The sequence below is a fragment of the Achroia grisella genome, unplaced genomic scaffold (genome assembly GCF_030625045.1).
Source record: "Achroia grisella isolate CSIRO2021 unplaced genomic scaffold, CSIRO_AGI_Agris_v1 utg640, whole genome shotgun sequence".
Taxonomy (NCBI): domain Eukaryota; kingdom Metazoa; phylum Arthropoda; class Insecta; order Lepidoptera; family Pyralidae; genus Achroia; species Achroia grisella.
The window spans coordinates 5,606,915-5,657,636 of NW_026712977.1; the positions used below are offsets into that span (position 1 = coordinate 5,606,915).

A 50,722-nucleotide genomic window follows, 5' to 3' on the forward strand; every position below is an offset into this window, starting at 1 on the left:
ATTTGCTTACCTCTCGCAACGTTTCGATAAGGTTGCACCTAGCCGTGGTCACGAGCTGACTGAAGTACAGCGCTGTTAATATCGGTAGGTGCCAGTGAATTCATTTACCATAAAATTATTTGTGCTAAGACCCGATTAATAATGTGTAAACTCGAAATTTCATATTAATTAATTCTACTGTGACAAAATTAATATTGCCGATCGTTGTCACTCATATCGTTTGATAATAATTAATTGCACAAAATGCAATGCTCGTGCATATTACTTTGTACAGATTATATTCCTGTAGAGCGGGAATTTTGTACTCAGTCATTTCCTTTGGTACACCTGTCTCTTTATGATCTACCAGATTTCAACCAAGCTCTGTTTAGGTAGGAGTGTTAGATATCACAGAAAAAAATAGGGCAATACATCTTAATAATTAATTATTATTATAATATCTCAGGACAATTCACACAGTACCATCTAGTCCCAAGCTAAGCAGAGCTTGTGTTATGAATACTAGACAATGTTATAAATAAATAGATATTTTTTTGTAAAATATATGTAGAAATATCCACATTGATAAAGACAATCATACTCATGAATACAAATCATGCCTGTACCGTGCGAGGGAGTCAAACCCGCAACCATCGAAAGTTAGGCGGTGTGCTAAACCACCGTAACCGTAACAATCTTAGTCCTCGGGAATAGCAATATATGTGAGGTTCAATACGAATATCGCAGGACGAGAGATGACGCTTAAAAAGAAATAAATTATTAAAGAAATTTTATGGTCAAGTCGAAGTTCTTCTTATTTTTAAAGTTGGTTCTAAAAACCTACCCGACAACGTGTGGTCAGTTCTGTTGTCATTTGACAACAGTGTTATTTGAGAACTGCTCCTGACATTGTGTGTTGCGCGTGACCGTAATAAAAACATTACAGCAGGTATTGTAAATGCTTATAATATAAACACGAAAAGTTTCCTGCGTGTTGATGAATTAATAATTTAAATTTGGTGGTGGCCAGACTCGAACCCTTGACGTTTTGTATTTTTAAAAAATAACAAATCAAATCAGATCAAATCGAATGAAAAATCGTTTATTCATGTAAGACATTTATAGTCGCTTATGAACGTAAAATTTATTGTATTAATATATTTTCCCCCTATCAATTAGTACAATTAAATTCTTTTGAATTGTTTAGATTGAAAAAAAATAAAATCATATTCATCATCATCGTCTTCACAAAACTTATCATCATACATATAATTAGCAGATTAAAGCAAGATTCGATGCAAGAAAAAAAATATTGTATAATGTCAGATGTGCATGTCCCAACATTATGCTGCCCACCTTCATGAAGGAGGAATACTGGCAGAAGGGGGTGGTGTATACGCCGCTAACGTGGCAGATTGCGGTTATCAGTGCCGTGACCACAGAATCAATTTCAATATATTTGTATATAATATTAATTCATATGTATATTACTATATATATAAGTTATTTATAATATGGGCCTAGTACCCTGATATAAATAATTTCAAAAAATATAAAGCGAAAGTGTGCCCGTCTGTATGTTTGATTAATCACCTTTTCAACAATAATGAACGACTTCATCAAATAATAATAATAACAGTCCAGGACAATTACACACAATAAACGACGGTAAGTGGCTACATACATGAACTGGACCACAGACATCACGTGTCCCTCCAATCTATCCCCGATTAGAATCGAATTTGTCTAATTCAAACGGGGATTGAAATTACGATGGCCTGAGTCGAGGTTTGAACCCTTAGCTGTGACCTCAGACTGATGGCGTATCCGTCAGGCGGGAGTTAGCCTACAGCCGCTCCATAAGTCCTTTCGCGATTTGTAGTGCCAACTGCACTCGCCCTTTATCGTCCGGTGAAGCTGTAAAGGGCAGCTGTGGCCAACAGCATTAGAGAAGTCCGAAAAACAAGACATCACATCACCTTGAGACATTTCTAATCTCATTGGTTACCATTACCTACATCTTACCTATAAGCGAAATCGCTAGAACAGATAACATAATATGTTATCTTTTCTAGCGATTTCGCTTATACGGATCAAATTGAAATAGAGTTTACAAAACACATATTTTGAATTCAAATATACTCAGCGAAATGTGGGTATTTTTGCAACATCGACAGTAACAGTAATGTCTCTAACTACTCCATTTGGAGTAATTGTCGTGAAAGTAAATTATGATGTAATAGATAGGTTTCACGTCGCTATTGTAATTATATTCATTATTCAATAAATACAATTGATTAATTTGTGTAAAATAAGATATAGGCGTAGTATGACAAACGATTTTATACAACGTCCACCTTGATGTTTGACTATGCATTGAAATTTGAGAGCTGAGAATGTACTAAGAGGCAAAGTTACTAATTTCCCACGTTGTAATTGTAGTAACAATATTAATATAATACAAGAAAAATATTCTTAAGTAATACTTCTGTAGATTACTACAACATCAGCATTAAAAGTATATTATATCACGGAAATTAGAGTACTAAGATCTTATTTCCGTAATTGGATTTATAACATAATTGGCCGTTAGCGACGACTTCGTATGTATACGTTGATTTTTTTACGTCCCGATGGTGGCACACAAACATTGTTATTTTAAATATTTTCATCCCCTATTTTACTTTTTCCAGTTTAAGGTATGATAAAAGATAATCTAGGCCATACTTATGATACAGCCTTTTTTTTATATAGCACAGGGGCAAACGAGCCTGTTGCTCACCTGATGGTAAGTGATTGAACACACATGAACACCCTCAACACCAGGGGCATTTCAAGTGCGTTTAAAAAAGCTTTATTTTTGAAGGTTTCAATATCGTTTCGGTTCGGAAGTACCATTGCCATACAAGTACCATTAGTTTTATATATATAAAATAATAAATATACTAACTTGTTATATGCCCCTTTAAAACATAAAATATACATTTACTCTTTGTTCAGCATTCGTGAGGCAAAATTTCCGAAACATTGAAATATTGCCTGCATGGTTACCTCAGTCTTATTCAATCTATTAAAGTTGCAAAGCAGCTTGCTTTACGACTTTACATTTGCGACACTGAAATTACAGGATTTGAAGTATGACATCTTACTCTTAGTTCTCCGAAATGACAACGCATGACTGGTCACTGCCGTCCCATGATTACTTACATATATTCCGGACTCCGTACATATATTTCGGAGTATTGTGTATGTAAATACCACGTTTATCACTTGCCGTGGTGGTTCGGCAGCTTGTCTGTCATTCCAATTACATAAAGAGATTTAATTTTATTTTAATTCTTGCTGTTCATAAGTATCATTTAGAATGGTCAATGGGTCTTTTATGAGAATGGGTATAAAGTTTTAAAATAAGATACCAAATGATATACTGGAATAGCCCTTAAATAAATTCAAAACATCTGTTAAATAATATTTACTGAGCAAAGGCACTGGCAATAGTTGTTCATGCACGCGATTTTCATTTAATTTTAGACATAGGCACCTACATACTTATATAAAGATTGTAAATAGACTGGTTTACCTACTTAAAAAAAAAGAAAACAATGGAGTTTTTGCCAGTTCTTTTCAATGGAATCTGTGTGTTGAACTGGACGGTAGAGAAATACTAATATAAAAAAAAATATTTTAAGCAGTTAAAATCTCCTACATGAATAAATGATTTTTGTAATTGAAATTTAATTTATTAAAAATAAATGATATATGAAAATGTATTAATTATTATAAAAATAATTGTTGACGGTAATTTTTTAACTATACCAAAGTAAGAAAACTATGTCACGTGCCGGTAAAAAGAGTGGTATACGCCACAAAGAGTAAAAAAACTAGTAAAAGCTATGAAAATGAGGCAAAAAATAATTCTTTAAGAATGTAAAAATAGTGGTAATAAATTTGTCCAAGTATTTCAGTACCTAGCGTCATAATTGTAACATCGTTCGCCAACGTAGACTTTCTTTTAAATACTTAGTTCCAGGAAGACGGCTTACATCGCGGCAAGCCTTCACGACTGATGACAGTTCTCCAATAATCTGTGTCGTTGTATGGTATGCTAATTAAAATTACATTTTCGTACTTTTCTTTATTAACGACATTGATAGCAATATGTCATTTTATGTACAGATATAACAAGACGTGTTTAACAAAGTTATATTACAAAATAAAAATAATTATTATTAAATTAATTAATTTACGGCTTAACACGCTCTGTTGTTTGAATGGCGCAATAACAGAATAGGTTTTTCTCAAAGAACTCTAAATACTAATTTCCAAAAAAAATTAAAATTTTATACAAGTAGGTATTTAATTTTTTTTTTTCTATTAAAGCCTCGTTATATATACTAAGTTATATACTCATAGTATTTAGTTATAATGATCTATTGTCTAGTAATGTGCAGATATTCGCCCATTTAGTAAACATCACTGATTTATACGCCCATCCTAGGGAGTTTAAATATAGACATTACTAAAATATTATAAATTTAACACTTTTTATAACTTTTAATCAATTTAAGTTTATTAAAATAACGGATTGAAGTTAGGATTTCTCTTATTCGTAAAGAAAAGTATAGCCGTCGAGGTTTTAACCCAAACCCGATAATAATCTTAAAATAAAAAAATTAAGATACCTCCGATTAAATAAGACTTTAATAAATTGTAGGCAAGAACAATCACGATCACGTCAACTTTCAGACAATAAAACCGCAACATAGTCGCTCCATTGGTTCAGAAGCTACGATGCCACAGACAGACACATAAACTCATTAAAGTTATAACATTCTTCTTGTTTTAAAGATGTTAAAAAAGAACACCTGAATTAAGTAAGTCTGTACTACATAATTCACGGTAAATAACTCGATATGTATGAGATACATTCTACGTCTTCATAAGTAATGGTCCAATATGAAATGATAAATCCGAAGTTTTGATTGGAAGCGTCAAAGGTTTTTTGGTAACAAAAATGTGTGTAATCAGTTGTTAGAGGGTTTTTATTTAGTCGCGCTGTAATCATTAATTACCATGATTAAAAATTAGATAAATTATATTATTTTTTAATGCAATTGGACAGAAAAGTAAATTTTAATGAAACAATGTTCATAATTATTTGGCTAATATCGTTATGATAACACATTTGGATTTGTAACTTCGGTATTGACCCTCGGGTATATAGATAAGCACTTATCTACATAAAAGGATGAATAACAATTTTCATAAACGCCATGTCTATGGAGAAAATCAGTAACATCATTTACTGACAGTCTTAGTTGTGAATTGATAATTATCTTTTTAAAGTTAAATTTAAAATAAAATCAACTCACTTGCAAATCTTAAAGTTGGCAACAAAGACATATTCGCCTTAGAATCGACGAGAGCGTCCATAATTTGTTTGTAAAAAAACCAAAAACAAAACCGAAACACAACACAAATTACAATTAGTCTTACAAATAGAAAACGGACTCGGAAAACTTTAAAGAACTATTAAAAAAAAAAGCGGGACCTGTGACCCGCCCGAGCTCGAGACTCCGAATGACTGGTCTCAATCTCAGCGGCGGAAGAAAATAATAAGTTGTATTATTGTTGTCTAATGACTAAAGGTAAGAAGGGTCCGAGTCTGGCAGATGTGGGGTCGTGGGAACGGGGGTGGCCGCGGCCTCGCAGCTGCCCTTCTCGCGATGCGATTGTGGGTGTTTGCATATAGAAGGGTAGGTCGGAGGAGTGACAGCACGACGGCCGTGCGCGGTGTCGATGCCGAGGACACCGCCAACGACCTGTGCCCCGTATTGCACTCCCCCGCTTCACCTTGAACCACATACCTATATCTAGTATTCCGTACTGGTTACATATTCTATCTCTACAAGATGCTGAATAATGTAATGGGAATTATTTATAACAAGCTGTGCCCGCGTGAAAATAACTTATATGTTAATCTGATGATAAGCTATATTATTGTAAAGATTTATCAAAATCCGTTCAGTAGTTTTTGCGTGAAAGAGTAACAAACATCTATCCATACTCACAAACTTTCGCGTTTATAATAATTAGTATAATAAATTAATAAGACTAGTCGTGACCGAGACTGCATACGTTATTCGGAATAATAATAAAACAGCATTCATGTCAGTTAAGCTGTTTCTGAAATAACGCTGCAACCAGACAAGCAGACAAAATTCTATACAACTACAATATTTTATTATTTTGTCGCCCGGTGTTCTGGCGGTTATGCACACCGCTTTACTGATAGTCGCGGGTTCGATTATCGCACGGCATCAACGTTTGTATTCATATTGTTTGTATCGGTTTGGGTGTTCTTTATATTACGTAAATATTTACAAAAAAAACTATGTATGTATCTATATCAGCTGTCTAGTACTCATAATACAAGCTCAGCTTAACTTGGGACTAGATGGCGTTGTGTAAATTGTTCAATTGTTCTTATTATTATCGAAAATTACCTTTTTAGGTAATTTTCGAAATTTCGAATTTTTAAGAAAGAGGTAATATATGTATGTAATTTTATTTTTTATTATTGTTTAATATAGAGACAATGTTCATTTATGTTTATTATATACATAGCTGAGCGTCGACTTAGTTTCAGTCACATTAGAAACTAGCTGTTACTCGCGACTTTGTCCGGGTGGAATTAACTTTTTTGTTACTAAAATCTTATTAATATTAGCAACGCGAAAGTTTGTGAGTGTGTATAGATAGATTAAGGGATAAAGGTTTGTTACTTTTCACGTAAAACTAATACTCGGATTTTGATGAAGGTACCTACATTAATGTGTTTCAGAATAATATAAAGCCTTCAAATAATAGTTCTAAAATAAAAGTAGCCTAATGTACTCATATCATACTCATAAGTTACAACATTAGCTATCTATGAGTGAAAATCTCGTCACAATCAGTTCAGCCGTTTTTCCGTTTAGCGGGAATCAACAGAACAGACAGCTAAAATTATTTAGTTTATTTAACTATTTTAGACTAGCTGTTCGCTTCGACTTTTTCGCGTGGAATTTTATTTTATGTTTCTAAAATATTCTAATTCTAATAGTCCTGCAATTTGAGAGAGTGATTATCCGGAACAAAAAGACAGACAGACAAAATTTTTATAAAATGTTATTTTGGTGTATGTACCGTATTTATATTCATATGCATGTAGTAAAAAACGGTTATTTCAATTTTAAAAACAGACACTCCCATTTTATTTATATGTATAGATGTACTCGTAAGTACCATATACACTTTCATATGTATATAGTTAAAAGCTGTTAATTTCAAATTACAATCAGACACTTCAATTTTATTTATTTGTATAGATAAGAATTGTTTGTAAGCCGATTGGAATAGGTACAATAACCACAAAATTTCAAGTGCGGCTTATCACATCAGGCACATTAGTGAAGACCGCCCAAATTGGATAAACCCTTTTCTGACATTACCGCTCACAAGCATGCAGACATACATACAAAAATCCTAATAAACATTATTTTGAGTTCTATTGTGTTGATAAAGAACTCCAATAACATATGATTTTTCATACATCTTCCATTTCCATGTACAGATAATGGATCAGTTGCATTTTAAATGTATATCTATAAATTTTCCTTAAAAACAATTTATTGCTTAGTTCTAAATTTCGCTTTCTCGGTATTGTTGTTTACCTAATCAACATTTTTTGGTCGTTTATATTTGTATCTATATATTACGAAAGCATATTTGGGGAACTATAGGATGTCCTAACGTCCTAGAGTATACACATACATGTACAAACACCCAGAATTTTGCAATAATACTTATTAACACAAATGAATACATCATGCGCAGAATAGAACCCGCGAGCATCGGATGGAAGGCGGTGTGGTTTTGCACACCGCCCACATTAATGCTAAAGCATTTTATAGTTTCTTAAATTGATGTACACTGTATTTTTTACTAAATTTTGTACTTAATGTAATTACCATTTCGCCCACTTTGCCTCTAGATTATTACTTTGGATCCCGGTACTTACTGATTTATAGAGAAAAACCATACTAGTGAATCTTCTTATTAGTCTGTTGCGTAATATTCCATCTGAAAGAAGCCTGTAGCAATTTTATCGAATACGATATTTTTTTCTCGGAATTTTTCTTCATAATATAAATTTTATCGGCAGTTCGGAATTGGCAGTGAGCGAACTACAGTGCCCTAGTTCAATCGCTAGCTCAGAAGGGGGATCATTGCTTCATCTAAGAAAGCTTCACGTTGAAGTCTTTGATAGATTAAACTTTTTTTTAATATCTTCATTTTCTTCCTGTCCTAATAATCTGTCGATATAGGAAAACTACTTTGCTTCGCCCATAACTATTACTGAATTCCCGATAAAATTCATCTAATGAAGAAAAATTCTGTCAATTAAAAAGTCACTGCATTAGTAATGCCCTTTTTCTAATAAAATAAAATTGCTCTTGTTGCTTGGCGCTTGCCACTTTTGTATTCTTTTTATAGAACGCCAGCATCGCTCGGTCCGTTGTGTACTTTTTTTTAGTTCTCCATTGAGCCTTCAATTTCCTACAACTTCAAGTCCTCCCCAATATTTGTTTTCCTAAATTTTCGACCACCGCCACATAACACCTCTAAAATTGAAAAATGGCGTAGAATTTTATCTTGCATTGTTACGCTACTGCTACTAATAGATAAGGGAGGAAGGGTTGATAGTAGTGGGACTAGTAAGAACATTGTTTGCAATTACTTTGATAGAAAACCACGAAAACCTACGATTTTTGTTAAATTTGCGACAATGGGCTGAACGTCCTGATGTCATCCATCATCATCCATATCATCATCCTATATACATAGACTAATATACATACTTATAATATATATCCTATATACATACTTTAAATTAATTAGATTAGGTTCCTAAGTGCCAAAAAAATAATCTATTGTTGCTACCTCGCCTTAAAATTACATTCACTTATTAGACAACTACTGTTTTAATGTATAATTTGTTAATTGATTGGAAATAGAGGATTTTTGAGTATAATTTCTGTGTCTAAATAGGTACTTGCGAATACTTCGTAAACACTTGATAATAATATAGATAGGGTTTAGTTTGTTCTTCGTTTCAATTAGTAATTTTGTTATTATTCAAGGCTATTGTTTTGTCTAACAGTGTTTATAATTGAGATCAAATATCTAATAGGGTGTGACTGAAGTTTTATAGAAATACATACTATATGTGGTAAGACAGTTCATATACCTCATAATCTCTTATGCCATGATTATGTACTCATATATAATAGAGGTAGGTATAGCGCGTGATTGAATTTAATTATCAATTGGATCTGAAAATAAGAATCATCATCATCTAATCTGTACACCAATCTGTACTTAAATATTAGATTATAATCTATACCTAAGCTATAAATAAAGCGAGTATGAAGCGAGGTCGCTGTCTTTGTCTACTTGCTTTTGCATTTACTTTTTCTAAATATTAATATTATCCAATATTTTATAAATATGTACGGGAATTAAATAAACTATGTTTTCGTCTTTCTGGATAAACTATTAAACCTCGCAACGGATATTGATACGAGTTTCACTACATACGAGAACTTCCTGTGTCAGGTTTTTGCAAAAATATGTTTCATTACTGAAAACGAATTTTTGCAAATTTAAATTAATGCGATAGGTAGTACCTTCCTACCAGGTAGAATTCCATATACCCCGTGGAATGTAGGTTGCCTTCACCATAACGCCGACAATTTACAACGCTACTAATTACCCCATCAGGTATAACGGTCGTGAAGGCATATTATTTCTTTTAATAATAATAATAATATTTATTGCAGTCTTAGTTTGTGTTACATAATTAAGTTGTGCATAAGAGTAAATACAAATCAAACATATGTGTGTAATTGTGCCACCTGCATTAGTATAGAAATACTGTATCTCAGATGTCACATACATTCCCAGGATGCATTTTTTTTTCATTTGTTAACAAATGCTTTTACACAACATAATAACATACATATCAAATTGTAATAATAATAATTTCTCTGAACAATTCAACACCATCCCAACCATGTAGTCCCAATCTAAGAAAAAAGTTTTTTTGGTACATATACATATATAAGAATACACATATTTTTTTTATGAATATCTTGTTATTTACATGCTTATCTATATTTATACATACCCAGAAGGGAGCAAGAGATCCTGAAAATTGTATGTTGCAATGTAACTTTTGAAGAAACCTTAGTTACCTTACGAAAATGCGGCATACCAACCTAAAAGGTGTCCTCTACAGATATGATCTGGTCCCGGTAAAAGCAAATTGGACTTATCCTCCCCGACTCCCTTTATTTTTCGGGCTGCGCCGATATTTAAACGACCTTTACAAGGGAGAAGAGAATTGTTAGTAATGTCGACTAATACCCCATTGTACCAGTCAGGCGGACCTCCACATAATACCCTCTGGAAACCATCGTGATAAATTCATAGTAAATTTACAACGATGAGCTAAATGACATGACCTCATGCTCATCTTAACATCCTACACTGGTGCCCCGCCAGTGTAAACCGTAAGCGCATACGGGTGCACCATTCCACTATCATCCATAAGACCTTCGTCACGAAGTAAGTACTACATAGTAGTTACGAATGTACTATTCGTACGAATACCAGGTGGGTCTCTTAAAATTCGTAAATTTAATGGCGGGTTCTTGATATTGCAATGAAGAACACCACTTATATTGAAAGTTACAATTCCCATTCGCTGTTTGTAACAATTTATTATTATATGCTATACACCTACAATTTGTTTTGATATATTAATTTTTTATAAATTTTGTACAATGAACGATCACAATAAATTCTAATGGTTAATACAATAGTAAAAGCAGAAATAAAGACCCGGGAACGATTCTATTGTATATATCATACAGAAATCCATTAAAATCTAAACACAAAATTACATACAAATCGCTTAATCGGCTTAGGTGTTAGGCGACAAAATATCCAGCAAACGTTGTTTTGCCGTATAAATTAATTGTATCAGCTCATAACGAAATGCAAGAATATTGTGCATAAATAAAGTTAATATTTATATATATCGTCTAGGATATCCCTAGACAATAAAATAGTCCACCACTTTTCTTATAATTAACCATCATATTAATATTAAACTACACTGTAAATTTTATATAAATGACTTAATCCGTTTTAAGTACTATAAAAAAACACTGTAAAGAGATTTTTATAAATTTCTCACCTTACACGCTGACCGCCACCACTCGCGAGAGCACTGCATCGGCCCAAAAGTTTGATTATTCTTTGGCAAAAAGTTTCAGAGTGAGACTACTAACTAACAAATAATGTGGAACCCGCATATAGGTTTCAAATATATACAATACATCATCATGAATATGAGTAGTAAATTATATTATGGGAAATCTATGAAATTAGAATAATGTAATTAGATTTTAAACTTTAGCCTTTTCAATATTTAGTAAAATGGCATAAGATAGATAGATATATGGTTTATTTGTTTGTTACTAATCACACGCAACATGTTCATAAGCCTAATTTCTCTAATATACACTCACTGTGTGACTAAGATATTTGTGACAGCGTCGAAATATCCGTTTATATTGATATCTACTGTGTACAATTCTCCGATAAAGTTGCTTTGCATATAAAATCCTTATTGATTTCTGGTTTAAACTATATGCTCTACTTCCATTATAAAAAGAAAAATTCTAAATGAAATATCAATCTAGACAATACCGGAAAACGATTTGTTTATTTTTCCTTCCTATAAAATTCCAATAATAAATATCTATTTCTAGGTAGAGTACTTGAAGTGCCCCTCTGACTCTTCAATTTGCAAAGGCTACTTGTATCATTATATATGCCTGCAATATAGGAGTATTACGTTGTTGTATTCTCATACATGTCAAAAGGACTCGTGAATCCTATGAAGCAATTATTTATAAGAATTTTTCTGTTTTGTTATCAGTTTATTGCCTTGGCTTCGTCCTACTCTTTGGGGTCAACGCTCTCAGCACTGTCTATTGCCATATAAAATACGATGAATCAGCCATGCTGTAGCACAATTTTATAAGGATGCGATCTATTAAAAGTAACCGGCTGCTATTAATAAAAAGTATCCTTATTGGTAAATTATTTATTGATATTAAAACTTATGGTTAATAATGTGCATCAAATATGATGGTCAGTAATTCGGATCAGTTATTTAAATGCCATTAATATAAATAAAAGAAAGCGATGGGTTCGTAGGTTTTCTGAAATTCGCAACGATTTAAAAAAATCCTAAATTTTTTAAAGAAGGTTATATTATATCTATATTGATAAATCTTGATGAAATATTTTGTTTTGTAAATCTGAGATTAAACTAGACTTGGTTTTATTAATCTAATTTACTTAGTCTGATAACATGTGATTTACTGAATATTCCGTGTATGTAGTTAAACAGGCATTTATAGTTGATGTTTTTTTATTATTTCAACTATGAAAATAGTTATTCAGCGAGTTATCAGACCGAATAAAAACGGGCTTGACGTCTTAAAATTACCGACGAGATTGGTAATTTCATGTCAAAGGTTATGAAAATGTTGATCATTTTCAGATAGACGCATAATTTTCTGATTATTTACCTGCGCGATACACATATGAATATATTTACATTAGAAATAAAGAAATAATAATATAACTTATTTGAAACCATGTTTACAGATTGATACTCATACTCTCTTAAACTATTTCATTATGCTGATTAGAGGAAGATGGGGGAAATACGGACGCGGGGTAAATAAGGACTAACATGTATTTGTAATGTGTACCTACACATTACAGAATATTTACCACTAGATGTAATCTTCACCGAGCCTGTCCTATAGTCAGAATTTTTTTTCAGCGACTTCGCAAAGTAATTTAGAAAATTAAAATGTTTCAATCACAGTAATAAGTTAAATTGCAAATGAACCACATTTGCAATTTATTTTATTACGAAATATAATTTACTATTTGTGCCTGCGGTTTCCCCGCATGACAATTATAACCTATGTGTTATTCTGATTTATAAGCTATATCACTCTAAAGTTTCATCGAAATTCGTTCAGCAGTTTTTACGTGAAAGAGTAACAAACGTTTATACCTTTATCCATCCACTCTCACAAACTTTCGCATTTACAATATATAAGTATGTTCAATAAACCACAACCACATATAAACATATCACTAGGTGTCATTTGCGTCTTCGTGCGAGTGGAAATTAACTTAATTTTTATTAAAATAATTAATTTTCTAAAATAAAAGTAGCCTATGATACCCCTTATAATATCCGTTATCTGCTAGTGAAATTCTCACCAAAATAATTCCCGCCATTTCCGAGATTAGCAAAAACAAACAAACAGACATTTTATTTTTCTATTCAATTACCGTATATACTTTTATATGCATCAAGTGAAAAGCTGTTAGTTTGAAATTACAGACAGATACTATTTTATTTATTTCTCTACATGTAATATAACTAGAATAACTGTAACCGTACATTTATATCCTTACTAGCTCTGGCCGCGGTTCCACCCGCGTGATATTTATAGCCTGTATGTTATTCTGATATATAAGCTATATTACTGTAAAGTTTCATCAATATCCGTTCAGTAGTTTTTGCGTGAAAAAAAACAAACATCCATCCATACTCACAAACTTTCGTGTTTATAATATTAATAAGATATCTAAATCTAGATTGTTTACTATACAATATAGTTTTATTATATTAAGACGTTATAATTTTAGAACATCACAATAATAGCTTATTATAGCTTTAGTATAGTAGAAAGAAATAATTGAAAACAGCCAGCCAATCTAAGTTGCATAACATCACAACAAAGGTCTATTGTGTGATATGTACGAGTAGGTACTTACTACCGACGTCGTAGGCGCCGTGATTGTCCCCTTACGCACGAGACACTTTCTCACGGGGTGGCTTGCCACCTGGCGAGCGGGGGTTCGACACTCGTTCAAAGGTGTTGTTAATTGTTGAATTGAGAATCGGCAGATTTTTTTAGTTGACGCGTGGGAGTTTTTTTATTTAAAAATATATTATTACAGTGTTTGGATGTGCTTACGTTATCTTAATAATATTATAAACGAGAAAGTTTGTGAGTATGGTTGTTGGTTATTCTTTCACGCAAAAATTACTGAACAGATTTAATGAAACTTTACAGTTAGTATAGCTTATGCATCAGAATAATACATAGGCTATATTTTATATAGAAATTTAACGCGAGTGAAAACGCGGGCATAGCTAGTTATTTATATACGTTGTAAAAATGTTAGATTATTTGAAATTACATCTGCTTGCACTTTTTCTAAATTAATAGCCATGATATGTTATACCCGCCTGCGCTAACGGTATATATGTATAGGATGTCAGAATGAGGATCAATTCAGGTCCGTTTGCCCACTTTTAATTAGGAATTAACCAGAATTATTTCCACGTGCAATAGGATCACTAGTTCTCATTGGTAATAATACCTTCCTCCTTCCTTCGCCATATGATAAATGTTATTTTTTTTAATCAGATTTCTGAAATCACTATTTGTATAACGACTTTAGTTATCTAATGCTATTAAATAAAATTTATTGATCCATGAAAAGTTACAATAGTTACCATGGATCGGTTTTAAAATAAAATTTTTAGAAAACTACCCAACAAGAAGAAACTCTTTATCAATATTATTAAAATACGACTGGATTAGGCTAACCACAACAGTTACCGAATAAAATTAAAATTAAAGTAAACTGCTTTCATATTTTGTTACTATTTAGTAATAATATTGTTTATTTTTAAGATAATAGATAGGTACTACAGAAACGGTAAATAAGAAAACGACTTACCTGATGCAAAACGATAGCCGTTACTCATGAACTTGAACACTATGGAAATCACTTAGCAAACTATGACATTCGTCGCTTTTCAAAAGGACCTGTTCTCTCTCACCCTTTAAACTACAACAAGGGTTGCAAAAACCCAGCTGCTTGGTAGCAGATTAAGGTCATACAGATATACCAACCCACACAAACGTCTTTGTACAGGTTCTTTCTAGAAAAAAATAAATGTAACTACTGGTCGACCAGGGGTCGAAATTCAACCGTAAGTTATTTCAATTTTAAATAATATAATTCCAATAAGTTCAAAACACGTTTCCCTTGTCAAAGACTAGTGTATATGAGTGTGTACATCACACGTGTGCATTTATCTCTTACAATAATTTAAAATCATCATTACATAGTATAAAACAAAGTCGCTGTCGCTGATTGTACCTATGTATAAAACAATGCAACGAATTTTGAAACGGTTTTTTTAATAGATATAGTGATTCAAAAGGAAATTTTATATACATGTACACCCGAGCGAAGCGAAGTAAATAAAAAATATATTACAGTACTGCATCCCTGTATATGAACTTTATCTGTGGCAGATTTCAAACTACTAACAAGCAAACTTAAAACAACAAAACAATATTAGCATTCTGCATTCCTTCTCTATATAAACTGACAGTGTGCGAAATTTCAAACTCCTCCGTCCGCACAATTTTCTGAATAATGGGGTATAAATTTTTTTCCAGGTGTTAATACATACATTAATATTACAACTACATAAATATAGTCTAATGATTAATTTCATTAATATTTATATACATATTATTATATAACTAGTATTTACATAACCTAATATGATGACTAAAATATATTATTAAAAGGGGTCCCTTTAGGCAACGTTCCGAAGATACTGGCAGCGTTCCCTCTTTGAATAGCTAGACTAATTCTTTGTCCAAGGTAGCTGCCAGCTCTTCGGTCTTCTGTGATGTCGACTACCTAATTTATCTAGTTTTGCTTAGTTGGTAGTGCAGTAGTAGTTCAGTTAGTGTAGAGTTGACCTTAAATGGGGAGCGGAAATATTGTCTAAATATATTTTCGTTTTGAAACAAAATACAATTTTTTTTTTAAATATATATATCAAAAAAATAAATATATCTAATAGTGAGTTTTCTTCTTTTTACTCTTTATTATTCACTAGCTACTCGCCCCGGCTTCGTATGGGTGTACATGTATTATAAATATATACCTTCCTCTAGAATCACTCTATCTATTTAAAATAACCGCTTCAAAATCCGTTGCATAGTTTCTAAGATTTAAGCACACATAGGGACAGACAGCGGCAGCGACTTAATTTTATACTAATTATTTTAAATTCTGATTTAAATTATTCACATATAAAAATACCTATAGAAGATAGATACTAAAAATTAATAACGTTCGTAGAATTTCTTTGTTAGATTATGTTTTATATTTAGATGGTATATCAGGTAGGGTAACGGCCCCGCCTGATGCCGCCTTCGCTTACACATAAAAAATATCTATGTCGTAGACCGTGGTCACATGCATTGCCATTCCGGAGTACTATTAGTGTCTGTGGCGGGCTCTTTGACATGGTTGTTTGCTGACCGCTTGTAAAACACTAACTAGGACTCAGAATAATTGACGACAAACTGATGTGACAACTACGAAACAAAGCCAGTTATTATATTTTGCGCCACTTATTTTTCTAACAAATCTAAGTAGATACATTGTTTGTCTAAATTACTATAAATAAGTATATACTGATTTATCTTAATTATAATAAAATAATACGAAATAACGGGGATTTATTTACAAAATGCACGGTAGCGTTTTGTGAATAAATCCCCGTTACTTTACGACGTAACAATAATCGTAAACTATTATTATTATTTTGTGCCTACTGTAGGGCGGCGGACGGCAGGTGCGTGTGTGGGAATGCGTTCCCCTCGGCCTAGGTTCAATTCTAGTAGGCAGAGGGCTATTCGCGAAGGTAACTAAACTGTTCCCACGATTTAGCTCGCAATTATTAAACCCTCATGCAGATTTAAGCATGCGTAGTAGTATTAAATCAAATCTGTAGCTAATTCAATAAATTACATGACGTTTGTCTTAGTATTAAAATTAATTTCGGATTATAGAAAATATTTACTATCAACTTTATTCAACTTTAAAAAAAAGAAGGTTCTCAAGTCGCCTTTATCATAATACGCTTGGTAGATAATTAGTTATAAGTTTTCATACAGTTGTTTTTTCCTTACTTTATTGGAAAATTAAAAGGGATTTATTTCTTGGAACAGCAATTTATTATAGATTGTTCATAAAATCTTTCGATAAACATAAAGTACATCCACCTGATAGAGAGCCTAGTCTATACAAATGAGCATAAAAATATACTTTGTGATTGCCGCGGCACTCCTTGTATGCACTTAATGTGCCGCATTCTACAATAGAAGAGATAGTTAAATTAATACAGTAATGGGAACAGAATCGGTAATAGAATTGTTATTAGTATAGCAAATGAAGATTTGGAGATACTTGTTTACATCGAAAATTAATTGCTTTTTATTTCCTCAAGGGCTCTTAATGATAGCCTTTAGTACGAATTTTGGTAATGTTTAATAAATACATAATATTTTTGTTTATTACAATTCAAATTGAGATCGAAGGACAATTGACAGGCGATTGAAAGTACACTGGGCATTTCTAACAGTGTTAGATTTTAATAGTTTAATACTCCGTCACGCCAATGATGGCATTATAAAAATAAACATGAATGGCTCAGCTCGTTATGGTATCCAAATATGTCTCCATTCTTATGTGCTTCATTCCCTTCAGTTCTCCACTTCTATTGTTTAAATGTTATTTTATACCGTAAAATTACATATAAATTTAGAAGCAGATTACAATGTTGTTTATTTCGTATAATAAGCACTCAATATTAAGCGTTCTCCATTCTAGAAATGAAATTATGGATTAATAGTATATAATAATTATTAGGTATTGTATATTTTACGATAAAGGGATGAAGAACTAGGCTATTCACCTTTGCTCCCCAATTTGAATTTGGTGTGACTACATTTTTTCTGTGGTGATTTGCAAATATTTGCGCTTGTTAATTCTGATAAGAGGATTATTGCATAGATACCTACCTGTCGAAGAATGTCGTATATTGGAATTTTTACCCGACCGCTAAAATAGGAAGTAATAATTTTCGGTTCTATTAATTTTTGGAGATATGGACAGCCTAAATATCTTCATAGATTTGTAATATGGGTACTATGGGGTGTCATTATATTAATTTTATTTAGGAAAGTGCTGATTTATAGGATACTTGTCAATATAACACCAATACACAACAGGATTATAGTGACATCAAGCGTGAGTGTATTTTGATAGAAGTAAAACAAATATTTTATTTCTTTCACCTTATCTTTGAAACAACTACGTCTTGGACGCTTTGTTTTTAGAATTTTAACACCTATGATGCAATAGAACTATTGATATGATTAACAAACATTTCATGGGGAACTGAAATTTACATTAAATCATTCTTATGTAGGTCATTTTTTGTAAAAAATATATATGTCATAATCACGATTTTAGATGATAACTGATCGGTTTTCCGTGAATTTTGTAGTTACACCTTTATTTGTTATCAGTCATTCTAAACATGACAACGATGGACCCGTGGGAATGGATCCGATATGTCAACATTGCTCTATCATTGATACAAGTAAACATTGTACTGCTCTGTTCGCATTCCCTGTTAGCTAATATCACCTAAAAGCATATATCTATGTGGATTGTGGACATGGCAACCGAGGAAGATAATTTTAATACGCACAGCGAAATGTGATTCATTGCTGGTTCTCTATTCTATGCACATAGACTATTGAACAGGTATTTATAGTTATATAACTAAATAAAGTGAGTGTTATTATCCTATGCAATTATGCAATATATTTCTGACGGCCTCGGTGGTCTAGCTGTGTAACACGCCGCTTTACTTTAGATGATCTCGGGTTCGATTCCTCGCACGGTGCATACATTTGTATTCATGAGTATAATTGTATCAGTTAGAGTGATTTCTATTATGTGTAAATCTAAGTTTTATATCAGTTGTCTAGATAATACAACCTCTGCTTACCATGGGACTAGATTGCACTGTGTTAATTGTCCAGGGTTATTTATTATTATTATTACTCAACGCTGAATTAAAATTACTAAATATTTTTTTAAGTATAGACATAACGTTGTGTTCCGAATTGCAAGTCACTTATTTTTACAGAATACCTACTAGCTAAAACTACTTAATACATGTGTGAAGACATTTAATGGGGAGTATGCTATATTCATCTTACACTATGCTCTTATCAGATAGTGAAACTTATTGGAAAAATTATGTATATTTTTTCTAACAAGTTTCAATTTCTTACACACACATAAGTTACTTGTTCATAGCATTTTGTTTGCAATATTTTTGATATGAATAAAGATTTTATCTATCTAAAAATGGCGTAAGAATAAATTCACACCCTATTCATTTAACCCAAAAAAATATATCTAACTATTCATTAATAAATAAATGTATGTATGTATGCAATCAAAACCCTTTACCATCAGAGAGGCTGAATGCTGGATTGTCAGAACTGTGTCTAAAAAAATACGGCTAATATCATTAATTGATAGAAAGAAACAAAATAAAACGATTCGTTTCAAGTATTAGTAGATATTGCTTATGTTCAAATCTTTTCAATATAGATTATATTATTGAACTTACAGATTGATGAATCTGTGACTTCAATGTCTATGTATATTATATGTATGTAGGTAATAACTATATATCTATAACAAAAACGAAATTATTTGTAGTTTATAATGCTGACTCGCAGAACTTCGTCTGTGTGCTGCACTTGACATTTTGTTTATTTCGCCCAATTGTAATAATATCTTTTTAAAGTATAATGTATAAGCTATATTATTTTTTTTATTGTAGTAAAGTAGTAAATATGGAAATCTAAATCTATATATCGTAAATCTATATAAATAAATTTATTATTGTTAAATAGATATTTTAGTGTCATATTACTGTAGAATTTCATCAACAACCCAGCGTGCAGTAGTTTTTGCGTGAAATAGTAAGAAACATCCATCCATACTCACAAACATTCTCTTTTGTAATATAATTACCAGTATTATACTATGTACAATGGTAACAATCAAGCAGACAACCCATTTGTAAACGGTATTCGTAGCCTCTGAACGCCTGGAACACTATATACCTATATAACATCTAGGTACCGGAGTGTGCGTCGTAAGTACTTGACCGGTTTTTTATTTAAGATTGTCTTTAGTCTAACAGGGGGACAGAACCGTTACATTCCGCCTTTACAACCACTGCGCGGGAGCGGCGCGGGCGCAGCCGCGCTACAGGCGATAGGGGTGCGCGCGCAATCTCACGATAATGTTCGCTATTATTATTACGTAGTTATTACCATTTACCGTTGCAACACCTGCGCGGGTCGTCCTCGGTTTACGGCACCCCCAGTACTGAATGGCCGTGATTGATTTACATTTGTAATTTAGCAGACGCACCCACATCTCACTAGAAGGCGTTTGTGTAATACTATGTAATATTATGTTATCTGTGGTAATACTTATTCTCAACTAGCTGTACTTGTGACTTCGTCCGCGTGGAATTTTACTTTATTTTTCTAAAATAAAACTAGTCTAAGTTACTCCTTATTACATTAGCTACTTGCCAAAAAAGTCCTGTTAAAATTGGTCCAGTCATTTCAGAAATTAGCCGAGACAGACATATAATAATTGTAAAATATGTTATTTTGGTGTATGTACCGTATTATGCATAATCATGTAGTAAAAAACGGTTATTTCAATATTACAAACAGACACTGCAATTTTATGTATATGTATAGATTATATATTACATTACTTTCGCTCTATTTATAGCATCATAAAACTCATGGTGCTGACAATTTTATTTGATTACACAATGTATGCGTGCGTGCAATTTTTATGTTGATTGTTCCATGCCTCCTTCTGGTTAATGGTTTTTTTTAACAATTCACATAGCGCTATATAGACCCAAGTTAAGCTAGCTCAAGCTTGTGTTATGGGTATTAGATAACTGATACAAATACATAGACGTATATTTTTTCCGTAAATACATACATATTACACATAGAACACACTGAGATCGATACTTTTTTACTACATGCGTATGAATATAAATACAGTACATACACCAAAATATCATTTTTTGCAATTTTTGTCTGTCTGTCTGTTGGTCTGTTTGATCCGGCTAATCTCTGAAATGGCTGGACCGATTTTGACGGGACTTATTTTTGGCAGGTAGCTGATGTAATAAGGAGCAACTTAGGCTACTTTTATTTTAGAAAATAAAGTTAAATTCCACGCGGACGAAGTCGCGGAAACAGCAAGTATTTTATATATATAATAATATTATCTTTTGCCAAATGAATATTGTATTTATATCAGCACCATAACAAAATACCGTATGGCATAATTCTATGAAAATAGCTGATGCAAATAAGTTTAGCCGTTGCTACGTCTGTTTAATAATTAATTGATTAACTCATTGGGTGAACTGAAAATAGTCGTCTGCTTAGGTACCCAGTCTCGCTTATTTCAGCCGTCCAACATCTTACTTTATGAGCAATGTTTCAGTTGTACGGTAGGTATAGATTAGGCAGTGAAATGACAGGATCATCATCATCATCTTACAAGAAAACAGATGCCGGCTACTCCATAATAAAAATTAATTGAGTTTGACGGTAATAAAAACATGAAAACATAAATTGTATTAAAAAGTTAAACAGTTCCAAGTAAATAATATACATTTGGAAAACATAAACCGATGTAAACATCATCTATAAAAAATGCAATTACATAGAAAAAAAAATGCGTGTCTATTATATATTACTAACTATCTGGTGAAGGAAGCAAAAATAAATAAAAATTAATCCGAGTGACGCCGGTAGATTCGCGTCCTATCGCGTTGGTTTTAAATATACCAAGCGAAATGTCGGCATGTCAAGACTTGCGTTCCATCCAGGATAACAGATGATGTGTGTGTGTGTGAGTGTTTGTGCGAAAATTTAAATTGAGAACATATAAAAAACTAAAAATATAAATAATACGCAATAGAAACAAAAAAATATCAATTTAAATAAATCTACTACTATTTAAAAGAGATAAAGTTAGTGAGAGTATATGCAGGGAGTTGGATAGTCCATTTGTCGGGAACGATCACAGGCTATATGTATAACGTTTATAATAATAATCTCAGTACAATTCATACAGCGCCATCTAGTCCCAAGTTAAGCTAGCTAAAGCTTTTGTTACGGGTACTAGATAACTGATACAAGTACATAGATATTTTTGTTTCGTAAATACTAATGTTAGTTAATTATTTGTAGCGATATAATTATGAAATGGTGCACCCGCCTGTGCTAACGGTATACGCTAGCGGGGCACCATTAGAGGATTATAAGATGAGTAAAGGCTATATAACGTTGCTCTGCGACTAATAGGATGCTGCAATAACATATGGAGTATAAAACGGGGGAAATCTGACGCAGACGAAAATGCAATGGTCACTCTGTTTTTTCGTCTCAGAGATTAAATATGACAAGAATAAATGTAACATTTTCAATTAATGTTATCATCTGTAGTGGTGTAATGCTGTATTGATTTGTTGAATCGTAATTTTTTATGTTATATGATTATTTTTAATGCTTTCTACTTAATATCCACATGTTACCGAAACTGAGAAGAAAACATTACCTTTTATTTCTACGGTATTAAACTTCAAACCAATTATTTTTGCTTTCAGATATCTGAAGAAGTTCGTTATTAAAATCCTCAAGACCAAGAGTAAATGATTCTAAGAGATTGATCAAGATCGAAAGCTCCTGCGAGATTTCAAGAATTTGTTTTACACTGTGTTGAAAATGTAAAATAAATTCTTCAAATATCGCAGGAGCTTTCATTCTGGACCGAATGAACCGAATGAATGATGAAGAAATATCGTCTTTTAAAATCTGCTGATAAAGACAAATGAAGAAATCATGAAATTAACTCGCTGAAAGAGAATCAAACCTAGAACATAGACGTAACACCATATACAGTAAATGGGTTTATAAAATTTTTACAAGCGAAATTTGGTTACGACTACTAACAAATAGGAAGCTAGGCATGTTGCTGTTGGCTTCTCTCAAAAGAAAGGAATTGATTATAAAAAACCTTTAGTCCCATTGCAAAAAAAAAGTAAATATACTATAAGAACACTATTAAACATTGGTACGTTTTGTACAGTTTAAATTTCATAAAGATGTCTTCCGTAGATGCTGAGAAGATAAATGCTCCTGTTAAAGGTTGTTGGGGACATGAAACTAATTGTGTAGTTGTTCTAGACGATGAACTAATGTGGTAAAATTCCTTGTATCAACTCTAGTGCAGATATATGCTTAACCAGAAATTCTTTAATACTTCTGTTAAACTATATTTATTGATCAAAGCCTCATTACTCACTAAACAACTACTTAAAAGACTGACTTTAAAAAAAAAAATCATTTGTTGCCAGTACTTCTCAATTGCAACTATAGACTGAACTGACTTTCATGAGGCACTAAAATATCCTGCATACATAAACATTTTTTTATTAATTTGCCATAATTCCATATATAATATCACAGCATAATAATGAACATAATTATTTATAAATAACAAACAATATATACCCAATGCCTAAACCAATTTTATTGATTTGAATGCTGTACATATCACAAAGCACCATCTGGTTTATTTCTCATGACAATAGATTTATTGATAATTCTTTTGAAAAATGACAGAAGTACAGCTATCTATATATTTGTTTATTATAAAATTAAACTTTAAAAACAAGATAAGCAAGCTTCAGAACTCTTAATTGTATGCTCTAATATATATGTATAATTATATGCTATATATAATGAAACTAAGAATATGATTAATAAAACTATTTCTATTTGGTTTTATCCTTTATTATTCCTTTAAGTACATATTATATATTTTTATTTGCTATTTTTATACTGAATGTAAACCACATTTGATATGAGTTTTTATGCTATCCATTACAATGATATATGAGTAATAATAGGTTAATAACATGTCATTTCATTATCTCATATAAACTTATGCTAAGAATACAGTAATATTTTTCAGTACAACATTAAAAAAGTAGAAAGGAGTAAGAATATCACTTAGGTACAAAAGGGCTTAGTGAATATTTTTTTTCAAAAATGGGTGTATTATGTCCCTCTCTAACTTTTACTAAATTATTATATATTATTAAAAGTATATCTATAAATATATATAAATCCATATCCCTTAAAAAGACCAAATATGTATTTATTGGCTTGAAATTTTGAAATGCACCAGATACTACTGTTCTGATCTTGCCAGGCCTTTTAATATGCCATACTCAATGTAACACCCATTACCAGTCAACACTGGGGGGAAGGTGATTGGTAGTAATGTGGATTCATGACCTCATTACTAGCAATGTACCATGTCAGGTTGACCTCCATGCGGTTCCCCCTGGAAACCATAGTGATGAATTCCTGGTGAATTTGTTACGATGGGCTAACTGACCTGACCTCATGTTCATTCTATCATCCTCCACTGGTGCCCCGCCAGCGTAAACCGTTAGCGCAAGCGGGTACACCGTTCCATAATCACCCATAAAAAAAAAAAAACCAGTCAACACTGCTACAGCTGTCACATGTCAATGTAAGTTTATTTCTTTCTTTGTTTCCCTTCAACTTTTTGTAGATCAAAACCAAAACAGGCATTATCAGTTTTGCTTGTTAGCAGGTTAACTTTCTTTACATCAAATCTAAAACTTGCATAATCAGATTTGCTCATCAACGGGTTAACTTTCTGTACATCAAATCCAAAACAAGTATTATCAGTTTTGTTTGTCAGCAAGTTAACTTCCTTTGTATCAAATCTAAAACTTGCATAATCAGATTTACTTTTCAACGGATTAACTTTCTGTACATCAAATCCAAAACTGGCATTATCAGTTTTGCTTGTTGGTGGACTAACTTTCTGCGCATCAAATCCAAAAGTAGCCTAATCAGTTTTGCTTGTTTGTGGGTTAGCTTTCTGTATATTTAATCCGAAACGTCCATAATCAGCGTTGCTTGTCAGTGGGCTAACTTTCTGTACATCAAATCCAAAACTTGCATAATCAGTTTTTATGAGCATCATAGCAATATCATCAGGACAGGAGTTCACTAGCTCCACAACATATTTGTCTCGGTTATTTTCCATAATCTTTATTTGAGCTCTCTCCTCACCAACATAGTCTTTCATAGCGTCAATAGATTGCTTATTCCAAACTCCGCCAATTGGATAACAGTAGGCCAATTTGCAGGATAAAACCGAGGCTCCTACATGATTGGAATTGAACAAAGGTTTAAACATCTCAGTCAATGGTACAGATTTGTCTACACAACCAAAATCCAGCGATTGTATTTCAAATGTATTGCTCGGTTCTATGCTTAATATTTTTCCTCGAATAAAACTTTTTATTACTTTTGATTTATAAATAACAGTCGTGCCCAATACCGCTTCTGTTTGATCTATTGAATGCGGTTTATAAGCCTCCAATTCCTGCAGGTACTTCCTATAAGAGGTAGGCCGGACATAAAAGTTGAAAGGATCTTCGATATACGTGACATCAACCCAATGAATTGAGCCTTTATCAAATCTCTTAGCACAAATTTCTTCCATCATATTCCATAAGGCATCCATTATTTCTTTACTAAGATAAAAATGCAAATGCGATTACTTGTCAGGTTATAAGTCTCTATTAATTGAAAATCAAGATTTGATGTTCTTCATAAAACCAAATACAGTAATATAGGTATATCTAATCTATTTTTTAAACCCGGCGACTAAATTTATTGAGCGAAGCAAATGTCAAATTTTCAACTAATGTTACCATCTATAACTGGGTAGTGCTATACCATTACAATACCGACTTGTTTAATCGGAAAAAGTTTCCGATTAAACAAGCTTTATAACATTTTAACATATCAGTTTTATTGATTTAAAAGACTTTGCCACAACAGTTTTTTATAATTCACGTACATATACTGTGTTTTCACAGAAAAATACATATTTGTCGTTTCTGTACAAATACTATTTTTTAGAGTATTAAGCTACATTTTATATAACTGTATCTTTTCTGATGTATGACACTATAAGATCATTGTTTTATAAAAAAAATAAAATTAGTCTTTATTTAAGTAAAAAATATGTGTGTGGTGTTTATTTAACGCATTATCACAAAACTATAATATGCGTTAAATAAACACCCACACATTATTTCGGAATAACCTATAGAAATGAGTAATTAATGTTACTTCCCGATAATGCTACAACCCTATTTAAAAAATACAGATACTTGGCAACATCGGTAATATCAAATTTGTCTCCGAGATTAAAAAATAGACTACACCAACAACCGCGCAGGTGCTAGAATATAGTGATATTGATTTTCACAAACTAAATAGACGCCACTAGGTATTGATTTTAGATAGATGTACTCAAGGAACGTTGTATATTTTTTTCGGGCTACTCTAATTATGTTAGTTAGTACTGTATATACATCTGTTAAATCATATTTATTAAGCAAAGCCACTCAGTAAACGATTACTTAAATAACAAACGTGCATGTTATTCCATAGTTGTTCATACACAATATTTTTATCTGAAGTTAGACAGAGATACAAGTATACAATGCAAAATAAACTATCTATTGAAATAAACTTGTTTCCTTCTATAAAATATAATAATCTAATAAAAGTGCAACCGACGAAACAAGTAAAAATGTCTGCTCTGGTTACTCGATGAAGTTCATAATAAAGGAAGCGTCTCGAAGCTACTTCCTTTACGTCCAATCTCACCCGAACACATTTATCGTCAGTAAGGAGACAAATCCGACTTTTTGATTCCGACGACCCCAAACGGTAGTTATGTAATATCCCTACGGGTCCACCCGTTCAGTCCCGACAACACTTTCACACACACACTACACCGTCTTCATCGGCGAGGACGACAGGCCACACCATACCATACCGCGCAATAAATCAGGCGCTTGGGCACTCCACACCGGTGCCTCTGGTTGCCTATCCGATCGATATTACCGACCAGGGATCGAAAATACGACGGCCTGAGTAGAGGTTCGAACCCCTAGCGGTGCCCAGACGCATCATATGTCCTTCCGCCGGTTCCAACAGCATTAGAGTAGTTATAAAAAAACATTATCTGTACGCGGCTATCATTCTCGACAATGTGTCCGCCGTATGGTGATTTGTGTGTATTCAATACTAAAATTACAAGCAGCATATATAATTAATGCCCATCTTTGTAAACGGCTGGCCGTCATCCTCGGTATGTTCCCGCCTGGACTAAAAATACTAAGTAGACTCACGACTAAAAACTCACGACCGAATCTGGCTACAATTGATTTCCGCGGCCGTGAGAGCCTGTGAGGTGTACGCGACGGGCCGCTCATGCCCTCTGGCATCGCGCTGCGTCAGCACTGCTCGGAGCCCGCGTGAGCTGGCCGAGATCGACAGCACTAGCCGCTGCGACTGGTCATAGTGGTTCCGTTAACTAAAAAGTACATTTCAATTCGGTCATATTATAATATGCTTAATCGATGGAAACGACTTGTTTTGTATAAATAGTTTATTTAGTTAATATAATATTATGAACGTACAATACATATTTTTCATATAAAAGCGGCGATCGAGTGAGTAGTGATGTGCCAGTGTCATCAACATAATAATACCACTAGTTCCTATACACAACATCAAACTCACTTATTTTTTCACTCTATATTCTTATGAATGTAAAAACTAACACTATGTATTAACACCAATTTACTTCAAAAATATAAATTCATCCTCGTCGCCACTGTTGAATAAATTACTGATTTTTAACCAACGTTGACGTTTACTTATGAACTAACACGGTGTAATACTACCCTATATAATAACAATTATAAATATACCCACAACATAACAAAAAAAAAACAGAACTCTTTTGGCAGTTATCTGTATATTGAACTAAACGGTAGGGGAAAATTATTATAAAAACTTGACGTTCATAAGTGGGTAAAAATAATAAATGATTTTTGATTTGACTTATATAAACATAGTTGCGTATCATGTACTACATACCTTTACGACTATCGACATACAATTTATCTATAATGTCATTCGTTATTTTGCTCCAAATTTTCACAAACTAATTAGGTATATAGTTATTAGATTATCCTTACTAATATTATAAATGCGAAAGTAAATCTGTCTGTCTGTCTCGCTTACGCCAAAACTACTGAACCGATTTAAATGAAATTGGGTACACAGATAGTCTAGACCCTGGGAAAGGACATAGGCTTTAATAGTTATACTTAATAATAAGACATACTTTTTAATGCGAAAAAAGGATTGGGAGATTGAAATTGGGGATGAAAGATTGTATGGAAGAATCGTCATTTTTAAAGCTAGAAGTATGTAATATTAAAGCTAGAAGCTTGAAACTTGTTTTTGAGACTCTTAATTAAATATAAATGAATATGACATACAAAGTTTTATAAAAATATTACCCTTAAGGGGTTAATAAATAAATTAGGGTTGAAGTTTAATTTTTAGCCTATTTATTAAATATATATTAAGAAAAAGAGTTATAAGGGGTTTTTTTTGTGGATGATAATGGAATGGTGCATCCGCCTGCGCTAACGGTTTACGCTGGCGGGGCACCAGTCGAGGATGATAAGATGAGCATGAGGTCAGGTCAGTTAGCCCATCGTGACAAATTTATCAGGAATTTAACACGACGGTTTCCAGGGGGAACCGCGTGGAGGTCGACCTGACATGGTACATTGCTAGCAATGGGGTTATCAATCCACATTACTAACAATCCCCTCAGTTATAAGGGGTTGAAAGAGTTATGAAAGATTGTATGGAAGTGTCTTCATTTTTGAAGCTAAAACGATGAAACTTTTTCATTTGGTTTTTATTGGGTTAGGTCATTAGAATATTTTTTTCATTATTTGGTTAAAGTCACTATTTTACGAGGACGAAGTCGCGGATACAGCTAGTTAGATTATAACTCACAAGACTCATTTATCTTGTGAGTTATAATTTTTTACCGTTCACTCTTTTATTTTACGTGTTGTATAAATAACCAGGTAGAAATGCAAATTATTTTAGGAATTTAATATTTGAAATACCTACCATGTATTAATTATGTCGTTTATTTATAAAAGTTTTATATTTAATGGTTTCTACAGGCATAATAATACCTTTAAAATTATATTAGTATGAATAAAGTTAATTGCAAAGATAAATTGATAAAATACGCTACAAAAATGACAACGCTACGAAACTACACTTCTAAGGCTAAAGTTGTATCCGGCAGGTAGGAGTTGGCACTCAGTTCATAAATTCTTCCACGGGTTTTGGAATTACTCCTATACTTAGTTAAATTAACCTTAAAACTGTGTGTGACAAACTTTGAAATTTTGTAACATACATAAACTAGGTTTGTTACACGTGTGTTGTTGGTTGGTGTAGTACACACCAGGTTATATGTTGAGAAATTCAATTATTTCAGTAGCATATAATTTCCTTTCGGCATGCTAAGTTTATATCACCTTTTTCACCAACTATTTCTCAAGGACATGACCGATCGGATTTTTTTTGGATAGCGATGGCCCCAAGGTCGATCCTCGATGAAATTTTGGTCTCGATCGGTTAAGACGTTTTGGAAGAATAACGTTACACGTTTAATGATTCAGTTAGTTCAAGCATTTAGGCACGGATAGAAAATGGGATGAAAGAGTGAGATTTCAGACTAACAAACATATTTATTATTGTATTTTTGTATTATGTTATTGTATCACTGAATTTTTTTATGTTTGGGTTATGGACAAGCAACTACAGTAAATCCTGGTAACACAGAAACAAGTGACAAGACAACCAATTAAACAGATGTCAATGTCATACTTGACAGTGTGTCGAGTAGTCTAATAGTTGTTTTTTCTATTGAACCCATATTGATTTTTCAAACTAAAAAGTATAAGAAGTGAAATCAAAATCTCTATTCATATCTTAAATATCAGGCTAATAGTTGTAGTTACAATTTACCATGTCTGCCAAACTTCATGAAGCCCAAGAACACTGTAAAGCCGCTGAGAAATTGTAAGTGTCTAGATAGTTCATTATCAAAATTAAAATTAGCACATCATCATAATAACGATCATAAATGTTGTGCCTTCACATAAGAGCAAATTTTAACAATTGCCAGGGTAGGTCAAGAGTCTCGGTTTTGTTCTGATTACTTTTTTCTGTACCGATTTGTATGCAGTGACCCAAATCTCACTGTTAAGTCCTTGTATTATTCCGTATATAAAATTTTTGGATAATGGAGTTTTTATTAACAAACAAAACAAATAATTTAACTGTAAATAAGTTTTTTATTGTATGATAGTTGAAGTCAATGTAATTAAAAATAAAGAAAATACTTATACCACATGTCTTTGTTTTCTCTCAAAATAATTAACACAATAGGTGTTGCATAGGAAGATATAAGGGTAATTTTGAGCTAGATTTTATAGGATAATTTAATCAGAGAAACATGCATGACATCAGACGCATTTTAATATTTCAATATATGTTTATGTTGATAGAATTGTATAGACAAAAATATAGTTATAAATGCACCACTATGTTCATTATACCTCATTAATTGTATTATATTTGCATATGTTTAAGCATTTGACACAGAATGACCACTAAACCTATTATTTTAAATATACTAACTTAATAAATTATATTATTATACTACTTGCTCACTGAATTAAAATGATTAAAAAAATATATGGCGACTATATAATATCAATAGTAATGCTGTATTTATATAACCACAAGATTACAAAATTAAAAAAGAGAGTATATAATAGTTTAAATTAGTTAGCTAGGTAACTAACTTCACTATTAACTATGGACTGTTGCCTTGAAGACAGTAATAGGACTTCTAGGTAGATATAGTATATGTAGCCTCATGTGATCTTTCTGGTATTTGGAAGATTTGCATAATCTGCATCACAATAAGCTTCTAAATGGAAATTATGGGAATTAATATAATAATTATGGGAATTAATACAAAATTTAATTTAAATCTGATTTTGATGTGTTAATCAGGTACTTTAACATTTATTTTCCATTAGAGACATCCTACTTTGTTGGCTTTCCACTTGTGAACTACACAAATTCAACAACAATGCTATTTACATTGAGAATGAGTTTTGTATGCTACATATATTAGTTAAACAATAAGTTCTTTATTAGAAAAACATGATTTATTTAAATAATTTTTATCAACTTATAACTTTATTTTATTTGCTACACTATACAAAAGTATTGGAGGGTTTTTAGCATCTTCCATAATAGTTAGTTCTCATTTCAAATGCACACATAACATGTTTTATTGCTAAGAGTTTTTATTGCTACACATAGTTATTCTGCAGTTAAAATAACAGAATTAAAAATGTACAGTTTAGTAAATAAAGGCTTGAATTTATGTGTATCCTTCATGATTAAATTATTTGGACTTTGTTCCATCATTAGTATTATATTTTTATATGTGGATGGTACCCCACTATAATGTAGGGATATTATACCGCACATAGTATATGTATTCAAAATTATTCAGTATATCTCTTCCTCATTCCAATACACTTATTTTAACTATCTAATCCTATGTTTTATACTCAAACTCAAGTAAGAAAAGATAATATAAATATGTATGTAATGTTTTTTATGTTTTTGTGACATGATTTATTATAATTTGTATATTTATTGTATTGTTATTTCTCAGCTTGAAAACATCTTTACTGAAATGGAAACCTGACTATGATTCTGCTGCAGATGAATACAGCCAAGCAGGTGAGTAGTATTTCATATGTTTAAATATTAAATGGTGCACACTGATACACTTGGTTTTATATAGTAGCTTTATTGAAAATAGTCACTACACAGTGATACAAATAACTTGATGCTCTCCAGGATTACATGAGTGGTTGTTTTTTCTGCTTTGAAACAGCCTGATATAGTGGACTGTCTGTAGATCCTATTGTATACAGGTTGTTTATAGTCCTACTCCTTAAATGGCCTATTATTGTCATTATAATTATTATGAGGTTATGCTTATTCTATTTAGGTTTTATTGGTAATCATTGATTACCATTACTACTGCCACTTTATTATAATATATGTGTTGATTGTAATTAATTTTTATAAAATTGTTTTAGCGCAATGTTACCGCATAGCCCGCGATTTGAACAAGTCCAAAGAGTGCCACTTGAAAGCTTCAGAGTTCTATAAGAAAAATCGGTCATTCTTCCATGCGGCAAAGGCGCTGGAGAATGCTATCATTGTCTGTAAAGAAACAGCCAGTCCTGATGATGTAAGTATTTCATTTGAGTTTTGTATGTCCAAATTAAGATCCAGAACTTATATGACCATATGTGAAATATTTACATATCATTCACATTTATTTTATTTTAATTTGGCACCTAAGGGAAAAGACTTTGAATTTGACTATAATTTTACCAAATATTGGTTTAAATATGACATATTGTTTATTTTATAATTTATTGTAATAGAAATCACTTACATGTAAAGTGATTTCTATTACAATAAATTATGTGTTATCTATTAGCATTGTTGTTTTTACAGTTGTACTCGTTAGCAGTGGAATCTTCTAGTTTGTACCAACAGCATGGCTCAGGTGACTCCGGCGCCAGCGTTCTTGACAAAGCGGCTAAGATCTTAGAGGAAAATTCCCCACAGCTTGCATATAAATTGTTCCAGCAGGCGGCAGATGTATCTTCTGTGAGTATATAATTTGTTTGAAATAAACTAGTTTTATTAATACTTGTGCATCATCGTCAAAAGTTGACACAAGCTTATATAAACTTGCTTCTATGTAAAGATGACATTTTATATAGTTAAGTTATAATCCGATTGATCTTATTTTTTAAGAAATCTTGCTGGTGTATCGACATCACTTATACAATGAGCTTATTATATTTGCCTCAGTGGTATAAGTAAAATTCTAAAGAATGCCCTTTGATACGCCATTAAAGTAAAATAGTTAAGGTATGTTGTATAAATTAAAATAAATGTTTTCTATGAAGCAGAAATAATCTATTACTTAGAAATTAACCGATTAAAATAAAATACGTGTATAAATATGTATTATATTCTTATTATTATATAACTATTGCAATGTGTAGACCGAGAGCAGTCAGCATCAAGGCTCGGAATACATCAGCAAGGCATCCAGGATTCTTGTGAAACTTCAAATGTAAGATATATATTTTCATGCTATTAATAGTTACCGTCAGATTTTAGTCAAAGGATCATTCAAATAAAATATGCTATATTAAAATTAATAAATATATATAACAATTACTTGCTATACTTCAATTTTTATTTAAAATTGTTATTTGTGACGTCATAATCTGATATTATATACACAATTTAAAATGTAATTCAATTAAGTTTTTCATTTAAGCATATATATAATTATAGTTATTTATATTATATACAATATAATATTACAAAGATGCATCTATAAGTATTCTAATTAAAAGTTATATGTATCAGGTATGATCAGGCAGTGGACAGTCTGCGTCGAGAGATCGGCTTCCATCAGGAAGCTGGTAACACAGGCGCCGTTGGCAGGTTGACTGTCGCCATAGTGCTGGTTCAGCTGGCAAGAGGAGATGCTGTCGCTGCGGAGAAAGCTTATAAAGTATTCATATTTTTTACCTAATACTACCTATATAGGACCGTCGTAGTCCAGTGGAGTATTATCCCGAATTACGATCAAAAACTCGTAAAATATGAATAATATTTAATAAAATATATTTAATATTTACTTTGAATAGACATATTTTATTTTATGTTGTGCTTTCTGCCTTTCCTTGTATTCTTGGATTGAAATATACCGAAAAGTGACCATGTCAATTATTGTTCTTTTGTCGTGACAGCATGTGAGTCCTGTTACTACCTACATTTTTTAATACCACAAAAATATAAAACAATCGAATTGAAAAAGAAAAATATGTAGATTGTACTAATTTTTTACCCCGATTACAAATTTAGGTAATGGTTGTAACAACAGTCTGAAGGTCTTGATATACAGTTTTAGTCAGAAAGTATATGGGTAGCTTCTAGCACAGTAATATATAACTAACTTACTTTCATGTACTTGCATTTTAGTGTATCCTTTCTTGTTAATCATGTATAAATATAAACATAAGTTTTAGTTTGTCCCATATTCTTTTATACTCACTTGTTAGTAAATTGTATTAATTTACTTTCTCACTGCTCTTTTATAAGGAATGGGGCAACAATTGTGAAGTGCCCGAGATGCAGACCATAGAACAGCTACTGCAAGCTTACGATGAAGAAGATCGCGACTCCGCCATGAGGGCGCTGGCTTCGCCCTTCATTAGGAACATGGATGTGGAGTATGCCAGGCTAGCAACCACTATACCCCTCCCTGAGGGTATCGACCCAGCTCCCAAAGCCAGTGTAAGGGAGAACGCGGCGCCATCTTATGTTAGCGCTAACGCTAATAATGCAGCTGTAAGTTTATTTTCAAAAATTTTTCTGGTATAACAAGACATTTATTATTGCAGATTTGGAAATAATAGAAGATTTTGCTTAAAAGTATTTTTTTTTATGTAATTGATTCACACAAAGCCATTTAGTTCCAAGCTGTGCAGAACCTGTGTTATGGGTACTAGACATGACACTGCTGCTAATATTTAAATAGTTTATTTTTATAAATGTATGCTTAATATACATAGCAAACATTCATACTCATGAATATAAATGTTTGTACCGTGCCAGGAATCGAGCCCGCAACCATCGAATAAAAGATGTGTGCTACACCGCTAAACCACCGAAACTGTCAAATATGTTTCTATTCTAGTCTATTCTTTACTTGTAACCGTAATATTATTTCTATTATCCTACTAGAAATATCAAGATCAAGAGGATTCTCCTTACGAGCCTGTTGTGTACCATCAAAAGAAGGCAGATGATCAAGACGAGCTTTGTTAAATGTGTTTACATGCAGCCATCACCGTGCACAAGTCTTTTATTTTAGCTTCAATTTCTTATCTCGTAAGTAAAAGCTTGTCACAAAATCACAGTATTGTTTTTTATACAATTGGAATGGGAACCAAGCTGACATTTCACCTGATGGTAAGTGGTAATCATCGCCTATTTAGATGAACAGTATGGTCTATATGTTATCAAATGACACTTTGATACCACTCATGTGTTGATATTCCAAAGGATATAAATCAATATCAATTACTATATATTACATCTTTATTTGCTGATCTAACAACATATAATGTTTTTTTAAACACCGGTCTATCACTTTGTTTAAAGTTTAATTATGTCCTTTCAGGAGGGCTGTTAACTGCTCATAGGAAGTATACAGCGAAGAGATTTCATGTATTAATATATATAAACACACTGCGTGTAATAATGTACTCAAAAGTAGTTATTAAAATTTCACTCGTCTATTGATAATTGTATCACATTCCGTACACATGCCTTTTTCAACATGTGTAAGTTTAATAAATTATTATATTATATTTATAATAATTTATATAATGTATTCTATTATATTAATTATTAAGCTGTGTTGAAGACTATTAGTCAGATTGTAAATGTTAAATGATAAATATAATTTACATCAAGCGTTTTGTGTGTGTTTTATGTTTTTACAGACATTGTGTCGGTCATTTAGTTATTGTTTATGGAAACCAGCCGCATGCTTGGTCCTTTATAGACTATTATTTTGTAAGTTTCATGTTAACATGTAATTAATGCTGTGTTGTCTGTATTTTCCTTTACAATTATCAAATAGTTTAGTAACGGTTATTAATAATGGTTAATATTTTGTTTGTTATAAAATTTACTTTAGAGTTCTCATAATTAGTGTGGGTGTATATCTGATAATATAGGAAAACGTCTAGAACAATCTATGCAGATATTGATGGGACATCAATACATTAATTATTGGTCGGAGTCTCTTGGCGAGGCCAGCTTATAACCATGCATTCGGAGGTAACGCAGATAAATTATATGTTTCATGTACTTAAATTTTTCTCAGCAGTGTTGCTTTTGTACTTGTTCTGTGGCCAGTACACTTAAGATATCAGGCTAATTTTCGGGATATTACCGTTTTATTGAAACATTGATTCTATACACTGTTATATTAATGACCCCAGAACCTTTTGTCTTCCTAGGATTTAAATATCTTCCTATAAATAAATATCGCCATACCTCCATATATACATAAAGTCTGAACTACGAGTAAAAGAACATAAATACATTACAGTAAAAATAATGTAGGGTTTCATGTAATAAATATGTTTAAAATTTTTGTTTAACTACATTACTATCAAGATTTTAGTTCTCTTGTAGGGTGTTGTTACGCAATTTTTTTATATATTTAATCAAATGTGTGTTAATGGATAGTATTTACATATAGACGCCCACAATATAGTCTTCTCTGTCATACACTTAGCGTATGTAGGATGTAAACACGTTTATTTATGGTAGCTTTATTTCTATACACCATAATGACTTAAATTAAACTTATTTTGTAGACTGTATTTAATATCATATAGTGACTTATTTAAATTATTTATCTAAAGTTTAATAATGGAATATTTTCCAACAGTTATTTCTAATTATAATAATAATAAATTTTACAATTGTGAACACATAGCTCTACATATTGCATATAATTTGTTATTACATTTTGTAAGAGTTCAAATTTATATGTTAATATGACTAAGTCATAGATGGAGATAGACGATGCAAACACTATTAGCCAAGTTAAAAAGGTTTCTATTAATGGAATATGCTGCCAGTTATCCATATGATACTGAATTTCGTCACTAATCATTTCAACCTTAATATGACTTATTCCATTTTCACTATATTTAACTGTTAACCATAACTTTGAATTTGTGTATGTCAGGTTTAGTAAGTATAGTAACGACGAAATAGCCGATATGTGCAGTTGCTACATCTATCTATATCTATAGGTAGCACATATAGATTTATATGTGGCTACGATCTCTTAGTGATTGTCCTCCAATCAACAGTTAGATCAACACTAAAGTGTAATGTTTAGAGTATTTATTTGAATAATTTAAATTATATTTAGTACTTTCAATAAGCATACATAATTTTTGTTATTATGTTCAGCTTCGTAGAATGAATTAAAGCGTTTCGTATAATCATAATTATCATAAATAATTGAAATTCATATGTAATTACTATAACGGTATTACTATGGATATAACCATATTGTTTTTTATTATAACATTTGGCATTTTTATGTTGATGTTATTTTATATTGGTTATTTCTCTAAATTAGTTAGGATGCTGTAGTCACCTATGACTTCTTCATTACAAAAACACTGTATGTGTTACATTCAAATTATAATTATGAACAACGTACTATTATGTTCTGTTAAGGCCAGACTTGTGCCGCGAAGACGATTCTTTGGTAGTTATTATCATGACCTTATAAATATAAACTATGATAGTAATCACTTATATATATATATGTTGTGGAAAAGTAAAATGTAATCATTAGAATACATCTTTAATCTGATATTCAAATTGTATTAATAATTAAGGAATTTATATTTCACAAATTCCATTTCATGTCCCCTATCCGAATGACGACATTGTAATAACCAAAGTACAATACTTTAATATTCTAATTTCTCTATAATAATAACCTATCTAACTTATTTTTAAAATGATTTCAATATTTTATGCCTATTTCATTCTAGCATTTGTAATTCTTTATTTATTTCAATGTTGTAATAGGTGAGCGAAATGTATGAAATTTATCTTCCGACTTTTATCTAATATTTTTATAGAGCCGACAGTGACGTGTCACAGAGACTGCAGCTACCTCCTTAAGAGGCTAGACCGCTAGATACTTATTTTACCTGTCGAATAGGTTAGCTACCTAATTTCGAGCTATTTCCCAATTTTGGAAAAGTATGAAACACGCAAAAGGATTTCTAGGATATTATAATTTTTATGAATAGATGATAAGTACGGTGTCAATTTCATACCAAGTTTCATTTTATTTTATGCCCTATAATTATAAAAATAAACAGCGAATAGGTGGTAGCTTGTTAATATATAAAGGCATTAATCCAAATTAATTCGACAAATAATGCCAAAGGAGCCATTGATAGTTTACTACTGTACTAGTCGGTATAAAATATAGGACATTGAACGATTTTAAGAGTCGGAAATATATAATATGTGTCATGATATGTTATTAATACTTATTAAAAAACATTTACGAGGTTTTAAACATTTTTTAATCGGTTTAGTTACTTGATTGTCCTACCTAATTTTCATATATATATTGAATTTTTAACTTACTGGCCCTTAAGCATATATTAAAGAATTTAGGGTATTATCATTAATAATTATTATAATAATAATGTATGACAATATTACGAATGTGGATGTAGAGAACAGCAGATGTCTATTTCCAATCATGTTATAACTTAGAATATATTTAATCTGTCAGTTAATCATTATCCTTAATGCATTAATATTATATGTTTGTATTTAGTGCATCTCTATAATCATATTAGTGCAAGTGACTGGCAAACAATTTAATACATGTACATTTTTAATGGAGGTACAAATATTTTTTATATCTCTATTAAATCGTACTTTTATTATGTAATTTGTTATCTATAAGTAATACTACAGTTTGGTGGTAACTCGGTGTGAGCCAGTATTCAATTATTATCATCTCAGCCCCTATCTATATGTGTAGTACTCGTCATAGGCCTTCATCAAACATTGAGCTATCGTCACATGACCGCGATCACTCATTTAGGTCCTTTTCATTGCGATGTTTTTGCTAATAAATTAGTACACTGGGCAGACTGATTGGCTCCTGAACTTTATTTGTAAAAAAAATTTCTTTGCTACGAAAGATCGGTTTTAGCGTATGAGAGGATAATAACAAATGTTTATTACTCCATTAAATTATTTCACTAAAAGTTATATGGTTATGTTTTAGTTTAATTTGAAAAATTGCGTGTCTTTAACTATCTTGTGAATTTTACTCTATAATAAAACACCTACTCTAAGTTGTATTTACAACTATTCGTTCATTCTCAATCGCTTAAAAATCAACTAAAGTGAGATTTTAAGCAATATTAGCAAATTAAAAATTGCTGTAATGTTAAGGAGTAAATATTTTGTTACCATACGCTTGTTTAAAGTGGGTAACTATAGTCATCTCGACTATACCTTGTTATGTAGTATATTAGGACATTTATTTATTTGAGAAAATTCTATTGTATGGTTTTATAAATGACTTTCATTTATTTTATTAGCATATTCGTATTTTCCATTTTATTTGGTAAATTGTAGTAGGAACGTAATGGAAGGAGGAGGTACTTATAACAGTGTGGAACCCAGACATAGTATCCTAGAAATATTGTTATGTTTTAAGAAACTATGTTATAATATTTTTCCATAGTAGAAATATATTGTAGTGTATTCTAACCTAAGCACTATGGGAAAAGTTAATCAGTGTCATATGAATAATTAATTATATGATACACTGTTATAGTTTCTGTTTTGTATTTTGTTTTGCTCTGTTATCTGTATCGTATTTGTCCTTTAGTAACCTACTTCAAGTTGTATGTAATAAAAAGATGTATTCGTGAACTTTCTGTCTATTATATTGTAATAGGTGTGTTTATTAAAGCTGATAAAATGTTTTAAACATAATTAATCATTCTTAGGCCTAAATCTATTCAAGGCATGGAGTATCATGTAATATTTTTAAGCCATGGAATTGTATTATTTGTAAGTCGTATAAAACGCAACCTACGTGATAGGTATATTTGCTAGCTTATTCGAAGTCAATCAATTAGTATTAGCCGATTCGTGTTATCAGGTAATGTTAATTATAACAAATAAAACTAAAACATCAGATAATGGAGTTTTATTAAAATTATACTACCATCTGTAACTACTAACAGTCCGTCAACATTATCTTCTCAACATATCATTATCTCTTCCTTTGATTTATTGTTATTATATTGTTGAAGTCAGTCATTAACGATGGAGGCCAATTTGATAGATCTTATATTCTCTGTATATCTCCTATATACATATGTTCTGTAGTTCATATACTAGCGGTTAATAATTAAAACAAAAGTAATATCAAATAGCATCGATTGCCGTCTGAGTTTTTGATTTAAATAGATACTTTATAGACGACATTCAAACTACATATTTACATAATATTCTACTTCATACAAACATGATATACACAGTTTTAGATAGTAATTAAAATTATCGAAGGCGCCACACCAAGCGAAAGTTTTGGTGTTATTTCGTCTACACAGTAATACGTATTAAACAGATCCTATTACTTATTATTATCTACTAATATCTAACACATTTTAGTGACAAATACAAAAATACACTTCCATATTAATCTTACAGTATAATCCTGCCCTATCATAGAATAGCTTTAATCTTAGAACATGAGATGCATGACTCAGAATATCAGTCTCCACATATAAAAGCGCCATTTCCACTGCAATTTTTCTGTTTTGTTCTGTAGTTGCAATATACGAACGTATAATAATTATTAGAGATTTTAAAACCGCGGCGTGATTGTATGCAAAAAAAAATGATGGGATCTGAATAGCATGTGTACAAATTAATTAACCGTAATGAAAAAATATCATAAATAACGCGAAAAATTAATACAATAATCCCGAATGGATTATTGAACTTACCAATCTTTAGAAAACCTTGTATTCGTATATACTACAAAGAAAAACTGATGAATCATATAAAGTATATTCAATATCACTTGTTCACTAGTGACAGTTTACGTTATACGATGTAATTTCGTGGCAACACTTTTGCTTAATGTAGCGCCATGGATTTTTGCGCATGAAACAATGACTATATTACATTCAAATGAGCAGTCTCATTATATTATGGACCAGAGTACACATGATTTTATATTTAATTTACATATATCTGTTACTCATGGCAACTAATCAGTTCAATTTTATCTAAACTAACTTTATTAGCTGTCTACTGAACTATCAATTAGTTCAGGGTGGTATGTATGAGTATATCATCATAGTGTAGATTTGTATATACATTTGGAAGTACACAAAAGGAAGAAAGTTAATAATATACCTAATTAAATCTTATTATATTTGTAAACATTTCAGCTATTTTGAAGGGTATCATCTCTTTGTAATATAATTTAAAATAAAAAAGCAGCCTTTAGCGACAATAGACCAATATTCTTATGTAGTCTCGATCAAAAACTAAAATATAGGAATTCTATATTCTGTAATAAACAAAATAAATATAGTCACACTCTCTACAGTCAGCGTTGGCGCAGTTTCTATACTTTAAAAAATAAGAATCATAAATCAGTTTTTATAAGTATCTATAAAATAATGAGTCTTACTGACACATAAAGAGCATAACTTGTATACAATATAAAACACTGTGATAAACTAAAGGAACTATTAAGATAATGTACATTACTAAACATAATTATAACCAAGAGATCTGTCTGTACACTAGTTTATAGTAGTTCCTTTCAGATTCATAAGTACCTTACAGCATGTATACATAATATACATACCTACAGAATCAAATGAGACAAACCAGATGGGCCAGGGAAAACAAGGCAAATCTAACTCGCTTAAATCTATATATATTCGTACTAACATAATTATAACACTTCACACAAATTTATACAGTATTGAAATATGAAATACAGTATTATTAAATGAAAGCCTGTCTTTTCTTTGAAAGTATACAGGATACAGTAAAAAAATGCTATTGGTTTTGTAAAGTCTAATAGAAAATTTGCTTATGTTCCAAAGGGGAAAATTATTAAATATGTTTTTAAGTTTCCAGCAACTAGATTTCAATTTTTTTTAATACTTTTTACATATAATTGTCTGTAAACCATATACACAGTACAATTTACATAGGCTTGTAGTATACTTAAGTGTATATTATGAATCTATATATTTTCATAATATACAGTCTAAATTTTATGTTACAAATATGATTTTATTAAATATATTTATAAATTTAAATAGACAAGAGTTTCAAGAGGGAACATAAGTAAAGCTGTAAAACCATGCCCAAAACATACAAATACATAGGCGACTAGAACACCACAGACTTATTTTAACAAGTGTATGTTACCTTCATAAACTAGTTACATTATTTTTCAATTTCAAAGACATTTGTTCTTTAAGGAGATATTGGTTCACCGGTTTTTGATGTATAAAGCTCATTAAACACGCGTGCGTTATGAATGCAAATAGTGAAGTTCTATAACCATAACCACATTATTCACTATTTTTGTCAAATTTCAAACTGGCCGTACGCTTTTTTAATTCTGCTTCCGCCGTTTATTTAAAAAAAATAAACGGCGGAAGCAGCAGTATGCTGTGCACCATACAATTATGTTATATTTAAAATAAAAATTAAACAGTTTATTCAATAATATAAAAAGGGTGTTATTAAACGTCGGACGATATACGAGCGTATTTGACTTACTGAGCTCTAGTACACCCCCGCGTGCGGGTAGGGCTGAAATTACACCTTGTGGAACTATCATAACACACATCTATTGAAATATAGAATTAAAATATTTTCAACTAATCCATTAGAAAGACATTATAGACTCTGACAGGCCAAATAATAATAATATTTATTTCTACCTTCATTCTAGTATCTTCAATGATATCAGGTTAGATATTGATAAGTTAGTTTAATTAAATTATCTCAAATGCTGTTTATTTACCATCATCTGCTTCTTCCTTATCCCATTTATTTGGGGTTGGCGTAATATGTTTGTTTTTCTTTTGCGTTCATCCCTGTTTGTAGTCATCTTGATATTTACTTCCATATCATCATTCATCATTCCATACTATATACATATCTTTACCCTTATTTCCAAAATATAATTTAAAAAAATCACATTCATATTCTTAGAAATTTAAAGAACAATGGTTTTACCTTTGTCATATAATACCTACGTATTGTTCCCTCTTGAGATTTGTACCATGTAATAATACCTTTGTAGACAGTGTCATTATTTAGAACTAGTAATAAAAAAATTGCTGGTTGGTATAAAGATTACTAGATATGCTAGAATCCAGAAAAAAGAATATAACAAACATGAACATAAAATTGAGAAATATTATATAAGATAGGATATTATACTAATATCACTACAGATGATCTAAATTCTATGTTTTAAAATCTGAAATGTAATTTGAGTACAAAAATGTAAATAAACATTAATGTGAGAGATAAATATTAAAGTTATATCAATATTGCATATCAATTGCACAGTTTTCAATACATTATTGTAGTATTGAACACATACAATGTGTTAAAGTAAAATAGATTGTATGTGTATAATGTTACTACTAGTCAATAAAATTCACTCATTAGTTCACTTTTAGAAATGGTATTCATTTTTGTCTCAAATTTCAATTCAGACAACACTTATTAAACTATCATCATATATTTCATAAATAAATACAGAATGAAAATAAGAAGTGATCTCATTAAGACTAGGTAGGTAGGTATTTCTCATCTTTATGAGACATTGTAAAATTAAGCTATCATAGTGTTCCAGTGTAATGAGATCACTGTTACTTTCTCTTGTAACATTTACTAAGAATTCTTTGTAAATATTTTCTATATATATGATAGTGTAATAGGCTCTAAGCTCTACAAGAATGTCATGGTTTCCTACTGTATATTTTTATGACTAAACATTGAATGAATATATGGCGCGACCATTGGAGGAACTGATGATGTCGCTTCCGGTATGGGATCCTTCTCTTTATTATTCTTAGTTTTTCTAAATTGGAAGCCATTTTTCCGTAATATTTTTCTTAGGGTTTCCCGAGAACCTTTAAAGTTAATTTCCTCTTTTAAAATTTCTAATAACTTATTAATAGTAGGCACTTCTTTCTTGAAAGCGTAGAATTCATGTATTTTTCTTCTAATGACTTGTAAATCATATTCATCTACTTCAATTTTACCTTTGGTCCTTACTCTTTTTTTAGGTGTCTTTTTTAAAGTTTCAGGATCAATAAGCCCTTGTTCCACTAGCCTTGCTTCTTTGACTATATTTAGTACAGTGCGTTCAGAGACTCCTAAAACAGACATATATTACATTACACCTACCCTAAAGAAATGGGCTAAGGAAAAAGTACATGTTGATGATATCCCTATTCATGTGGATATGGTTTCCGTCTGCAGTTAAAATCTCTGGGTATAAAGAGCAAGCACTGTCAGTGCTGTGAAAAAAACTGACCACATTCTTTTTATTTAAGAGATGTTGACATAAACATAAGTTATGTTGATGTTGCAACATTTTAGCAGTTTTGTTAACACTAAAATTGTGAAGAAAACATGAGATCAACCATGAAAGTAAAACAATCTAAAACTACCTCTAAATAGAAACAAGATACCATAAAAATCATTAATTTTATTATCTAATATATATATATAGTAAATAATATTTTACTTATTTGTTATCATATTTAAACCCCATCATTATTATACATTGATACAATAGTGTATGTTTTTATACATACACTATTGTATAAAATACTGGATTCTCGTAGTACCCTAATAAAAATATTCAAGTACCCACAAATTACATTGTAGACCACAGGAGGAATGTTTAAATGATTGGTAATAAAAATGTTCAGAATATAGAAGTCACTGAAATACTATATAGAGGTATTAATGAAATATTAGGAGGCAGCAAAATTGTAAGTGTGTGATATATTATTAATTTTTTCGACATACCTGTAGCAGCAGATACCCTTACGTATACCTTACTCAGAGGTATTATCGGCACCTGCATTCGTTTCTCCTCATCCATGAACTCTTTCACTCTTAGAATTATGTCTCGCACTTCGCTAGTTATGTTTTTAGGCATATTGTACTGCAATTATCGTCAGTTCTCAAACAAAAACAGACGGAAGACATCAATATTCAATAACTATGCAATGGATGCAATAGCTGTAACATGTTCACAGATCAAAGAGAATTTGTAATGTCAATGTCATATTTACATTTTTTTAAATTATTTATAATAATGGAACACTTCTTCTGCAGACGAACACATTATGATACAATACAAATGACACTAACATTTAATATTTCAGAATTTTTAATAAAATTATAAAATATTTTTTTATTTGAAAGAATCAATAACAAGTATGATTTTAATATGAAATAAACTGTCTGATATGATACGTATGCCCATACGTATGGGTAAGTATGTCTAAATAGATCTTCAACGATGGGAAACGTTTTGTGACTTTTCAATGTCATTAATGTCACACTGATATCTAAATGGAAGTTGACCTGTGGCGGAAAAAAAGAAAACCAAAAAAAATGTTATTACTAACATGACTTTTTCTTTGTATTTTAATAAATCAGATTTAAAATAAATTAAACAATTTGCTTAGTCGGCTATACTTCACCAAGTGCATAGATTCCTTTACAGAAAGGAATCACCAACATTTAGGTAATGTATTTTTTCTTACTATTATTATACATGTAGACAATTTTGAAGATATAAAATACAATCATATAGACTATAGCAGTGATCTACAACAAAGTCAAAATTCCTTTTTATAATTGAATTTAATGGTATAAGTACATATTATAATGTTTGATCTAAATTTAAGTTCGTTCAGTTACCTACACTCTTTATAAATTTTTAGACTCTTAAAGGAGATCCAGAAATTACATTATTTTCAAGAAGCTCTCAAATTCAAATTCAAATTCAAAATATCTTTATTCATGTAGGTCTATTACAGACTCTTATGATATGTCAAATCTACCGTCAGTTCGGAATGATATCGAGATGAGAAGAACTGACAAGAAACTCAGCTCGTATCTTTTTCAAATAATAGTGGAACATGTTTACAATAAATATAGTTTTTAAAATTCAAATTTGGGAGAATAGAGTGACCACCAGCATATGCTATCGCAAAGAACAAAAAATTTAATCAGTGTTCACAACCTGAACAGACCAGTCCCCACAAGTAGCACCCGTTCACGAGTATGACGTATGAGCCAGCCATCATTGTACTCAACCATATTAGAGGGAGCACATCGACCTGGCTCACCACGCCGCCACAAGTTTGAACTTTATAGCGAGCATGACTGTTTCAGGTTACTCCACTACGTCAATTATATTATTTACAGCATAGGCTGTACCGATCACAGTTTTCACCCATTACAATATTAAATTTACATTATTTAATTTACAATATGTCATTACAAATTATAAAAAATCATTTATAATAAGTTTCTTTAATGTTATTACATTATCCATGTCAATGGGAAAAATTATATGCCTCATAACAAAAGTTAAAATTATAATTAAGTCCACACATTGTAGTCATTTAAGTAGTCGTTTATTTTATAATAAGCTTTAGAGCAAAGTGTTTTTTTTACATGTATCTTAAATTTGCCTTCACTTAAATTTAAAACACTATCTGGCAATTTATTATAAAAACATATACAATACTCTTTCTACAAAATACTCTTCAAGTACATAAAATGAAACACCGTACATTAATCAACCAAGAGTGCATAAATTTATGGCGACATTGACAAAGAAACAGTGGAAGGTCTCTTAGCAAGATGAAATGTGGATTAATGAAGGTATATAAAATATTTTTTTTTTTATTATTTTGTCTTTATTTAGAAGTCCTTTCCACTTTCTTATTTATTGAACATTTCAGGCTATTCTGAGACTAGGCACAAGGACACCAACTGCACATGCAATCATCCCAACTGTTTTCAAAGGCCCTACAACAGGCCTAAAACGGCCATCAGGAAGACGACTTGTAGTATCCCATGTTGGGAGTGAAGATGGTTTTGTGAAGTATAGTGCACTAAAATTTCCAGCAATGCAAAGGACTTGATGATTATTAAACAGAAATTAATTGTGATCAATACAAAAATTGGTAGAAAATTCTACCAAGAGTTAAAACCCAATGCAGTTCTTGTAATAGAGAATGCTCCGTAACATATGAGAAAAGTGACATTCTAACCTTAATATTAAATTAAAATTCTATAAGAGATAATCTTATATATAAAATTCTCGTGTCACAGTTTTCGTTCCCATAATCCTCCGAAATGGCTTGATCGATTCTCATGAAATTTTGTGAGCGTATTGAATAGGTCTGAGAATCGGCCAACATCTATTTTTCATCCCCCTAAATGTTAGGGGTAGTCCACCCGTAAATTTTTTTTTATTTTAAGTCAAAACAATGTTTGCCTGAACAGCTAGTATAAAATAAAATAATAATTTTTCTTTGTTTTTGTTTACAAATTTTGTTACAAAAAATAAAACCTATTAAAAAAATTTACTACAATAAATGGGGTCATTTCTTATTGTTGCCTTCCAAAATTTCCTTTGCTTCCTTCATCAAATTTTTTAGGTAACCTTCATAGCATTTCAAGAAAATAAGTGAAAAATCGAGGGTCACCAACAAAAAGAAAATAATTGGGAATGGATACACATGCAAACGGTTTGGGCAGTCAATGGCAAGCTATTTGATAATTTTTATAGATGATGGACTGGTGCATGTGCTTATGCTAATTTTAAAAGCTGGCCACAGTGCAGAATGATTGCAGTAACTCAATCAAGCCGTCATGGAGAATTCACTATAAATTAACCAGAATACTTCTAAGGGAGTTGTTTTGAGGTCTGAGTAATCGGGCCTCTGATATCCATCTGGAATCCATAGTTGCTAATTCACCATGTTTAGCGACTAACTGACCCGACTGCAACCTTATCCTATGATACTTCACTGGTATCCATAACCTGCTAGAGACCTACGTAGGTATTTTCACTATTGCATATTTATCCATTAAAAAAATGCGCGCTTAAGAATTAATAAGGCAAATATTATTACATAGTATTCAGTTCCCTCAAGTTAACTCGTAACTGTGTTTAATATTTACTAGATAGAGTAATAGAAATTTTAGATGGCGCTATAAATTTATTCTTGTATTTAATGAATTTCTACGCCATCAAGTGAATAGGTCCTCAACCCACCACCGGAACTGCAGCTGACATTATTTATTGACAGCAGCTCTATTTTAATCATTTTAGAAGTATACGACCGAGAGGAAATTTGGTTCTGGCACGACTATAGCGTTGTAGAAATGGCTTTATAGGTTTAGGATACTAGTAAATACTTCACACATTTAAATAATAATCGTTAAATAAGAATGAGTGTATAATCTAAAATTAAAAAAAAAAATGCGATTACTTCGTGACACTTAATAACAAAAAAAATTATGTGATAACCATGTATTGATTAATGTATTACTTTTCAGTGTTGTTTTTACATGTTAAGTGAAAATATATGTTTTAATTGTTTGCTAATAGGTTTAGTATTTTATGAAAATGTATGGAAGACATGATTTCCACGAATCATTATGATCACGCCTGCTCAATTATACAGGAAAAAGATGTTCTTGAAATCGACATAAAAGGGAATTCTTGGACGGCCAAGTTTGAACGTTGGTGGTACAATATGTTCCTATTGTCGTATAGTAATAATAGATCTAGAATATATTACAATAGCTCACATGCCATGAGAATAGAAAGGGCCAAACAATTTCGTAGATATAGAAGTTGCATACATCCTTTGAGCAAATTCAGGTAATTTTTAAAACCTCACTAATTATTTGAAGACTTATGAAATTTTCTTATGCTAAACATAATGAAAATGCACCCAGCATTAAAAAGTGTAAATTTTGTAGTTACCTACTCCTATTATTATTTTAATAGATGACCTAAATGTCTGGCTTGGTCAGGATAAGGACTTTTGGGTCTTTATTCTTAGCATTATTATTATTAGTATATATTATCAATCTTTCAGGAGTTTTTGGGATGTGTGGATTCTGTGTGTGGTATGCCTATACAAAGTTTTAATCCATCACAACACATCTCTTATATATGGAGAATTTTCACTGCATTTCCACTATATGGCTATTATTCTAGAAGGTGTGATTATATTCGATTTATTTATAAATATTAGGACCGGATACGTCGATAAAAGGACTCGTAAAGTCGTTCTTGACATTCACAAGGCAATTGTCCATTATTGTTCTATGAAACTCTTCATACACGTGGTTTCTGCCATGCCAATACAGTGTCTAATGTTTATTAGATATGGAAATGATATCGATTGTATGCAGTGTAAATCAAATAAGTTCAACTGTACATTGAAATTGATCAGCGTCATAAGTCTGTTCAGAGTGTTCGAATTATCAACGTTCTTGACGCGAGAGAGAGCTTCGTTCAAAGTGACATGCTTCTTAAGACTCCTACGTATTGGACTGTTGGGTCTGTTCACCATGCTGCAGTTCATTAACTTTTCCGACACTATTAGTCTTTTAAATATAATTTATAAAGGCCACGTCGATGAGAACTCATATTATGGCCTAGTCATCAGAATAAAATATGCCGCAGAGAATCCTCCAACAGACCTGAAGTTCTTCGCGTTCGACTTTGCTAGGGTTTGCAAGTCTTTATTGCTTTTTAACTTCGGTTTTACTATGAAAAAGTTCTATTTGGACAAGCTGTGTTCTCTATTGGCTTACATAATTGCTAATGTTTTTTACATGTGGAGTTTAATGGAATGTTTTACATGTATAAGTAGAGAAACATTTCAGCAGGATGAGCTTATGAACAATAAAGATATAACTTTGAATTTGATAAAATGTCGTCAGTTACCTGACAAAGTTTGTTCTAAAGTAACCCAGTATTTCGAATTTAACATGACGAAACTGTATCAAGTGGAGAAACAAAATTGTTTATTTAGAGCTCTCCCGTTGGTTTTGAAGAGAGAGATTGCTCTCAACTGTTACAGCCGTCTTATTATGAGGATTCCATATTTTACTGATTGGCCCTTAAAAGTGGTCGAGCAGTTGATATTCATGTTGAAAGAAGAAGTTTATTTGAAGCACGCTGCTGTTGCGGAAGTTAGTATGTGGTCTTGTTTAAGCCTTAAATATTTGTAATGAGATATACTTTAATACAATAATTAATATTTCTCCATTAAATTTTATCCAAACATACATTTTGTAGTCTGGGTTCCATAGGCCTAATGTTTTAGATTTTCTGATACTTGATTTTACCGATTTCTTACAGGCCTGGGTACAGGGAATTGGCCTAATCATTATAGACGTTGGCGTAATGGCGGTCTATTCTACACAGAATGAAGAGATGGGCCACCTGATAGACGGCGATTATTTTGGAGAGTTATCACTCGTGACTGATAAAGAAATTAGGATGTCATATGTGACCGCTGTCACAGCTTGTAGAGTATGTACCTACTAAATTAAATTACTTTGAAGAAATAGGGTCTTTAAATCGGTTATATTTTTCTGTAAGGCATTTTACTGTAGAAGAAAACTACATGATTATATTTTTATTAGCTTTTAAT

The 50,722-nt window shown here is 31.5% G+C and overlaps 3 protein-coding genes and 1 pseudogene across 3 annotated transcripts; 2 read left to right on the top strand and 2 right to left on the bottom strand.

The window, feature by feature from the left end:
* Positions 1-24,750: 24,750 nt before the first annotated feature.
* On the bottom strand, positions 24,751-26,173 carry LOC131849302 (uncharacterized). The gene has a single exon (XM_059199342.1). The coding sequence runs from the start codon at positions 25,783-25,785 to the stop codon at positions 25,102-25,104; it is 684 nt and encodes a 227-aa protein (XP_059055325.1). The 5' UTR covers positions 25,786-26,173; the 3' UTR covers positions 24,751-25,101.
* A 3,896-nt stretch (positions 26,174-30,069) lies between these two features.
* On the top strand, positions 30,070-35,685 carry LOC131849298 (gamma-soluble NSF attachment protein-like). Its single transcript, XM_059199337.1, has 9 exons — positions 30,070-30,248; positions 31,927-31,994; positions 32,360-32,514; positions 32,787-32,942; positions 33,347-33,417; positions 33,720-33,867; positions 34,458-34,706; positions 35,103-35,249; positions 35,542-35,685. The coding sequence occupies exons 1-8, from the start codon at positions 30,196-30,198 to the stop codon at positions 35,184-35,186; spliced, it is 984 nt and encodes a 327-aa protein (XP_059055320.1). The 5' UTR covers positions 30,070-30,195; the 3' UTR covers positions 35,187-35,249; positions 35,542-35,685.
* A 6,966-nt stretch (positions 35,686-42,651) lies between these two features.
* On the bottom strand, positions 42,652-45,268 carry LOC131849261 (uncharacterized). The gene is made up of 2 exons (XM_059199293.1): positions 45,045-45,268; positions 42,652-44,383 (listed from the first exon to the last, which is right to left on the bottom strand). Exons 1-2 carry the CDS (start codon positions 45,175-45,177, stop codon positions 43,974-43,976), a joined length of 543 nt encoding a protein of 180 aa, XP_059055276.1. The 5' UTR covers positions 45,178-45,268; the 3' UTR covers positions 42,652-43,973.
* Positions 45,269-47,315: 2,047 nt separating this feature from the next.
* Positions 47,316-50,722, top strand: part of LOC131849303 (potassium/sodium hyperpolarization-activated cyclic nucleotide-gated channel 2-like) — a 10,157-nt pseudogene continuing 6,750 nt past the window's right edge.

What these genes read in the sequence shown, in the direction of transcription:
- LOC131849302 (XM_059199342.1), bottom strand. Translation starts at nt 25,785, where the DNA reads ATGGATGCCTTATGGAATATGATGGAAGAAATTTGTGCTAAGAGATTT.
- LOC131849298 (XM_059199337.1), top strand. Translation starts at nt 30,196, where the DNA reads ATGTCTGCCAAACTTCATGAAGCCCAAGAACACTGTAAAGCCGCTGAG. An exon ending in TGTAAAGCCGCTGAGAAATT is followed by an intron (nt 30,249 to 31,926) that starts GTAAGTGTCTAG and finishes GTTATTTCTCAG; the next exon opens with CTTGAAAACATCTTTACTGA. An exon ending in CTAACGCTAATAATGCAGCT is followed by an intron (nt 34,707 to 35,102) that starts GTAAGTTTATTT and finishes TTATCCTACTAG; the next exon opens with AAATATCAAGATCAAGAGGA.
- LOC131849261 (XM_059199293.1), bottom strand. Translation starts at nt 45,177, where the DNA reads ATGCCTAAAAACATAACTAGCGAAGTGCGAGACATAATTCTAAGAGTG. An exon ending in AAGGGTATCTGCTGCTACAG is followed by an intron (nt 44,384 to 45,044) that starts GTATGTCGAAAA and finishes TGTCTGTTTTAG; the next exon opens with GAGTCTCTGAACGCACTGTA.